This window comes from Zosterops lateralis (assembly GCF_965231275.1).
Source record: "Zosterops lateralis genome assembly, chromosome: 22".
NCBI lineage: Eukaryota > Metazoa > Chordata > Aves > Passeriformes > Zosteropidae > Zosterops > Zosterops lateralis.
The window spans coordinates 2,887,132-2,945,382 of NC_139782.1; the positions used below are offsets into that span (position 1 = coordinate 2,887,132).

Below are 58,251 nucleotides of genomic sequence, written 5' to 3' on the forward strand. Positions count from 1 at the left end.
GTGTTTGTATCTGGTTCAGGAGGGCGTGAGGGGATTCACGGAGCTGCAGTGCCAGAGCCATGGCCTCTCTGGCTTCACAGTGGGGCTCTCATGGGGTCTCAGCGAGATCTCCTCACCCAGACAGGTGCAATGCTCCATTCGGCTGTTTTTGTTTTGTTTTTTAAAATCCTGCTGTGTGATGGGGGACCCCTTTCTCAGACAGTTGGGGTCACCAGATGTTACCCCTTCACTTTGAGGGGTAACAAGTTGCGACGTGGGTGTGGACCCTCACAGAGGACAGCAGGCAGCAGCAGGGTCAAACATGGAAGGCTCTTTATTATCTGACTCCAATAACTTATATACACTTTTTACAGAGGGCCCAAATTGGCCCAAGGAAGTTACAACCTCCTGACTCCATTGGTCACTATGACCACCAGTCAAATTCTCACTCAGAGAACAACTATGTAAAACATACAGGTAAATTCTAAGAATACAATATTATTTATGTGAAGCAGCGTGAGAATCAGGCTGCAAAGGTCCAAACACTCGAAAGCAAGAAAGTCAGGGGCAACACTGCTGTGCCTGGGGTTTTGGTGGTGAGCGGGGGCAGCTCCCCAGGGTTACACCCGGCCAGGGCGGGTTTCTCCCTCAGTGCTGGCGGGTCCGGGTTCGGGTCCGGGTTTGGGTTCGGGTCCGGGTTCGAAGGGGGAAGAGGAAGATGTGTCGCCTGTCCTGAGGCACTGCCTGCAACAAGCACAGGATGAGCCCCCCTCTCCCCGGCCGGGCCCCGGCTTTAATTAGCCATGGCCCAGAGCGGCTTTCCCTGGCCATCTGTAGCCCCGGTCACCGACCTAATCGCGGGGATAAGCTGCTTATGGAGCCCCAGCTGGAGCGGGCCGAGAGTCCGGGCACTGAGGGGCCGAGAGTGGCTGGAGCTGAGGGGCTGAGGGTGGCTGGAGCTGAGAGGGACGAGGGATCGAAGGTGGTTGGCGCTGAGGGGTCGAGGGTGGCTGGCGCTGAGCGGGCTGAGGGGGCTGAGGGGCCGAGAGTGGCTGGCACTGGGGGGCTGAGAGGCCGAGGGTGGTTGGCTCTAAAGGACCGAGGGTGGTTGGCACTGAGGGGCCGAGGGTGGTGGGCACTGAGGGGGCTGAGGGGGCCGAGGGTGGCTGGAGCTGAGGGGCTGAGGGTGGCTGGCGCTGAGGGACCGAGGGTGGTTGGCACTAAGGGGCCAAGGGTGACTGACGCTGGGGGAGCCGAGGGTGACTGGCGCTGAGGGTGTCTGGCGCTGAGGGGCTGAGGGTGGCTGGTACTGAGGGGGCTGAGGATCCGAGGGTGTCTGGCGCCGAGGGACTCAGGGTGGCTGTCGCCGCGAAGGAAGTGCCGGCTCAGACTCCACGTGTGGTCGGTCCCCGGGCCCAGCAGTGCAGCCGGTGCCTCTCGGAGCGGGTAAGTGCAGCCTGGGGGTTGCTGAGCCGTGGGCGAGGAGGGTCTCACTCCCACTCCAGCCCCTGGGACACTGGGCCGTGCTGGGGTGGCGGCCCTGGGCAGGGAACAGCTCCTGTGCCAGCTGTCGGTCCACAGGCCTCATGCGATGGCAGCCGTGGTTGGTTTGGTTTGTAACGCTGAGCAGTGTTTGGGAAAAACCCGCTTTCTAAGGCAGCTGAGGTGTGATCTCAGAGCAATCACTGCCCCCTGCTTGGAATATGCGATGGATCAGCCTCGGTCTGCAGGGATGGGGAAATAAGCACTGTGTGTGCTCACAAAGGTGTTTATTATGGGTCTGGTGTTGTTACCGTATTGCTGAAATGGCATTTGCTTGAAAGAGTTTGATTTACTTTTCATGAACTGTGCTGTTTATTTCCTTTTGCTTATAACAACAGAAATAACTTGATCATCCTAATTTTTATTTGCTTAATTGAATTTGTTTCAGGTTTTAAGGCATTAGTGGGTTGCTGCAAAGTGTGTATATAGTAAGCATGCATTAAATGTTTTAGTTGGAATCATAAAAGCTAATATAAAATCCATTAGTCATGGATTTTGCAGTTCATAAAATGTGCAGTTTGCCTTGACTAAGTCTTTTGGCCTCAGAAGAAGTTCTAAAAAATATCTTCATAAAATCTTGTTGTGAGTGAGATTAACCTTACTGCTTAAAAGTTGTTATGTTAAAGTGCTAAATAGCAATTTCAGAAGGCAAACAAACATGGTTTTTGATAGGATGCTGTTTCTTCCAGATCTCAATGAGACTGAAATTAGGAATGAGTGAGGTGAAGGGCACCTTCACCACCTGAAATAACCATGGTGATGTGTTGAGAACCTGGTACCTGGCACAAAGAACTGAAATGGAGAGCTAAAAAATCACAAATTATCAAGGAAATAGATTATTACTAAGGAAATAGAATATTATAAAGAAAATAGATTATGTCCAGATTCTTGAGCATAGGGTAGTCCAGAGCCAGGTTTTGGGTGCTCACAGAGTGAAACAACACTGAAAAACATGGTGGGGTTATGTCCTTTTGTGATTTAAATCCTTTGTAACACCCTTTTGTGATAAGTTTTTTGTTGATTGGATATTTCTGGGATGCAAGGAGTGCCTCCATGGAACACCAGTCCACTGCATTCTGTGGTTATACTTCATGCAGTGATAGGCACCCTAAGGAAGGCAGCTGTGCTTTGTCTGTTCTCTCTGTAGTTGCCAACTTCAACTTGTCTGGAAAAAATAATGGGATCTTTCCGTTCGTGGCACCCTCGGTGATCTATGAAAGGCAGTAACAGCAGTTCCCAGGGATAATTGCAACATGGCCTGACTGTCTCCTGCTGCTTTAGGAACTGTGTTTGCTCCCCAGATTGTGGTGATTACTGAAGGAGTTTGCATGTGAGAGGGAAAAATGAGCTGTTACAAACAGGGACAACTGAGCCTCAAATGCTCTCTTAGAAGAGAATGGAATAAACACAGCTTGGAAACAGTGCAATTTGACAGGAGGCTTTCTGGGATTAGAGTGTGTTTGAAAAAGACAATGGGCATTGATTTCGTTGCTGTCTCTTCTCAGATTGACGAGGGGGTTTTAAGATGATAGAGATGTGTGTGTCTTTATACAATACCATTTTCATTTTTTAAAAGTGAGGTGGGAAAGAATGGTGGTTAGAATGACAGTGATTGACAACTCGCTTTTAAAATCTGGGGGAATAAAACCACAGTCCTCTCAAATTGCACTTACCTATTAGCAGCAATTTAAGAATCCATTTTCAGCATGAGTGTTACATGTTATAACCATCAGACTTAGTGGCTAGACTGCAAAGTAGGTCTCTTAGCTATGCTGTAAATCTTCCAGATTAGAGAGCAGTGTGGCTTTTATGGATATGTAAACATAGTTTCATCCTTTAGTGTGGACAAGAAGAAATAAATCTGTGTACCCTTGAACCTTTGCTGGGCTGTAGCGTGATATGTGAACAAATTTTGACTTGTAAAGCAGTTAAAGAGAACTTTAGGTCAAGGCCTTACCTTTTCTACAAGCCCTGGAGAAAATATGAGTGTGGAGGAGATCTAAGTTGGATTTCCCATCAGTGATGAGGGGTGGGCATTGTGTGCCAGCTGGAGCCATGTTGCTCTGACTTCTGTGGAAACATTTTTGTTGGGCCTGTTGTTGGTCAGTGTCATATGGATCTGGTGGATTGTAAAGCATCCAGTAAAAGCTGCTACACACTTTGTCCTGGCAGCAGGATAATTCAGCCTTGCTAGCAACAAAGTCTTTCTGAGGCTGCAGGTGTATAATGCTGGAAGTCTTTGTTTTCCAGGTTTTTTGTTGAGAACTGAATCTGTCCTTTTCAGTCATTCCTGCTCTGCCAGACATGATTGTCTGCTCAAAACCAGGAAGAGAGTAATGTCCATAACACATTCAGGGCTGAGGCTGGTGGATCAGAGACAAGAAACTCACAAGGAAAGTACCCAAAGGCTTTGTCAAACTAGGCAGGATGAGATAGGAAATACATACAGTCCTTAGCTTATATTTCTTCTTCTTTTTCTTCAGAGCAAAGAAACATTCAGAAGAACACGAATTTCAATCTGTATTTGGGCACTAGAAGTCGAGTAGACATTTCTCATCCCTGGCCTGAGGCTGCAGCATTTGGTGTAAGCCTAGAGACAGCAGCACAGGGCTAACTGTGCACACACCTCTGTCAGATGGGAAGAGATCCCAGTCTGAGACAGACTCATCTCTCCTGCCCTCCTCAGCCATTCCTGGACACTGCCAGCCAGTTCTCCGGTTCCTGCTTGCTGCAGGAATAACCTGTGCTCTGGGCTGCAGCAGCACAGCTCTAAGTGTGTGGTTCATAGAGTCCCCATCTTTCTGCATCAGTGCTCCCTGCTGTGAATCTCCCCCAGAGGCACTGGCACCTTGGGGCTTGTGTTTTGGAAGGGAGGAGTGAGAGTATTGACTTTCCTCAGTAACTCCATCAGGAAGCAAAGGCAGCTAGTAGCTGCTCCATACCCTCTGCTCACCATCACTGTTCAGAAAGAAGGAACAAGAATTAGGACTATCTGGTGGAAAACCAACAGGATCAGCCTTCTGCAGCTTCTTGTAAGGACCTTTACTGGTCAAGGCACATTTGTCATCTCATGCTGCAGATTCCCCTCTTAGGTGTGAATTAGTGGTGGGTCCTTCTTAAAGGAGCTCCAGTGAAAGTGTGAACACTTGTCACAGTTCAGCCCTGACCCTGGGATGTCTTGATCCATCTAATTTGGAGTCTTTTCAGTCTCTTCTGCAATCCTCACAGATTTTTAAGAGCTTGTACTGTTCAGTCCAGAGGGTTAAGCAAGAAAGTGCTTTGATGGGGACACGGGGTTCCCTCCCTCTGGAGCCCAAGTCTTCTCCAGTCATTGGCCATTCATGCTTTGCTCATGATGATTTAGGTCCCAGTATCCTAACCATGGGAGAACAGCTAGCTACAGTAAAAACCAGTGCTGCTCAGGCAACATTGAAATGGGCTGTCCCATTTGCTAAAGACTGGAGCCTTGGTGCAGAGACAAGACTCAGTCTTGCTGAGCCTCTCTCTGTCTCTCACAGGTATGGCTACTTTGGCTCAAACATATGGAGAACCAAAATTTCTGGTGGCATCCAGCCACAAACCCTTGCTTCTGGAGTGGGCTCTGGCAGGCCAGTGGATACAGAAGCAGATTCCTCCTTCAGTTGCTCCCCTTTCTTCAGATGCCAGTCCCTGGTAAAGCCATCTCTGGCAACTGGTAGTCTTTATGTCCACAGAAAAAGTCATTCTCCTGAAAAGGTACTTAAAGGAGAACAGACATCTAATGGGGCATCTCCATGTGTTGAGTCTTTGAAGAAAGACCTTTCAGCCAGTCTGGATGCAGAGGGTCTGCAGGTGTTACTGGAGACAGATTTGTGGGGGGCTCAGATGAATGTTGGTGTAGCCATGTGTGGGACTCCTACAGAAGTGTGTGTGAGCATTGCTTCTTATCCTGGAGGTAAAGAGTTTAGACCAGGCCAGCAGCTTAGTGTTAAATCTGTAGAAGTCAACAACTCTCATGTTAAGTGCAGCAAAGAGTCAGAAGAGGTGTGTGACTCCAGACCACGAGCAGCCAGAAGAGCAGCTGCAGTGGGCAGCAGCCAGTCCAATCCTTTGGGTACACCAGCTGAAGAAGGCTTAAATGAACATTCTGATGTAGAATCTATGAACATGAGGATAGAAGGAAGGAGAAACAAATACTCCTACCAAAGCAGCCAGAGGAATTTGGAAGCTAATGGCAATCTCCAGGAGTCTGAAGAATGTTCTGTAGAAAGGAATGCCAAAGAACAACGGTGCTGTGAAGAAGGGAGCCAGACACAGAAAACTGTGCCCAGAGAGGTGAGGGTATGCTGACTGTGAAGCATCTCTGTTCACAGGTATTACTTGTGCTTGTTTCTGCCACTTGCTAGAGGTGCAGAGTTGAGGTACAAGTGATGGGGATGCTTATCCTATAATTTTTTCTTGTCACTGAATCGCCAGAATATCATCTCTTACAGTTCTTCTTCATCTCAATGTATGCATCATTCCATCTCACATACTTCTTCCTAAAGACCAGCTTGTTGTCAACTCGGTTGTTTTGGGAATGTAAACACCTGTTTATATTCTCTGGTCTGCATGCCAAGGGAAAGCATTAAACTAGTTTTTTCTCTGCATATTGTTGCAGGGTGCTGAGATTTCAGGCTTTTTGGGCCTTTTCTTGTCTGAAGTATGTAAGAATGTTCACAGAGCAATGGTGTGGGAGCAGTGTCCCACATAATACACAACCTTGAGGCAGTCCTGCTCTGGTCTCCATCCAAAATGATGTGTGCCACAAAGACAAATTCTTCAACAGAGTGGAGCAGTGTGAATAATTGTGAGTTACTTGTGTGTCTCTTGTCTGTTTGCAGATCTCAGAGAACAGCTTCTGGTCATTGAAGGTGAATGAGCAAAGGTAAAAAGACTCTGTTTAAGTGTGAGTGTGCTGGTAGTTAACAGAGGAACACTTCTGGAAAGTGGCTAAGAAGCCAGGTCCCTAGGAACATTTGGGTTTAGGATTTAGCCTACATTAATCTACATCCACTTCTTTTCAAAGGGTTGTCATTTCGAATGGAGCATGATCTAAAAAATAATTTCTGTACTTTTCAATGCTATCTTCTAAATTCAGCCTTGGTTGTTGCTACCAATGAAGAAGTGTTGGTACCCTCAGTGATACTCCTCAGGGCAGCAAATTCAGTGTGCTCACTGCACAGTTAGAGAAGATCAAGAGCTAGATTTAGCCGTGAGGTGTAATTCAAATTTGTGGCTAAGACATGAATGAGGTTGCTACCAGTTTAGCAATAGGGATTCCTAAATTTGGTATGAGACTGCATGTTTCCATTCTTTAGAGAGAATGATTTGAAATAACCTCATTACAACTTGATGGCTGAACCCTGATTGCCACCTCCTGGCTGGTTTAACTTTCCTTTCTGTTAACAGGAACTCAGCTCTGTTTTTTGTTTTTAAGTTTCTGGCACTTGTGTGACAAACAAATCCTAGCAAGGTGTTTCCAGGCCTGGAGGAGACATACCCTTTGGAAAAGGGCAGCCAGGCAGCTTTACAGACACCAGGAGGGCTTTGGTGCTCTGCAGTGGACTGTGCACCAAAGGAGGACACAACTGGAGGTGGCCCAGCAGAGACATGCTGCAACTCTGCTAGCTGCCAGCTTTCAGAGGGTGAGCACTGGCTGGGGATAGTGGTGCTGAGCTTTCTGCTGTGCAGTCAGAGAAGGCACAAATCCTGTTTGGATAGGGAGCAGGAAGGGGTGCCCTGTGTGAAATTCAGTGATGTAGACCCTGCTACTAATACTATCAATACTCTGTCTGCAGTTTGTTCTAATCATATGTTTCTTCTTCAGTGGAAGGAGGCTGTGGCAAAACAGAGCAAGAAGGAAGCTCTGCAGCCTGAGCCTTGCTCCTATACCCAAAGTTCATCAGCGGGGATTTTTGGAGTAGGAAAATCAGCAACTATGACAACCTCAGCTCAGCATCAGCTTGCAACAGGATACTCAAAGGAGGCAGAGCAGGCTTATAGGTAAGCAGAGAGCATTCTCTTTCTGTTATCTTGGACAAAGAGAGGTTTACAAAAATGGAAATTTTTTCTCAAATGATGGAAGACTTCTTTTCATGTCCTTGCATGTATTGCTATGGATAAACATTGCAAAAATTAGTAGTCTAGTGTTAAGAACTAAACAATCCTGTTTCAGAACTTCTGTGCACCAGTGTTTGCAGTCTGATTTAAGTGTCTGACACAAATACTCCTGTACTGACTTTTGGCTTCAGCCATCACCTGCATGTGTGATACAGGTGTAAATGAAGTTGGAGTGAGGCAATACTACAGTCTCTAGCAGTAGTGTCAGAGGTGTTGAAAGAAATGCCTTTTGTTGAGGCTTCTAATTCTGAAGGCAGAAGAACAAGTTGAGACAAAAAGAGAGAGGAAAGCCCTGGATTCTGTTCTGTAAATGCCTCTTTGGTCAGCTGGATGTTAAGGGATGCTTGTGGCTCCTTCAGGATGGAGGGAGAGCTGTGGACACAGCTTCGTCACAGGCAGGGAGGACATGAGTTCTGCTGGAGAGCTGAAGCCATCAGAGACATAAGACGGCTGGCTGGTAAGCACACATTGCATAGCCCTGGAACAGCTTGGTATTCACTGTTTTACCAGTTTTTGTGGTTTGTGTCTAGTTGTTGCTTTGAGCTCTTTCAGAATGTGATCCTGCAAGTAGCTGGGCCAGTATCTGTGATGGTGGAGGATGGCCACTCACTGTGTCATACAAGTTTTTCCTCAATCCTTATATGAATTCAGGTGCAGCATGTGCTGCTCCAGCAATGTGAGCTGCCTTCCTTAAGTGTCCTTCCCCTGGCAGCTTGGAGTTAAGCCAGGGAATGTTTGCTGTGTGACACTAAGTTGTTTGAAGTTCTTCTGTTATTTCTCTTCCTGTCAATCTCTTCCTGCCCTGCGACACAGCAGCTTTCAGACTGTGGCGCCGGCAGAAGGAGCTGCTGAGCAAAGAGGAAGCCAGGCTTTTGGAAGCCCGTGCTCTGCTGGAAAAGAAGAAGCTACGAAACATTTTCTGGATGTGGCATGCTCGAAGCTTGGAAATGAGACAGATTCTAACGCTGACAACTCAAATCCAAAGAAACTTGGTCTCCTGGTGAGTTGATGAGATCTGGTTTTCGTGTGAAAAATCTGTTCACTGTGAAAATCCAAGGAATAACAGAGCCAACCCAGTTAGTTGTTGTTCCATCTTAAAGCCATCTATCCTTTTATTTTAAGAGTTAATAAAGATGAAAGTAGGGGTAGAAACATGAAAAGGAACTGCTGTGGCCAGAGATGTTACAACTTGTCTCCTGTGCACTGCCAAAACTATTTTGTCCTGACTTTTGATGTCCTGAAAGACCAAGCCTGAGAGCAGCCACTGTGCTTCTATGCTCTAAGCATGACAGTGGCTTTTTACTGAAATGAACAAATAGAAGCTCAGGGAACAGCTTCTGTGTGTCTGTCCTGAACTAAACCCAGTCTCATAAGCTTGTGTGTTTTTCAGCATTTTCCTTTGGTATTCTCAGGTGCTTCAGTACATGGAAGGAGACTGTTGCACAGAAGGCACTTGATAGATGCAACCTGGCCCGTCTCAGAGCAGTATCACTCAGGAAGCACTTCCAGCAGTGGGTTGAGATGCTGCGGGTCAGAGGAGTTGATAAGCAGGCAGTAGTGAACCTCTTCCTCCTGCGATGGAGGCGGCATTACGGTGAGCAGTTTGGGGTCTGTGCAGGATCTACGTTTTAGAGGTGCTTAGGCTCCTTCTTCCTCTTCTTGTACACCTAAAACAGCCTGAAAATGGAGGGGCTCAGGTGATACAGGGTATGAACAAACCAGAGTGTGCAGAGGGCTAGTTCTGTGTGTGTCAGTGAAGCTGTAGGGAGGTTTGTCACTCTGCTTCATAAACCAAACATAAACTCTTAAACTTTGCTGAAAAGAGGCAATTTGAGGGTTGGGCTGGGCTGAGTTGGAATGCCTTGAGACAAACAATCTGTTGTTCCTTTGTGTAACTGGTGAAGGAGCAGTTATAAATAGCTCAGTAGTTGACATGACTGTGACAAAGAGGCACGAAGATCAGGCATCATGGACTGGAGAGAGGCAGTTTCTGGAGAAAACCATCTACTCTTTTGATGACTTCTGCCAAAAACTGAAGCTGCAGAGAGTATATCTGCTGTGGAAAACAAGGCTGTGTGAGCATCACAAAGCTGAGTGAGTGCAGAAGAGCCAGACCCTGGAGCCCTGCCCCCATTAGTAGTGTCCACTTCACTTTCTGAACCTTTTGCAAGAGCCCCTTTTACCCTATCTATTGTCCTTCATGTCTGTGCTAGTCACCCCCTCTGGTGTTCTTCTGTCAGTTTACTGTCTCATATCTTCTATCTCAGTTCTTTCTCTCAGACTTTGAAGCAGTGTAAACTCAGAAAAACTCTGAAATTATGGCACCACAAGTATCTCATGCTGAAGACAATTGGACAAAGTTCTAAGCACTTGCATAGAGCTGTCTGTGAGGAGCCTCTTGCCATGCTGTTTTCTGAGGACCTCTCAGCATCATCTGGCTTTGACAGCAGTGCACCAGCTACTCTGACCTCTCAAAGCTCATTGGAAAAGGTGAGAAGGTCTTGGTACGCCCAGACTGCTCTGAGGCATTAAATTGCTTGCTTGGATTTTTCAGGGAAAATTTTTATTTCAACATGATATTGTCATCAGCAAACTGTGCTTAAAATTTAGTGCTGAATCTGTGGGGTCCTGAAGCTGAAATGAAATCTGAAAGTGTAAAGTCAATGCTCTCTGTTCCTTTTCTGGTTCATCATTTAGAGATGTGGGAAGGTGCTGAGCTTGTGAGATTCCCTCGTACACTTGCTTCTGTTTGTGGCTGCAAGGTGGAAGGGATGAGATATAAGGAGCTTCCTCACTCAGACAGTGCATATGCCTATTCCCCTTTTTCTCAGTATAGAAATAAATGTATTTCTGGATTCAGTATGGAAATTACTAATATAGAAATAACTTTCCCATCACTTACATGTTCACTCTCCAGAGGGGTGTCATGGCTAGCCTGCAGTTCCTTTGGATGCATTCTGGATTTGTCTGAATTCTGGATGAAAAAAAGGAGTAGATGGCATGATCAGAGCTGTTAGTGGAGTTCTTGCACTGTGAGGACACTCACCTCACAGCGTGTTCTCCCTTCATACCTGCAGGAATGCAGTCTCAGTGACAGCAGCCAGCACAGCTTCTCCTCCCTTCTGACTGCTGAGGATGTCACACACATGTCCTGTCACAGCTCTTTCCTGCAGCTCCACCAGTGCCCAGAGCTGCCAGCTGAGCTGGGTGGGGAGCTGTGCTTGCAGACCTCCTTCCCTGGATCTGGGTGAGTTGGAGACTGGTTTTTTGGGATGCTGGTAGGAGTGACCCCTTGTTTGGACTGGCTGAATTCCTTCCTTCTGGATAATCCCTCATGCCATGTCACACCATCCTTCCAGGAGACTTATCTTCTTCTTTCTTTCCTTCCTCACCCAACACCTTTGTAATGCAGAAGAAATTGGTTTGTGGGAAATCAGTTCCAGTCTTCGGTGCTGCAGAGTCCAGATAATAATTCACAGCCTCCTACAAGTTACTCTGCATGGGAAGAGGTGAGGCTAGAAAGTGTTGTGTAAAGTATAGATATACAGATGTTTTCTGCATATTCAAATTTAGCAAAGAGCCTTTGGGTTTCAGTATCAATATGTAAAGTCTCACTGCTATTTTGTCTTTTTTGTTCTCTCTCAAACAGAAGATTTGGGAGATTGAGGCTTTTCTCAGGGTAACTCTTCCCTACCATTTGTCAGCTGAGTGGAAGTAGGGCTGGTGTCAAGGATTTAAAAGGGATGTGTTAAACCCTCGTGTCTGGGTGTTCATGTGGGGTTAGTGGGTCAGCAACAGAGCTGGGCAATCACAGAAGTCACAGTGGCAAGGAGAGATGGCTGAGCTGTGTGGAGTAACTGCTATAACAGCAGTTCAAGGCCCTTTTTTGCCTTTCTGGATTACAGGGCTGCAGTTCTGACAAGAAGATGAGTTGCTGGCAGGAAGCAGAGAAATGCTGCCTGCAGAGGTGCTTCCTTGTCTGGTCAGCTCGAACTCGACATTGTGTAAAGGCCCAGCAGTTCTGCAGGCGCGTGCAGCTGTCTCGGTAGGGATCCTGCTTTCTAGAAGTTTCCTAAAGCTCTTTGTTTAGAAAGATTAGCACTTACTTTAATATAAAAAAGAAGGAAAATAAATCTTCCTCTAGCTATTTTTTTAAATCTTCAGTGGGAGCTTTGCAGCCCAATATTTTGGGGTTTTTCCAGGTTCAAAAATACTGTGTAGGAACACAATTTCTGGTTTGATGAGATGCCTCACAAATTAGAGCAAGCCCAGCTCTGCTGATAAGTCCTGGTAACTTCCTATCCAGGACTGAACAGGCCTTGCTCTTTACTGATTCCAAAGCTGAAGAGCACAACAGGCTTGGCACAGCCAGGACAGAACACCTTACTCCCAACAGCTTGTCCTGTCCATCATTTCCCCTGACATTAATGGGGAAAGGATGTTAACAGATCAGATGTGTTTCCAAAACTCCCTTGTGTGTATGTTTGTTACAAAGGTGTGTATCTCTGTGAGTTTTTCCTGCAGTCAGTGCAGCAACCTTTGTCCTTCTCAGAGCCTTTCTCAGCTGGCACCACTGGGTCATGGAAAATAAGGACCAAAAAGCAGCAGCAGCCCTAAAAGATAGACTTCACTGTTTCCAGATGGCTTTCAGCCTGTGGAAAAGGAGACTGGCACAGAAAGTGGAAGCTGACTGGAGGTTCAGGTGTCACATTCACCAGCTGACTGCTGATGCTCTGTGGCGTTGGCGTTCCTACTGGCAAAGTGAGTTACCCCATCCCATGCAGCACTGTGGTCATAGAAAAGGGAAGCTCTGGGAATGGTTGGGATGGAGAAAGTCACTCTTTTGGCTGTAATTCTGTGCACTGCTCCTCTGGAAAGGCACATATTACTCCAGGAGTCAGTAGGTGCCTGTGTCACTGCATTCTGCCTATCAGCAGGACATGTTTCCTACTGTTTTGCAGTGCTTTGTATTAGGGAAGATGCTCCTTTGGTACTTCTGCCTGCACTACCAAAAGAGTGTTCAAGCAGGGTTTTTTAGCAGCTGGGGGATTAAATGGAGCTCCATGCAGCATTCCAAGTTTGAGCATGTCTCCTCAGACCAAGCAGTCAGGTTTTGCTTCAGTGGGAACAGGGTGTATCTTTTGGGGTGGCTTAACAATCCTGATCCCTTAAGGAATTCCATATGCTCTAAGGATTTATGCTGTGCCAGGGAAGAAAAATTCCCAGTTTTTAATGGGAAACTGCCTTGCAGATAAGAATGGAAGTAATTTGTGATCTCCTGCAGGGAAAATTTGAAAGAAGGTCTGACTGCCTTGCAGACAAAAAACTACAAGATTAATTGAAAATTCTCTTTAGCTGCTAAAGGGAAGACAGGAAATCTTAGCAAGTTTGGTCCCGTTTGGTGTTTGCAGCAGATGTGTTCTTTGCTCTTGTCTGGACTCTGCAATGGAGAAAGTCACTGGGCTGAGCTCAAGAGGGTGTGCTCTCTCACAGGGAAACGTGCTCTGAGAGAACTACAGCAGCAATGGGCTTGGCACAGCTGCCAGGAGAAGAGGCTGGTCCTGCAGACATGGTATTACCAAATGAGGAAGCAGAAATGTGCTGTTTTATTCTGGAAAAGTTTTCTCCTGCACAGGTTTGTTTCTTGCTCTTGTATTTCCAAGGGAAGCTCTGCATGAAGAGCCTTTTATGTAGTAGTATCCACTGTATTAAGAGCAGAGTTTGGGTTTGAAAGTGTGGATAGCTCATGTATAAATGGAGCTTCTGTAGGAGCACCTCTCTGAGGATGTGTCTATATTAAGGGATCTCTTACCTAAAGCCTCACACCCCACCTCATTTTTCCCAGTACAAAATTCTTTTCCTTCCAGAACTTGTATTCAGTCTTAGTTATGCAGGGTGGTATTTGTGCACTAAGTGAGGGAGAGATGCAAGCAAATTTGTGTAGTTTAAAAGTTGAAAGCCTCATTTGCACTTCAGTATTTGCTGAAAGGAATAGTGGGCAGAGACCTTACAGAGATCTGATGTTTACAGATCTGAGTCTTTTAGGATTCTGGACATAGTGTGTTGATTTTAATTTAATGTGAAAAATTGAGTTCAATTAGTTCCTGCAGGAAAACAGTATAAAGCTTATGAAGGGAGAACCATGATATTCAACTCATCTTGGTGTTATTACAATAACAATAATATAGGTGAAGCTGTAGTCTGTCTTTAAGTCTTATGTTATATTTCAGATCCTGAAAACACAAGAATTTAATTTCTTTTCTCTCTTAATTGTGTTCAGTGGCCTTCTCATTGAAAACAGTTTTGTTTGTGGTTTATGTTTTATGAGGCCAGTGCCTGCCTGCAGTGCAGAGAAGTGTCCAGCTGTAGTGAACCAGGAGTGTTGAATTATTTCTCTGAAATAATTTAGGAGGATAAGAATGAAGAAGATTATTTATGCCAAGGGTTCATTTAAGGCATGAGAAGTGCAGGTTTGGTCCTAGCAGGTTTTCTTTTGAAAAAAATTCTTTTGAATTGCAGATTAAGGCTGAGAGGACATAAGGGTCTGCAGAGGAAAGAGCAACTATAAACCCAGTAAAACTTTGGTGGCTGTGATGTTTAGACTCTGCACTTACCCCACCCAACTGCATTTTCCTCTGCAAATCCATCTGTGTGGCTCCCTCGTGGGAATTGTATTTGGGAGAAGCCCTTAATGTTGTTCCTTCCTGTTGAGTGTGTCTCCACCATTAATCTTCCTTCTCAGTCTCCTTTGATGAGAGTCTGCTTCTGATTTCTCACCTGGATATGGTACAGGCTGAGCTCTTTCTCTTCTGAGGGGGGCATTTTTCATGCTAGGATAACCTGCAATAGCTTCTCTTGATCTTCCAAACAGCCTGCCAGGCACAGGATATTTATACCTCTGCCCTATGGTGCAGTGGGGTGATTTGCATAATGAAGGTCCAAATGGAACAAGGAACCAAAAGGATAAGGCAGGAGTTAAAAGCAGATTGGATTCTCTGGTTGCAGGAAGACTGGCCTCCTGTGCTCCAGCCTGCAAGATACAGAGGGATTATTGTGGGTGCAGATTTACTGTGCTGGTAATAGTAACTCCTGAAGTTGTTGATTTTTTGGAATAAATTTGTCTTCAGAAAGATTCTAGTTGTACATCCCACATACACAGAGCCTCAGTTTGTGACAGCCAAGAAACAAAATGTGAATCTTGACGACAAGCGGCTGTCATAAATGCTGCAAGCAGACTTCAGGAATCTGCTGGCTTCCATGCTGAAGGAAATTTTAGCAGTTTTACTCTCATCCCATAATGAAAAAGCCTTCATCAAGCACCATCTTTCTGGTCAGCACATAGCACAGTGATAGATTGAAGACTGACTAATTAATTTTTTTTTTTTTTTTTTTTTGGTGGAGGGATCCAGTATGTGTACTGGCAAGGCAGCCTAGGAAAAGCATTTCTTTTGTAGGCAAAGGAAAAGTGTAATATAAAATTGGATTCAGTTTACAGAGGCCTTTGAAGAGGAGGAAAAGCTCAAATGGCCAGAGGGAAACAGAGTCTCTTGGGCTTTGGGTAGGTGAGAGGTAACAGTGCTGGGAACCTGAAGTAAAATAAGGGCAGGTTTTCAACAGAAAGATAGTTGCAGAGTCTGAACTTGCACCTCCCAAAAATGAGGTGCTGGAAAAATACATAGCATGGAGATCAATGCATAAATTGCAGAAGGAATAATAGGAACAGACTTTTTTCTTGTTGAATGCTCTTTGGCTTGCTTTGACCATTTATGTGGGACACTGCAGGACAGATGAAAAGGTGAAATTCGGTCTGACATGGAATTGTTACTTTAGGCATCTGCTTCTTTTCTGTGCTTGTAACTGTTTTCCAGGTGCCTTGTCAGTTGGGCCCAGGTCACTGCATGTAGACTGAGGCAGCATGAAGCCATCTCTTATTTTAAAAGAGTCACAGAGCACCGTCTCCTGGTTGTGAGCTTTACTAAGTGGAGGGACAAACTCTTGAGAGCTGAACCAGTGCCAGGAGGAAGAAACCACAAGTGGCAGGAGCCCTCTCCAGGTAAAGCCTATCACCGCTGGCGAGTGGCTGCAAGAGGACAGCAAGCCCTGCACCTGGGATCTGTGGCCACTGTCAAACAAGTAAGAGAAGATAAAGGTCCCTATGAGACAGTTAATAATAACTCAGTGAGTCACGAAGCACTGAGATAGTGTGACAAGGCTTGTGTAAAAACCTGGTTTGATTTGTGGTGATTGCTTAGTCCCTGCTGTGAAATTCTTTGCAGACTGTGCACACAACTTCATCACCATAATCTGGCACTGATTGCAACAACCATATGGAGCATAGCAATATGGAAAGGGGACATTTTGACCAGGGAGATGAGAGCACTCCTTCCTCTCTGCTCAAAGATAAGATGGGATAATCACTGTCCCTGCAGAGCAGAGTGAGCTGTCACAGTTGCAGCTTTTTTCAAAAGACTCACAGCTAGCAAACTACAAAGAGGTCGATTGATTTGGAAGGGCTGAGTCAGTCCTGCTGTGATCTCATCTGTGCAGTTTCCAGCCTGGGGTCTAGCACATTAAGCTACCTGCAGAGCTGTGAGCCTGTCTCTCTACAACTAGTTTGTGTGAGTGCTGTGAGTGCATTGTGTTTACTCTTGGATGCAGCTGTGTTATTTCTGTTTGTAGGCCTGCAACTATTGGACCAGAGCAGCTGCCTTTTCCCACTGCTTACGGCTGCGCAGTACCCTCATAGGTGTGAGGAAAAGCAGGAAGATGTCTCTGTCTTGGTCCATGAGTAAGAAGATTCTCCCTCCTCTCTTCCTTTAAGAAACCCATTCGGGAGTGTGAGTGATGAGGGAAGGGGATTAGTTAGGATTAGAATCCCAGCTTAATTACTGGGATTTCTCTGTGGAGTAGGAGCTCATGGCAGTCAAACTCAGTGGATTTCTTCTGTGTTTAGGAGTTGAAGGACTAAGGGCTCATGGCAGCTCTGATGTCTCCCTCTCTAGCTCCAAGGTTAGCTCCTGTGTGATTCCTCTTTCGTTTCTTAGAAAGCAGAAGAGGCAGAGAAGAAGATTCAGCACCAACTGGACTTTTTCCCAGTGCCATTCAGCGCTGGCTGGTGATCTACAGGAGCCAAAGCAGGGCTGAAAGGCTGCTGGAGAAACCCAATGTGGTTGGAGCCTCTTGTGCACATGGAAGGATCCAGGAGAACACAGCAGAGGTGGACTTGGAGGAGTGGGATAAGAAGTGGCTTGGGTAAGTGAAGTGGAGGGCTTTGGGCTTCCTCTTGCTGATACCATCAGGGAAGGACTCCCTTGTATGGCTGGTAAAGCTTACTTGCTTCTTTTGCCTGCAGGAGGAAATACCTGAGGTGGTGGCATGACACAGTGGTGCTGCGCCGGCGCCAGCATGACAGGAAACTGCTCTGCCTGGCAAGGGCATGGCATCAGTGGAAGGAAGCCAGCAGGGTGGTGATGCTGGCTCAGGTGTTGGTGAGTGTCTGGTGCCACTGGGCTGGCAGTGATGAGTGTTATTGGGCAAGCCTGCTCTGACTGTAGCCTCACATACATCCTGAGAGATGACACCTGGGGGTTTAACAAGTACCAGTATGCACCAGAAATCCTGGTCTACTGCTGTGGCTAGTTTTTCCATTGTTCTTTTTGAAATGTTGGCTTGACAGACTGGCATATCCACAGATTTAGTTCTGCTTTGCCCTTGCAGATAGGAAGCTGAAACAGGATTTGCCTAGCTTGTAAAAGTTCACAGCAATTATTACAGTCTTTGTCCTCATCTGTGTTCCTGATACATCCCACTGGTGTCCACAGCTTACCAAGAGCTGTCATTTGGCTTCCCCTTCTGCTCATACCCATGTTCTGCCTGGTTCCTGGGCATTAGCTGTGTGAGATGTGCTCTGGCCTGCCCAGGTAACAAGGTGATGCCTGTATGATGTGAGCATATCCATAGTCACTGAGGAGCTGTGCTGTACCACAGTGGGCATTGTCCTCTCCCCAGGGTACTGGGCCTTAGCCACACTATGCTGGACAGAGTAGTTCAGCAAGAGCTCTGTTATTAGTCTGCTCTATTTGTTACCAAAGCAAAGTCTTTTAAGAGGGACTCAGGAAAGCAACTGGAACAAGGTGGGACTGGAGGGAAGTGAGGTAATTTGCCTTCCAGAGCCCAATTAATCTGAGCACTGCCTCTTTTCCTGGCAGGACCAGCAGCGGCTGATAGAAAAGGCCTGGAGGCTGTGGAGACAAAGATATTTGCAAAGCTGTGTGGTGCAGAATCTTTTGGAGGAGGAAGCCAGGAGCCTCCTGTCTCAGGTAAGCATTATGACTGTTTCAATTCAGTGGTACAAAAAAGCACCCCAAAGGGACAACTGGTGTTCCCTGTATCTCTCTCCCTGCACAATGCACTTGCTTAGGGGGAGGTTGGATACATCAAGGAGTGAGACTTGCCAGTAAAAAAGGAAAAAAGCTTCGAGTGTTACATGGGTTCATCTATGGGTGTTTTTCAAAGCTTTGTGTCAGGAGTCAATTTCCCTGACATGTGCCCCCTTCCCTGCTGTTATTAGTGATGTTAATCCTTTAATCCCTTGCCTCTTGAGACCCCACTCAGGGAAGAAACAGGCTCCACATTAGTGCAGGAGGACTGTGCTGACTTGCACCCAGGGGCAAGCAAATCACTATGAATTTGAGCAAGCAGGCAAAGCCTTAGAACTCATACCCAGTTTGCCCCTCTGCCTGCCTCCCAAAGATTCATGTAAGATTAGGTCCTCCTTTAAGGAGACAGGAGCAGGTACTGAAATTAGAGGGCAGGGGGAGCATTGCCTTTCTTCTCTTACATTGATTTGTACTCTGCATGCCCCATAGTGGCTCTAGGAGAGACAGGGAAGGGCTTTGAGTGAAGGGTGAGGCAGCTGGCAGAGCCATTGCTACAAGGAAAACTATGTTTATGACTTCTGTGAGAATGGCTGCAGCCTCTCAAGGATAACCCGAGTGTTTGATTTGTCCACTTTCCTCTTTCAGGCCTTTGGAAGGTGGCAGCAGCTCACAGCATTCCAGCGCAAGGACAAAGGATCCTGCTGAATGGAGGGGCCTGCCTGCAGCTGCTGCTCATTTCAGGACACGTGGAGGATATAGCTCCTGTCACAACAAAGAGCTGGCCCTGTGCCGTCAAGAAAGAGAACACTGTGCCCTTACAATAAAAGCAGTGCTGCCGGCCAGAAGGATGACAGCCAAAGAACAACCAGGAAGAGGTGGTACCTAGTGAAACGTCCTCTTTAAAGGACTTGTATCCTGGAGAAGTTACTCACAGTTGTGAGATTGCATTCTCTTCTTCTCTGAACCCTGCTTTTGCTAGAGTTACGATTAAAGGTCAAAAAACACCCACCTTACAAGCTTTCCTTTTCCTCAGTGTTTTTCCCTGGACACGAGTTTGGTGTCAAGGGGGGGAGTATGCAAATACAGTCTTAGAAATGAACAGGAGTTCGTAGGTGCTGGATCCTGTTGATTCCAAAGTCCGCACCTGGGTAGGTGCAAACACAGGTCTTTATTTTTAGATTTGGCTTTTACCCCCCGGGGGGTGGGTGGGAGGGCAGATTGCCACATGGCTCTCACCTCCTCCCCCTGTCTAGATCCATCAGCTCTTCATTAAGCCTTCCAGTGGGTGGCCAACCCCCTGACTGCTTCCTGCTGGTTCATTTCTGTGCTGAATGGGCAAGGTATGAAGAAACCTGCTGGGAACAGCTGAGCACCAAAAGCTTTGCTGAGGCGAGACAGGCGTGTCTGATCCCCAGCCTTCCCATTACTTGCCTCTATGATTGATGCCTTGTAATTACCCTGGATATATGAGCCCGGTCTCAGACAGCTGTAACAAGAGGGTCTGAAGAATCTGGAAAAGGCTTTTCTTCCTTGCTTGTTTGAAAGAGATGCTCACAGCATGGGGGGGATCTTGAAATCCCACTGGGAACTGCTCCGAGGTCGTTTTCCTAGCCTATGGCAGCTTTGCAGAATTGTTAAATACACAAAGCAGCCGCAGTAGCTTCCCCAACCCCTTATTCCAAGGCCATGGAGCCTAAGGCTGTTTAGAGTCATTAGGTCAGGAAAGATAGGTTATCTTTCCTGATCTAAGCTTATCTTTCCCTACAGGCACTGAAAAAGAATACCTGCAAGTGATCTTGCAGAATGGAGCTAAATAGTGCAGCTGATTACTTTTGGTAAATTCTAGGAGCTTTCTCTGCTCTGCCTTGGAGCTTGGGCCTTATGCAAGACATGCATTGAAAGTGAAGGCAGAACTGCCCCAGAAACAATTGATTTTCTTAAAGTTTTCCCTTGTGCCAGGTGGTTAATTAGCAAACAACAGGAGTCTCTGCTAGAGCATGGCCTAGTACAAGAGACATTTATATTTTATTGTATATAATCTAGGAAATAGTGTGATTCCTACTTAGTCTTATCCAGAACGGAAATTCCCATAGTCTTATTAAAAAGAAAACAGAAAATACAATACAAAGAGAAAAGGAAAATACAGGAAAAAAAAATTGAACCTTCTTCTGGAGTGAGTGCAAAAGTGCCTGATGACCAACTGTGAAGAAATATTTTAGGAGTGCAATATAAAAGCAGTTTGACCTTCATTTCCAGGTTGGTAAATACTGATATAATCCCTTTGCATAGGTACAGCTGACAGGAGTGTTTCTGGCCCCTTGCCAGCATTTCTGGCATGAGAAAGTTACCAGAATCTCTTGTTCTCCTCTTACTGTAATTAGCATAACCGTGATTAGCAGCTCTTCATCCTGCAGACCCTGGCCTTTGGGCTTAGTCTGGAGGCTCAGCTCTCTGAGGTTCAGGTAGCTCTGGCTATTGTGCCGTGAGGATGGCTCAGGGAGCCTTTGTGTTATGGACAGAAGAACACTGTGGGTAGATCAGAGCACAACCCTGATCGTGGTTTAGGAGTGTGTCCATTGTCAGCACAGCAGCTGCTTCTTTTCCCGGAGTCAGTGGACGGTAGGAGGAAGTAAGAAATTAGAAGAATTTTCACTGCTGAGTTGCAGAGTTCAACAGCTCAAAAGTATCCTCCACAACCTGCCAGAGGCAGTTTTCTAGTGGGAAGTCGTTGTCTACCAGGTTGACCAAGTAATAGTTGTCATGAATGTACTGGATGATCATGCGAGAGGGTGACTCCTCTTCATAGAGCTTGGCCCATTGCTCAATCCACAGTGCAAAGGCCTCGTCCTGCCATGGGAACAAGAAAAAAAAAAAATTGGCAACATCTTTATGTTACTTAATTTAGGATAGCCAGTGTCACACATGACTGGCCAAACCGGGGCTTGTTTCTTCTCAGTAAAAATGGCAAGAGTTGAGCAAGAAGCCTTGTGTTTTCCAGTCAGTGGGAAGTGCCCAGAGCTCAGAGGAGACACATTTGCAGTACAATGGATGGCTCAATGCTGCCCCTGTGTGTGTAAGACGAGAGGAGGAGCCACTGTCCAGCACTCTAAGGCCTGGTACAGTGACAGAAGTGACTCTCAACCCCCATTACTGGGTGCTTTGTGTGTGGGAACAGCTCTTGCTGGAGCTGAGAGAGCAGGAAGAGCAAGACCTGTACCTCTGCAAGCTAATATAGCAACAGCCCTCAACTGTGAGGAGTGTCAGAGACTAAACAAGACATTCTGAACTTCCAGGGCATCACAGCACTGTATCCAACAGAAGGGAGGACTCACCTTCCAGGAGAGGAAGCTTACAGGATCCACTACAGTGGGCTGGATGATCTCCCTTCCAGGGAAGATACCCCAGGTGACAGCATTGGGTTGCAGATCTGGAGCATTGGTGATATTCTGGCCCTGCCAAAGGAAGTAAAACCTTTCTGAAGAAACTGCTGGAGGAGGGACTGAGTGAGTTGGAAAAAGTGTATTTACCCTCCCTTGTTAAGGAACCAGACAGCTGCTGCACACCACAGCTAACTTGCTTTACTTTCCCATCCCTTCATCAGCCCTCATGATATACCCTGAATATTTGGTATTTGTCTCTCTCCCAAGGTGGTGAAAGGAAAATATCCTGAGAATGATGGCCTTACCTTGACATTGACAATGTGGTAGTTCACTCGCTGCTCGTACTTCTTCAGCACTTTGAGCAGCGCCGTGACAATTTCACTGGAGGTGAAGAACTCCAGGTATGCCTGTAGGGAGGGGTGGGGAAGGGGGGGAAGAGAATCAGAGCCTTAAATCACAGCAGAACTGGACAAAATACAGGTAAACAATGACATTTGTAGAGTCTGGGCTGCCTTGTGTGTTCATCCCCAGAAATACGTACTACAGAGGCTTGAGCAAAAGGGCAGAGCAAATTAGTAAGTGAGCCAGGGAAAAAAATAACTGGGGAGAGCAGAGGGAACAGCCCAGGAACAGGGCACTCAAGAAAGTCACATGCTTCCTGTTTTGCATCCACCCTAGTAGACAAGAAGGAATGAATTCCAGTGTTACCACAACTGCTGCACAAGGAAGCAGTCTGCCAGAATACTTGGTAGCCTGAGCTTAATCTTTATTTTACAGCAGTGTCTTGCCAAGGCAGCCCAGCCTGGTAGGAGCAGAACTCAGGGGTCTCAGCTGGGCTCTCCCAAGCACCACTCCCTGTCCTCATCTTTTGTTCACAATTCTCCCTGTGTGCTCATACAACCAAATTCTGTGCTTGGCTGCTCCCAACAACTGCTTCCCCTCCCCCCACTTCCTGGCTATTGCATGAGATGATGGATTTCCCTCACCTCAGGGGAATTTTTTCCTTTGAAAACATAACTGCATTTGCCATCTGCTAGTCTCTGGCTTGACCATTTGGATCCCTTTTGAACAAGGATGCTTTGTTTTCCAGTATGAGCTACTTGCCTGGCATGTACCTTGATGGGCTATTCCTATCACAGCCATTAGACAAGGCTCTAGGTCCTGAAATGCCTGACAGGGGGAGACAGGCATGGCAGGCATGACTGTTGGCAGGCCAAGGAAGGAACCTGACAGTTGTCTGAACAGCACACCACAGTGCATGGGCTAGGGGCAACTGTGGAGAACTCTGCCATACAGAAGGAAATTTTTTAATACCCCTTTACCACCACAAGATGCTGGGTAGTAGAGATACTACCTCATTGATTCCCATTTTGTGAAAAATCTGGGTGCTTTGTGCATCACTGAATCAGATGCAGGGGGAAGGGACACGTGTATATATAAAGTGTCACAGCCCTGCTCTAGAAGTAAGTTAACAATAATTACTTGCTGAGAATAAAACCATGAAACTCTACAGATGTTCAATAGATGTTTTGAGGTGGGTGAAAACAGCTGTGAAGTCAGTCATAGAGATGGCATTATGGCTCTTAAGACACCAAAGGAGCTTTGCCTTATCTCAAAAAGAATGCATTAAGATAAGGCATGAGCAGAAGGATTATGTGGATGTAAGCCTGGGACCTCCCAGCCTAACAGAGACCAAACTAGGTCAAACTCTTTGCTGTTTAGCCCAGAATAGTACAGTACCTTTTGGAAAACATAACCTCCACTGGGCCCCCAGCCCACAATAGGGTCTGTGGATGGTTTGCCATTGATGTTTGGCTGGGAGTTGATGGTCAGGATTCCTCGTCTGTTGACCCTCTCCAGCTCATCCTTCAGAAGGTTGGTCTCAGTAGCAAGAGGGTCATCATTCCAAGGCATACATGTAACCTACCACAATGAGAAACCATGGATGTAACAACCCTTGGATTACCATCTAGGTGTTGAAGGAACTCAGTCGTGCCTTCATAGTCTCAAACACACTTGCTTCAGGAGAGAATTCCCAGGTTTGGTTCAAGGGTTAGGATATGTTCAACTCAAGTAAGGATATGCTCAAGTAAGAATGACTGCTGAAGCCAATCAATACTGGTCTTGTCAATCAATACTGTAGCACCTTTCCTTTTATGCTGAGCCTCAGCTCAGGCTGCTGGACCCCCTTCAACCAGTGTGCCAGCAAACACTTTTAGATAGAGAAGTGCCAATCCTTCTTTAGAAAAACAATGTGGAGCAAGAGAAAATGTGCATTATTGTTTGGGCCACACTGACCATCTTTCCTGGGCTCTCACTCACCTTGTACCCATTCCTGTTGGGTTCTCCAGTGATGTAACATGTGAACACCTCAAAGACACTTTCCTCACTTGTCAGTTCTTCTCCCCACATCTTCAGAAGCTCTTCCCGGGGAGACTTGCTCTTCAGATAGAAGAGGTAATAGTCCTTCAGTTCCCCAAAAGCTGGAGAGGAGGAGTTACCCCTGTAAGGGGAGAAGACACAGACATGAAGTCACCAAGGAAGATGTGCTGATTTGGTGATGCAGGAAGAGACAGCCAACCAGCAAGAGAAGTACACAACAAAACCCACCCAGACACCAAAAGTCTCAACATCTTGGTGCCATCCACCTCACCTCACTCAAATCCAAGCAACAGGGAACCACTTTGTTCCAAAGCTACCTCAAGTGTGCCCAGGACATGAGGCTCTCCTACCACAGCTGAGCCTTCCTGCAGGTGACAGCTTACCATCGGCCATTGGGGAAGTCATCCCACTCCTGAGTTCGGTAGATGTAACTCTTGGGCCTGGAGGCCCAGAAGATCGGCCGGACATCCTCCACTCTTCTCTTGGGGTGGGCACTGACTGCCCAGGGCAGAGGCCGCCTGCATGGGAGGAGCAGATGTTAACACAGTTCCTCTGCTGACTTTCAACTAAAGGCTGGAAGCCTTTCCCATGGTGAAATTTGCCTCTGGAGAGAAATAACAGTGGCTAAGAAGAGTTCTGTTTGTCAAGAAGTAGGACAGGAAACTCTTCTTCCTTTATGAAAGATATTTCCTACTCAATTTCCTCACAGGAAGTTCAGTAGGGTATATTTATTTTTAAGGTACAGGACTGACACTTGAAATTGGAAAAAGTAAGAGCAAAGCACTATGGGAACCTACTTCAAGGAAAAATAAAAAACAGCTTTGTCAATTTTCCTTTGCTTCCTCTTGTCTGTGCTGAAGCCTGTGAACTCCACATTCCCTTTCTCAGCTGCAGAGAACCCTAGAAATCCACAGTGGGAGCATACCCCCAGCCTGTAAGGAGTTGTGATGAGGATCAAAAACATGCTTCTTCCAAGTGGCAGCTCTAAGCTCTGGGTTTTTAAAGTCCCAGAATGGCTACTTTAAAGCTACTTGACTAAAACTCCTCTTCTGGCTGTCCCCTCTATTCCTCACATCTTCTGTTGTAGATCTGTGGGAAGGGTGAACTACTAAATGCAAAAGGTGATAAGAGAAAAATACAAAGGAAAAAGGAGACTAGAGGTATTGACTCATACATTATTTGTACCTTCAGTAGGTGGGATGGATGGATGGATGTGGAAGCCAGCACATTCTGCTCACCTTGGGTCTTCTCTCCATAAGCCCAGCCGCTTCAGGACTTCAGTGGTGGCCACCTCCCGGTTGAGGGTGTAGAAGTGGAGCCCGTGCACCATTCCACTGTCCAGCAGCTCCCGGCACATGGACACTGCCAGCTCCACCCCGTAGTTCCGGATAGCTGCGTCATTGTCCTTGATGGGTTCAATCACATCTTTGATTTCCTGAGGCACTTCCAGCTTAGAGAGCTTCACCAGCTGGCGCAGGGAGTGGTAACCCTGAAGGAGGATGCAGATTGTCATTTTTCCAAGACCCTTTTTGGCCATTGCAGTAACATGGGTACTTGATCTTGATTTTGTGGCGGGAGATTTAGAACTGGGGCTCCTGGAACCTACTCCCAGGCCCCATCTCCAGGATGGTAACACAGTTCAGGTCATGTCATTTTAGGTGATTTCTCCCCGTGTCCTTGCCTGAGCCCAGCATGCTGACAGTGACCTCAGGACATGCAGGCCATTGTCCTTTATATCCCTTTTTGCCATATGGGCACCAGAAACCGTTTCAGCTTGTTATTAGCTGCCTAAGAGTTTAATTTGGCAAACCACCTACAGATTTATTACATTCAGTAGTCTCTCTTTCCTGAAATTTTGTGGAGGATATTTACAGACCTGTCTCAGGCCCTGACCCACAAACACCTAACATCCTAGATCCTTATTCCCTCCCCAAATTCCAAATTACTGAATTTCACCTGTATAGGGAAGATGCCAGGAATAATGGGGCAGGTAATGCCAATGGCTTGACAATCCTTCATGAACTTGAAAAAGGTTTCTGGTCGGAAGAAAAGCTGTGTAATGATGAAGTCTGCTCCAGCAAAGACTTTCTCCTTCAGGTGCCTCAGGTCTGCTTCATAGCTCTCTGCTTCAGGATGACCCTTGGGGTAGCCTTTGAGAAGGGGAGAAAAATGAAAAATGTGGTCAGCACATGCAGAAACATTCAGAAATTAGGAAGTATCCAATCTGATTATACTGTCACAGCCCAGGTCCAGGGAGGGACTGCTGAGCTGATTTCCCTGTCTCAGACCCAACTGCAATAGAAGGCATTTACCTGCCACACAGATGTCGAAGTAATCATCAAATTCGTTGCGAATATGCTTAACCAGATCAACAGCATGATTGAAACCATCTACTTCTTCCTCCCATTCCTCACCAGAAGGATCTAAAAAGAGAACAAATCCACAGTACTCTTCAACTGTTTGCTGAACTCAGATCTGCTGGTTCTGTAAAAACCTCCTGGTATCAAAAGGAAGACAGAGATAAACTCCCAAATCTGCAGTTTTACCTATGGACTGGTTTTATCTGCCCTTGGGCTGGAGGGACTGCTAGCTAAGGGCTCAGGTGAAACACTGTCTCAGCATTTAATTCCTGCAGAAGGACCCCCTAAATCTCTGTTTTTACTCTGGAATTGAACACAACAGCAGCACAGCCTCTGCACAACACATCACAGGACAGAAGGATTCACCTCCACGCAGTGCCATGATGTTCTTCAGCCCAAGCCTCTTGGCCTTCTGCAGGTGCCCTGTGATGTCATCCTTGGTCTGGTTGCAGCATGTCATGTGCAGAATGGTCTCCAGGCCACAGTAGTTCACTGCAGTGTTGGCAATAATCATGGAAGAGGTTTCCTTGTCAGATCCTGGGTCCCCTGCAGGGTGCCACGTCACATCAATGAAGAGGGGACCACCTGCTCCCATGCGGTCAAACCTGTGAGGTTTAGAGCTGTGTTAGCCTACACCAGGTGGCCAAATCTCCTCCCTGTGCCTCAAATATCTTGCTCACTGCTAGAATGCCAGCAGCAGACAGACAGGGCTTGAATGACAGCAATAGGATAGACCACAAAAGCATTGCACTAAGAGTTTAGCAAGTGGCCAGTGTAAATAAGGAAAGGCATCCTTGAAGGCTCTATGGGAAAGAGCTTACAATTTCTTAGAAGATGAGGCAACTGAGATGTTCTCTGTGCAACACACTTTCTCCCTGCATGCTCTGATGGACTGATAAAGCTTCTGACATACAGCAGTGCAAGTCCCATTCCTTTTGAGATGGGAGACTATCCTGCAGAAGCCACACACACAAAAAGATGGACCAGAACTCTGCTGTGTTCCTAAGTGTGCCTAAAAGACGAGACAATTCCCTAACATGTCTCTCTCCTGCTCCAAGGTGTAACAGGCCCTTCTGTTTAACACATGGCATTGGCATATAGCAATTACAAAAAGAATTCTGAAATACCCTCTTCTCCTCCGGGTAAGTCCATGGTGGCTCATGGGGCTCCAGAATAACTCCTAGCTCTGCTGAGACCTATCAGCTTTCATTTAGCATGTAGATGTGGACACCTACATCAGAGGCTAAAACTGTAATACTGAGGCACAAACCATAGTGGCTGGATTAATATTGAAAGGAAATGGGAATCTGGCACACTGTTCATCAAAGAATATTTTCTGCTTTTACTAGGTACTTTTCTGTCCCAGTATTGTGCTTCAGACCCAGAATAAGACATTGGGGTTACTCCATCTTCCCAGGGCATGGTAGAGAGGAAACAACCTGGCCCCTCAGCAATCCCACCATGACACTTAACTCTTCAGGGCCTCCAAGGAAGACAATTTACCTGGTGTCCATTACCCTCCTCAGCAGGAAAGCACAGCCCCATTACCTGCTTCATCACCTGGAAGGGGAGACAGAGCATGGAGCAGAGCCTGCCTCGTTAGCTATTTCCCTGCCCTCCACCACAGACACTTCCCCCTCTGCCCCCTCCCACCCTGCAGGGCTCACCTGGAGATGAGGTTGACAGCAGCATTGGCTGTGCGTGGAGGGAAGAACTCCAGGGAGAACCACCTGTCTCCAGCCTCCTGCCGGCGGCGCATCTTCTCCCGCAGGCGCTCGTGGCGGTCGGCGTCGAGCACGGGTGTGGAGCAGCGCGAGTTGTCCTTGGAGCTCTCGCTGCCGCTGCTGCTGCCGCCATCTGACCTGGAGCTGGAGCTGGCACTGCTCGTCTGCTGGGTCTCGTTAACCATGGTGAGCGCTCTGGAGAGGGCAGCAGGAGGAGTACAGTCAGCACACGGGTCTCTGCACAGAGCAGGTACTGCTGGGGTGGGCAGCTGATGATTAAATGTCGCTGTCAGGGACACAAAAGAGCCACACACTCACTGGTCAGGTTGAAGTGAGGAAAAGAAGGGCAGTTTATTATGATTTAGGGTGTAAATAGGATTTGGAATTTGGTCAAGGATTGGTAGATGAGAGGAACACCTCTCTGACCCCAATGGTCAATTCAGAAGTCCATCACCAAGAAATATGAAAACAATCTACTTTGTTTTGAGAGACTCCAGAAGAAATACGTAATCAATCATCAGAAGGCTAAAGAATCAGGGCGACAATTAAAGAAGCCTATGCCAAGACCCAACATTCATCACCATCAAGGAGTCCCTTTTGCCAGCTTTCACTGTAAGCTGTAGTGGGGTACCTGGTGAAAACACAATAAAAAGCATCTGTTTAGATAGTGCTGAGACAAATAATACAGCACTTGGCTTCATGCCACTTTGATGCAGCTCTTCTTTGCCTGCTGAGTCAAATTTGGCTCTCAGAAGAGTCAGGTCAATGTCACTTTTGCCCTGACTATAACTCAGCAAGCCAGGATGCCCATGTGAATTAGGTGATGGCCTGTCATCTTCTGGCCTTGGGCTGGGCATGCTAGCAGATACTTTTTTTTGTCTACTGCAGCTGCCTCTTTGACTGTATCCATCTTCAGAGTTTCCATCCTGTTTGTTCCCAAAAAGCAGCACTGCTTTACAGTGTAGGTAGGAAAGTCAGTGCTAATGGGACAGGTACTCAGGAATACACAAGCTATTGCTGTATCAGAAACAAAGGACAGAATCCCCTCTGGCCAGGCCATCCCCACAAACTATGCTTTGTTTGCTTTGCTGGCATCACACCTGCATTTCCAACCATTAGCCTTCTCCACAAGACACACCATCTCCACAGACAACTTTCCCCTGTGCCAGTCCCATTGCACACACTCAATTAACTCTTTACCAGATACACTGTTCCCTTTGTAAACAATTGTGGCTGCTTGGAAACAAGGCCAGCAGAGACCATCCTCATCTCATTGCCTTGCAACAAGATCAGCTGTGCTTGCTTGGCGTTACAGAAAGCAAAACAGCACTGCAAGTCAGTGGTACAAGTAGGCTTAGGATACCCAACTCCATTTAGCTCTGCAAAATGTCCCATCCTGTGCCTTTAAAATGAGGTAGGGATTGCAGACAGTTATGGAAGAGCTACCACAAAATTTGGATCTGTGTTATTTGCTTTAGTACTACCAAAACTTAAAATTGTCACTGGGAAGCAGCATGTTGTCCAAGCATTACATAACTTTGGAGCCTGTTTTGGAGGAAGCAGTTGTGTGAGCCAGCACACTCTCAGTCCTTATCGTAAGCTCTGTGGGTTTAGTTCAGCCAAGAAGACTTTGAACTCGTCTTCTACTGTTTACATTCGAGTTGCCAATCAAGCAAAACCCTTTGGGAGAAAGTCTACTTTTACCACCTGGGGAACCTCTCCAGCTGGCAGAAGATGTGAGACAGGAGTGCAGGCCTTCTGTTCCAAGAGGAACCGGCAGCCTCAGATCTCTTGTTTACCAACACAGCAGCTGTGGTAAAGAGCAGCAGCACAGACCTACTGACAAGCAGACCCAACTGGGTGCAGAGTCACAACCCTGACCAAGCTCAGAGGACTTTGCCTGACATTCACATGCATTAATCTGGAGAATTTCCCCCAAGCATGCCTTGGTGATCAAGCTAAGGGCTCACAACCACGTGCTGTTAACTCCCAATATCTCATTCCTAGCAAGCATGGCACAGCACTGCAGGCAAATCAAAGGAGCTTTGTTTTCTGATTTGAGATTTAACACCCATCACATGGAAAAAGGGTTCATGTCTTTATGTCTCTATAAAAAGAGACTTGCTGTTGAGGAAAGGTCCTTATCTTACTAGCAATATCAAATCATGAAGACATGAGAAAGGCTCACTTAGATTTTTGTCTACAGGCAGCACTTGGAACAATTTCCTTACCATGATACGCATCACAGATTTGCTGGCAGACACTCCTAGTTATTGCAAAGAGAAAAAAGATAAGCCTAAACAACAAGAACAGCAGCAAAGTAAGACAATTGTTAACACCTGTCAACACTCTTGCTCCTGTCTGTCACACTGCCGAGCCCAAAGATCCATGGCTCAGCATATTGCTGATACTTAGCATAGATGTACCTGCTGCTTTTATAATGCTGGTGGTATTTAAACTCCTTCCAGCCGCGAGCTGACACCAACACACAGAGCGTGGAGCCTGCATCCCCCTAAGGTCAGTTTTACCCTCCAGACCAAACTGGGCTGCAGCAGATGCGCGTTTCCCATAGGGTGCACGGGCTGCTCCAGGCCCAGGGCACGGGCTGATAGCGGGGCGGGCAGCCCAGGAGCCCGCGGCTGCACCCGCCGCCCGAACAGCTCACGGGGCAGCGGCTCGGCCGCGGGACAGCTCCGGGGAAAGGAGCGGAGGGAGGCTGGCAGCGCCGCGGGCCGCCGGGGGAGAAGGGGAGCAGCAGCACCTGCGGTCCTGAGTGCCGGGGAGGGGTCGGGGCCAGGCAGGTCACTGCAGCTCCATCACCCCTTCGCCTCCGCTGACCCGGCCGGGAGCAGCGGGTAGACTGACCCGCGGCGGGGCTGCCCCGGCGCTGGGACCCTCACGGATGGGACCCTCACGGATGGGACCCTCGTTCCCGGGCCCCGCTCACCTGCGGCCAGTGCCGGGCACTGCGCGGGCCGCGCGCCCGCCGCGCTTTAAGGGCGGCCCGCGGGTCACGTGGGGCCCCGCGCCTGCCCTCACCCGACATGGCGCCGAGGGGCGGGGCCGGGAGAGGCCTCGGGGGCGCGGCCAGAGCGGGCGGGACCGGCGGGGCGGCGGGAACGCCGGCGGCAGGGGCCGGGGGCGCGGCCAGGTGGGGTGGTGCGGGCTGGGACGCGGTTGGGCCGGTTATGGGAGCGCGGCCATGTGCGGGTGAGCCCGATGGGGCCGCGGCCATGCTGCGGGGGCGTGGCCATGCTGCGGGGGCGGGGCCGGCGCGCGGAGTGACGTGCGTGGGGCGGGGCGGGGCGGGGCCGGCGGCGGAAGATGGCGCGGTGCGGGGCCGGGCTGTGCTGCTGCTGCTGCTGCGGCGAGCGGGAGAGCCGCACCCCCGAGGAGCTGGTACGGCCGCCGCCCCGCGCTCCCCCAGCCGCCCCCTGATCCCCCCGGGACTCCTGTGTGCTGCCGGAGACCCTCCACCCCGGGTCTCGGCCCGGCCCCACCCGGCTGTGGGCAGCGCTGAGGGCGGGCGGTGAGCAGTGCTGTGTGATGGGCCCGGCGCCTCAGGGCCCGTGTGGGCACCTCAGGTGCTGCTCCTAGCCCAGTCTCTCATGCGATGCCTGTCCCGGCCCCACGGCCCGTTCCCGCCCGGGCCTGGTGCTTCCCCGCCCGTCGGGAGCCCCGCCTGTCCCTACCCCGCGTTCTTTGTCTGGGCTTCGTTTCCCAGCCCGTGAAGCCATTGCCCCTGCAGCTGTAAGGGAGAGCGGTGCTGGCAGGGGCTCTCTCTGACTACAGCACTGCAGAGTGCACTCCTCAAAATCGTTGTCCTGTAACCTGTTGCTGTGAAGGAAATGGGATGTGGGTTAGGACTTTACTGTGGGAAGCTCCTGTATAGAAGTGATGTGTGTTCTGGCTGAGGGACAAGCTGTAAGGTAAGACCCTTTACCGTTATCACAAAGTGATGGTCTGGCAATCCACACTCTCAGTTTATAAGCAACAATGGTATAGGACTCATGTAATTTTGGCTTTGCTACCAGTGTTCATGAACAGCTGTAGATGCATTCGTTCCCTTCACGATTTTCCTTTCCTGCGTTTGTTTTGCAGACAATCCTAGGAGAAACTCATGAAGAGGAGGATGAGATCCTTCCACGCAAAGACTATGAGGTGGGGAATTAACTAATAGCAACCTGATACTAATGTGATGAGAACTGTAGACAGGTTTTGATCTGTTTGAGTTTGTAATGGGGCAGATACTCAGTGTTAGGTTGTGTTGGCATCAGCAGAAATTCCAAGAGCTGCTGTTCTTGCAAAGAACTGTTCCTCATCTTTGTGTGTGTCTGGGATAAGGCTCTGTGAGTAGGTTGAGTGTCTGCTCTCAAGTCAGACTCTTGTTGAGGAAGTTCATTTTCAGAGTCTGGTGCGTTTTCCCACTTCTTCAATGTGAGATTGACAGGCTCTGGTGGCCTTGTTTTCTGGTGACTGCAGAAAGCATCTGTAGCTACTTGGTCACAGTTGCCTTTCTGTTATCTGTGTTCTCCTGCTGGCTCACAGCAGATGTTCCCATGTGTCAGATTCTGCTGCTTACAGGAGTTTTTTGCTTTTTGCATCATTATATGGTGGCCCTGAAGTATTTAGAGTAGTTTCTGTCAGTGTGGGTGTCACCAGCCCAGCCTGTTACTGCTTGGCTTGAATAGGTGGAGATGTGGATAGAACTAGTGGAGTTTTGTGAGTGTGACTGGGAATCTATTGCTGTTAACTCCCTGCTGTGATAAACTGAAGGATTGATACTGTTCATGTGGAGAGGAGTTCCTAGCTAGTGTTCCTGTTGCAGTGAGAGGGTGAACATAAAGATCCAGTGTTATCCCCTGCACTGTCAAAGTGGAGACACTTAAAGAAGTCTAAAACTCTTTGTGACTAAAACTCAGTGTGACTTCTCTGACATAAAGATGTATAAATCAGTTGTGCTTCTGTTTGTTTCACTGTCTCTTTCAGTATGAGCAGTGAAGTTGTGTTCTGTTCTTTCACTTTGTGATTTTCAGGGTCTGAATGCTCTAAATACTTAAATTGTTTCCAGGAGTATTTTCTCCTACTATTGTTTGCAAAATCTATTGAGGGGGGATAGTAATGACTTCTGAAGTAGTCTGAGACAAGGTCTCCTAAACATAATTTTTTTCACAGCCTGTTGCAGCTGATTCTCCTAAATTGAGCTTTTGCCATTTCAGAGCTTGGATTATGATCGCTGTATCAATGACCCATACTTGGAAATCTTGGAGAGTATGGACAACAAGGTAGGACCTTGTTCTTTTGTAAGCTAAAATTGTGAAAATTGCCCAGAGGAATTGTGGATTGGGAGTGTTCTAAACCTTTTTGGATGTGGTCTCGACTATCCTGGAAAGTGAAGGTGTTCTGTCCATGGCGGGGGGGCGTGGAATGAAATGAGCTTTATGGTCCCTTCCAAGCCAGATCATTCTGTGATTCTAAATATGCTCCACTGCAGGAAGTGGAGCATATTTATGGTTTTTTTCTTCTTTATGACAGAAATTCTATCTGTTCTCCTGGTTTCTTTATTACACACACACACACACACAAAAAAAACCAAAACAAAAACCAAAACCAAAACAACAACAACAACAACAACAACAACAACAAAACAAAAAAAAAAAAAAAAAAAAAAAAAAAAAAAAAAAAAAAAAAAAAAAAAACACCTCCCCCTGGAGATTATAGCTCCCAGCATCTCTTGTGATCCTCAGGTTTAAAGTGAACAAGATGTTGAGTCTTTCAGTTTCCTATTTTCAATTTGCTGTTGTCAGAATCTTCTGTTGATTTATCCCTCTGGCTGTTGAGCTGTGGAGCCTAAACCCACAGTCCTAGGGTAACTAAACCAGAAAATCCCTGTTTCTCTGTTGCTCTTATTTTACTTATTTTTTTTTTTTAAATCCTCTTTCCAAACAGAAAGCCCAGAGATATGAAGCAGTGAAGTGGGTGCTGGTTTTTGCTATTGGAGTCTGTACAGGACTGGTAAGGATCATGCTGTTTGTGGAATGAAGAAAATTCAGGACACTAAGCAGGAATAATTTAGAAGTCAGTGGCTAAGGAGTAAAGAAGATTCTCTTTCATGGTGATGAGAGCTTAGTAGCTAGAGTTGTCTTTTGGGAATTAGAGTATGTTATAGACTATGTTTTAGGAAGCTTTTTTTTTTTTTTTCAGAACTTAGTGGGTTTTCTTTGTAAAGTAGTCTGGCAAATCCTTTAATTTTGCATACAGGAAAACTTGTGCAAAGCAAACAACTTAATAAAAAAGGATGACAGTTTACGGCTGAACTGTGAAAATTAGCCCAGCTGACTTTATGCCTCCATTAAATACCAGTTTTCTTCTGTAACCTTAAGCATGTTGAGGATGTTAAAAATGCTGCCAGATTAATACTTTAATGGGTAGTAATCAGATGCAGAAGTGCATCTCGTCAGGAATAATTCTAGGATGGATCTGTCCCAGTGAGAGAGAGGGAAGAAATCTGAGTTTCCAAAGCTGCTTTACTCTGAATGATGCTTCTTTTGTCTTCATCTTCTGTTCTCCCCTGTGTACATATTTCTGGTAGAACTAACTAGAGAGTGGTCTTCATTATTTGTATGTAGAAATTCCTGATGGCAGTTCTGTTTTCTTTTTCCCAGGTGGGTCTCTTTGTGGATTTCTTCGTGCGACTCTTTACCCAGCTCAAGTTTCAGGTGGTACAAAGCTGTATCTTTTACCTTGGGCCTTGCTGGACTCAAGTGACCTTTTCTTTTCTGTTCCTATGTTTTTCTCAAAACAGCTGACTCTCACAATTCTGCCACTGGGCATTTTGTTCATGATTAAGCAAGTTTTCAACTTGCTTATGTAATTCAGCCCTTGAAACCAAGAAGTGTGTCCAGTATCGGATAAATCAGCAGAGACTGAAGGAATGAGTTGTTTCCCTTCCTCATAATTCAGTGCTGAGTTCTGAAAAGGAAGCCTGGCTTCCTGACATGTTGTGTTAGTTGCTCTGGCTGGATTAGGAAGGCTCTTGATGCCAGTGGGATGCCCAGATATTACCAAGCGATTGTGTGTTGGTGTGGAGAATGCTATTTTCCTTGACCATCCCTGCAGCGGTGGAGGAATGCACCGAGAAAGGCTGCCTTGCACTGTCCTTATTGGAGCTGCTGGGGTTCAACCTGACCTTTGTTTTTCTTGCCAGTCTTATGGTCCTGATCCAAGTAAGACTCCAGTCTATTGCTGCTCCTTACACAACCTTCCTTCTCTCTGACACGGGTCCTTGATATGAAATACCCTTGCTAGAAGCACTGTCTGCCCCAAAACATCAAACTAGCTTCACAGTGCTATTTGATTTAGCTAAGCAGCATCTCTTGTTCCCATGCTCTCTGATAAGATGTTGTTGATCAGGTATGAAATCAGTGCACCATAGTGTCAGTGTTTCTTTCCCACAGCCTGTAGCAGCTGGGTCAGGAATTCCTGAAATTAAGTGCTACCTCAATGGAGTGAAGGTTCCCGGGGTTGTGCGTCTGAGGACAGTGGTGTGCAAAGCTACAGGAGTGCTCTTCAGTGTGGCAGGAGGTAAGGAGGGCTCTGTGTGTTGATCTTGTTGAGGGAAGGAGTCACTGAAGGGGGAAAAAATGCTTTCTCTGCTTACATAGGGCACAGAAGGCCCTGCCTTTCCAGTGAAATAATTTTGGTGATTTGGAGCAGAGTCGTGAGCCCTGAGTGCATTTATAGAGTAGACAATAAACAGAAGGATCAGGACTATCAGGGAAACAGGTGATTTTCTGAGTGGGCTAGTCAGATGTGACTCTTTGGGGCAGAATCCAAGAGAGAGACCTGAGAATGTTCCAGGACACATTGTCAGGAGCAACCTGAAGGCAGCAGGGCAGAATAACCTGGAGAGTTCAGAGTCCTTGTAACAGTTGTTTTTCAATGATTCCACCCACTTGGTGTGCAGAATGTGCAAGTCTTCACAGATTTGGGGTTGTCGAGGGAGCAGGAGGTCAGCACCTCCCTGTGAGGAGCTGCAGGCTCAGCATAGAGAGCTGTGCCATGGTGTGGGAATGGTGACCTGATCTCTTTTGGCTTTGTCAGTGAGGAAGAGTGGCAGTGGGGAAAGTGTGTTCCCTCATGGGCCCTGTTTTTGCAGGTCTTTTTGTCGGGAAGGAGGGTCCAATGATTCACAGTGGTGCTGTCGTGGGTGCAGGCTTGCCACAGGTTAGTGCTGGTCACACCACTCCTTTGTAAGGGCAAGTTTCCATCTACTGTGTTTCTAAATCTTTACTTTGTTTGTAGTTCCAGAGCATCTCTTTGAGGAAGATCCAATTTAATTTTCCTCATTTCCGCAGTGACAGGTACTGTACTCAGGATGTGGAGGAGGGGAGAGGAGGATGAATGAGCAGACTTCCTTGGGAGAAGGATGGTGGGCTGGGGTGAACCACTCAGCTGTTTTTATTAGTTTCATTCTAGAGTCCTGCAGTTCAATTCTGCAGCAAGACGACACTACAATGTCACTTTTCCAAGCTGCTCTGGTCTTCATGTTCATAGATGTTCTCTTGTGCTGCTCAGTAGATCTCTACCCATTTCAAACCTTTAACGTGGATGGTTGAAAGCTCATTTACTCACCCCTTATGATTAGGATATACTACAGAGAAGGCTAGTTCTCCTGAATGTGAGCAAATTCTTGCCCTGTCATCTCTATAATTCTTTCAAGTGAGGCTTTCAGGAATCCATGGTTTGGGATGGTTCTTCACAGGTGGTTGTGTAGTTGCCAGAATTCTGGTCTGTGTTTGTGCTCTACAGAAAGAGCACAATGCTGCAGCTTAATAAATAAATGGTGGTGTCTGCCATGGCCAGCTTTGCTCCCAACTCCTGAATCCCTGGGGTATATCCATAAATGGGGACAATCTCTTACTTTGCAGAACCTAAGCATCTCCAGAGCTCTAATTTGCTAAACTGAGGTTGTTTTTCTCTTCATTCAGGGATAAAAGGGATTTTGTATCTGCTGGAGCAGCTGCAGGGGTTGCAGCTGCCTTTGGAGCCCCAATTGGAGGCACTCTTTTTAGTTTGGAAGAAGGTTCCTCCTTCTGGAATCAGGGACTTACATGGAAAGTGGTGAGTGATGATTCTGACTCTTTGTGTGTATCTCTTCCTTGAGAAGAGGGCTCCCCTTGGTAGGACTTGTCCATGAGAGTGTTCAGATTATCCTCTTGCTTCCTGAGCTCCTTTGGCAGGAGAGAGGTTGTCTGCTCTATCAGTATTCCAGAACTACTACAGATCAAGGGCAGAGATGAGCCTTATATTATCTGGAACTGTGGGCAGCTCTAGGCAGCAGATTTAGTGTACCTGGGAGGGAGGGCTTTTGTGCCTGGGCTCTCTGCAGTTCGATCCCTTCCACAGTCAGTTCCTTTCCCCAGGCACAAGTCTCAAGGAAGGAAGAACTGACTGTGCCAATCTTAACTTTGGGAACCTTTGCTTTCCCTTTTTTTTTTTTTTTTTTTTTTTTTTTTGTCCTACTTCCGCAGCTTTTCTGTTCCATGGCTGCCACATTCACCCTAAATTTCTTCCGCTCTGGGATTCAGTTTGGAAGCTGGGGGTCTTTCCAGCTGCCTGGGCTGCTGAACTTCGGGGAGTTTAAGGTAAGATTTATTGTTATTTCCCCACTTTCCATTCTCTTCTTAGTCCCTGCTTCTGTCTTTTAGTTTGGAGTTTTCTTTTGACTTAATGGTTGTGTTTCAGTGGAAGGCACTTGATAGTTAGCTGCAATACATTGATACCCTCAGACAGAATTGTTCCCCTTTGGTCTTAGGTACTCAAAATCTCTGGCTGTGGAGACAAAAGTTTTGGTAGGAAATTACAGAAATTACTGTAATGCTCTTTTTTTTTTTTTTTTTGACACTTCTTCTGCACAGTGCTCTGAGTCTGATAAGAAATGCCACCTCTGGACAGCTGTGGACTTGGGCTTCTTCATTCTGATGGGGATTGTAGGAGGCCTCCTTGGAGCCACCTTTAACTGCCTCAACAAGAGACTTGCCAAGTACCGCATGCGCAATGTGCACCCCAAGCCAAAGCTGGTCAGGTATGTGTGCTCTATCGAGTCTGTACAGGGATCTCACTCCCAAAGCAAAAGCATCAATCTAGAAGACCTTGTGAGTAGGATTGGAGGAAATCTCAGACTGGTTATTTTAAAAATCACAAAATGAAGCCTCCATAGAACTTAAAAGTGACCACCAGAAACCAAATGTTACAGTTTCTGTAATTTTTTGATGACTTTGGTGGTACAAAGAGAATTGCATTCTCTCTTATAAGGGCAGTGGAGGGAGCTCTTTATTATAAAGGCTGCACAAACCTCCATGCAGGATTTTTTTGTGTTCTTATCCAAACTGATGTGGAAGGAATAGCTGATCTCACCTTTTAAAATCATGTTGGTTAATTAAATCCACAATATCTGTGCTATTTAGGGGGGGAACTTCTGTGTTATTCTGAAAGTGGCTGTTTGTTTGCTCTAGCTCCTAAACACAAACCCAAGTTTAAAAAGAAAAAGAATTTCAGCAGTTAGAAAAGAGATTGAGAGACTGTGCATCACCCTGCCCAGTCCTATCTACCCTTTTACCCTGTGAAGATGTACAGAACATTGTTTCCATGTGAACAGCCTCATTACTGGACCCTGGGGCTTTTCATATGTGCCTGCTGTGTGTTCTCTGGGCAGAAATAGCTTCTTTTTGGGGCAAGCAGTTAAAAAGGGGAGCTAAGGCAATCCCTGGGAACCAAGTCATAATTCAACTTGATTTGCAGTGTCCCTTGTTCTGATGCTAAGCTATGGTGACTGCTGCTTCTTGCAGAGCTGGAACTAGGTTACAGTGCTGAGCGTGGCTTCAGTGTGGGGTTTATGTTGTGTCTTTCAGAGTCTTGGAGAGCTTGCTTGTGTCACTGACCACCACTGTCATGGTCTTCGTGGCCTCCATGGTCCTGGGGGAATGCCGGCAGATGTCTCCCAGCAGGCACGGTGGCAATGACACCCTGAGCCTGCAGGTGAGGGATTCTTATGTGAAGATTATATTCCCTGTCATATTGTTCACCCTGCAGAGAAGCACAGGCATGTAATGAGCTTTTGACAACATGCAGTGTATAACAGAACTGCAGTGAGAGCATGTGGAGGATTGCAGGAGCTTTGGGTAATAATGAAATAATACATTGTGCTTTTGTATAAAGAAACTCAGGCTCAGCGTTAAGGAGCCCATTGATGTTGTAGGTCCCATCTCTGCTATTGATGTTTGGTCTGAACTTCCCAAAGCATAGCTAACAGAAGTATTATTCCCATTCTGCCTAAAAGCTAATATAGGAGACAGTGAATTTTAACCCTTTGTGTCTTTTGTGTCCTGCATTAGGATGTATCAGAGGATGTAAATGCAAGCATCAAAACTTTTTTTTGCCCAAATGAAACGTACAATGACATGGCCACACTCTTCTTCAACCCTCAGGAGTCAGCTATCCTGCAGCTCTTCCACCAGGACGGTGAGTAGTTAGGAGATTGTCTCATCCCATGCTTAAACTTCAGAGCTTCATCTTAGCTGGAGCAGCACCACAAGGCTAGGAGCATCTTCAGGCCTTCATGGCTCTGGAGGACTGCTAGTACAATTAGTAGGAGTCTCCTTGGTGGGAAGAAAGGCCTGCTTTTCCTCTCTTTTCACTTACTCATTGTCTGCATGTGTGTTTGGACTGGGAGACTCAGTAGCTGTTGTGAGATGAGCCTGCTGTGAGCTCAGGGGTAGAATGTGCAAGACTCTGTCTTGGACAGACCTGTGCCCCTTTAGTCATGATTCTTCTTGTGTTGCAGGTACTTTCAGCCCAGTCACCCTATCCCTGTTCTTCCTTCTCTATTTCTTACTCTCCTGCTGGACATATGGGATCTCTGTGCCCAGTGGTCTGTTTGTACCATCACTGCTTTGTGGGGCTGCCTTCGGACGCCTGGTCGCCAACCTCCTCAAAAGGTGCATCAAGTGTGCGTGTGAGGGATGTGCTGCAGGAGCTCTCAGGCAGGTTTTTCTAATCTGAGGTATCTGTGCTTTGCTCTAGTTACATTGGCCTGGATCACATCTACTCAGGAACCTTTGCACTGATTGGGGCAGCAGCATTCCTGGGAGGAGTGGTGCGCATGACGATCAGCCTGACTGTCATCCTCATCGAGTCCACCAACGAGATCTCCTATGGGCTCCCCATAATGATCACCCTCATGGTGAGTGCAGGGCCCCAGCTCTGGCTTTCTGCAGACTGCCTGAACATGGGCTGGCCCTCAATCTTTGTTACTTCCAGGCTGTCATAAGCCAAGAAGTCTTGCACTTGGAACAACAACTCAGTAGACTTTGTGTTTGCTATGCAGGTAGCCAAGTGGACAGGAGACTTTTTCAACAAAGGCATCTATGACATCCATGTGAACTTGCGAGGAGTGCCTCTTCTGGAGTGGGAAACCGAAGTGGAAATGGATAAGTAAGGCTGCTCCTCTTGGCCAGGCTGTGGGTTAGAGTTTGTGGTGGGGATTCTTGCTCAGAAATGCTTTAATGCAAGGAGATGATGCTTCATCTCCAACAAACCTGGTCGCTCTAAGGAGCAGCTGTGAAAGGAGTTGTGCACCAGGCCTGCTGCAGGAAAGAGATGCTGAAGCCCTTTCTGAGGGGGTGGATGGATAAAAATCTACAGGGTGGATTAGGGAGGTTCAGCAAGAACTTTGTGAAAATGTTCCATTAGACTTTGCTTCTTGTGGAATGTAATCTTTTTCCCACATGTGTCTTCCCAGTAGTGTTTAGAAACTTTATAATAAATCAGAATGTTCCACCTTTCCTCTAGTGCATCACTGATACAATGTTTTGTTATAAAAAAAATTAAAAATCAGGTGTGCCATCACTGCTGATACCACAGTGAAGGTGAGCACACAGCTAAAAGGACCTAGCAGAACGTAACTGCAGCAGACTCCTTCAGGACCTCGTTTAGGGACTGCTTTATTTTCGTGCTTGTTCACCACCAGCCTTCTGTCACTGACGTGATGCATGCAGCAATCTTGGATTTCTGTTCCTTCAGGCTACGAGCCAGTGACATCATGGAGCCCAACCTGACGTACGTGTACCCGCACACGCGGATCCAGTCCCTGGTGAGCATCCTGCGCACCACGGTCCATCACGCCTTCCCCGTGGTCACCGAGAACCGCGGTAACGAGAGGGAGTTCATGAAGGGAAATCAGCTCATCAGTAACAACATCAAATTCAAGGTAAAGAGTTGTTTGTTTGATAGGTTGAAGAGTGGAGAGCTTTGTTTTGAATACAGAATGGCCTTGCTTTAGTTGTTTAGGCTTTTGGGTAGAGTTCAGTTCAGAGAGAAGCACCTATTGCAATACAGAATTTTTAAGAACTCCCATTTCATTCCATTCTCTGGGAATGAAATGGTAGTGGCAAAGTTGAGAGGACAGAGTAATCTGTTCAACACAGACATGGAAACGTTTGGATTTGTTACTGAATTGCACAGTCCTATCGGCTATTTCAAGTCCTACAGCAGCAGTGGCTGATGAACACATTACATGGTGGCACAAAGCTATGATCTAGTAGCACATAGTCACTGTTGAATAACTGTTGACTTGCTTAGTGAGGATCTGAAAGTTGTTTGTTGTGTCCAGAAATCCAGCATCCTCACCCGAGCTGGAGAGCAGCGCAAGCGTAGCCAGTCCATGAAATCCTACCCATCGAGTGAGCTGCGTAACATGTGTGACGAGCACATAGCAACAGAGGAGCCTCCTGAGAAGGAGGATATGCTGCAGCAGATGCTAGAGAGAAGGTGAGGCCCTGGTAGGCACAAATGTATGGAAACAGGGTTTTTCCATATGTTGAGGTGTGTTGTAAAGAATGTTTTGTACAGTCTCTGTCATTCCATATGTCAGTGGGACAGTGCTGGTATCCGTGTTAAAGAAGTGGTTTGTCAGGGCTGAGGAACCAGTACTGTGGCTCACACTGTGACCAAGTCCCAGGCAAGTGGGTTGATTATGACCAACTTCTTACATTTCCTTCAAACACCTATACAGACATATTTCCTGGAGAGGGTAGAGTACCTGGGAAGATCTCTGTAGGAATTAATGTCCTCTTGTCTGCAAAAATGTGAGAGCTCTGGAGGGCTCACTTATCCCAGCTCATGACCTGGTGCCATGATACTGATCCCACCTTTCTGATAACTGGGCTGAGTCACCAGGCTTGCATTGCTGTTACTTCCAAGCAGAAGTCCAGCCTAGTAAATAATTTTCTAAGTCAGTGATTGCAGCTTTCATGAATGGCATCCTGACCCTGACATTGTGCCAGATGCTTCAGCTTTTATTAGAATCTGAGTAATTTGGCACTGAAAATTGCTTTAATATCAGGTGATTTAAAATTGAGTTAGGACACTGTCCTGTTCTCTTGCTTTGACCACTTAATGGCTTTTGACCCCTCTCTCCTTTTCTTTTTTTTTTTTTTTTTTTTTTTTTTTTTTTGAAGACTTGCTTGTCCTTAGCAAGAATCCCTGAAATGTTCAGGAGAAGGTTTCAAAGAGCTGAAACAGCTGCTCTTTTTTGAGTCGAGGTATATGAAGCTTGTAACACATGGTGTTAAATCCATCACAGGTACACTCCTTACCCCAGCCTGTACCCTGACCAGTCTCCCAGTGAGGAGTGGACCATGGAGGAACGTTTCAGACCCTTGACCTTCCATGGCTTGATCCTGCGCTCACAGCTGGTCACCCTCCTTGACCGGGGGGTTTGCTACTCCGAGAGCCAGTCGGTGAGTTTTCTTTTCAGGAACTGCAGCAGAGACATCCCTGCCCTCTCAGCTGAACAGGCTGGGAGCAGTATTTGTGGGCTGCCAAAAAGAATATATCTATTTTTACACTTGAAGGAATGCATGTGTATGCTTTAAAAGTTGCAGACAGGTAATGTGAATTCTCCCTTGCAGCTCTTAGAATAAAGGAAGTTGAAAATATCCCCAGGAAAAGGACAGGCATGGTTTAAAAGGTTTCAGAAGTAATCCAACACACCTGTTTGTTGCATAAAGATACAAATATATGATATGAATATATGACATAAAGATATGCAGAACTGGAGAACAGAGGGCAGATATTAAATGCAAATAGAGCACCTAGCAGTATATACTGTGTGTTTTACTGCTGTGTATTGAGATCTTAGCAGAGCAATGTCAGCTGTGTCACTGAGATCAGTGAGAGTATCTGAGGCCCAGCTCCCACAAGGCTGGTTTGCTGCTGCCCTCCAGTGTCGAGTGTAGATTTGTCAGAGGTTTGAGAGCAGGTCCATTCTCTGTCAGCTAAAGGCCTGCATAGGTTTGGTTAACAACACCTCTGCTGAAGGTGAATGTGTGGGTGTAGGAGGAGATTTGGGGAGCAATGAGGAGGCATGGTTTGCTGTGCTGCTTGCAGCCTCTGTGTTGTCTGGAATGGTGACACAGGGGTTCAGTGGGGTTTGTTTTAATTGCAGAGTGCAAGTCAGCCCCGTCTGTCCCACGCAGAGATGTCCGAGGATTATCCTCGCTATCCAGACATCCATGATCTGGACCTCACGTTGCTGAACCCTCGGATGATAGTGGTAAGACATGCACTGCAGTGTGACAGTGTCTCCTGATACATATTTACAACTGTTCAAAGCCTTTGAAAAACATTGAGAGCATGTTTAATACACTCTTTGGTGCAGTGACCAATATCCTGTGCTCCTCAAGCACTCACCTTCTCTGAATGTGGAAATCCCCTGATGAGGTAACTGTCCATTGGTTCTTTACCTCTAGAATAGGGCGTTGCCTGTCCAGTTTAACTTCTCAACAAACCAAACCAAAATAATGTCATATTTGTGCAGAAATAGAAGATAACCACAGTCAAACACTCCGTCCAGGCACCAGTGCATGGAGGACTTGTAGGAGTTGCTTGTTAGTGACTTCCAGAGACAGTGAAAATGCCTCTTGTAAATAACATGATTGTTTTTCTTTCTTAGGATGTCACCCCATACATGAACCCATCACCCTTTACTGTCTCTCCAAATACTCATGTGTCACAAGTCTTCAACCTGTTCAGGACAATGGGACTCAGGCATTTACCAGTTGTGAATGCAGTTGGAGAGGTGAGTCCTTGTCTTGTCTTAGCTGAGCAAGGAAGCCACAGTGTTTGTGCAACATTTTTCATCTTTGAGACAATTAAGGTCTCTTTTAACATCAAACGGAATTGCTTTAAAGAGATCAGAATGTGATTTTTTTTTTTAGGGCCCTGAAGGCTTGATTAGTGTGACTTTGTTGCCATGTTTTGTCTCCTAGCCTGCTTCCCCTTTACCTGCAAAGAGCAGGACGTGCATCTCTCCTGTCTCAGGTGTGCAGCCTGTAGAAGCTGCCCCATTTTTCTGTTGAGAGGCCTTGAGCTCATCAGAGGCCACTGATTTGCCTTTCCTTTCACAGCTTTATTCAAGGCCAAGAGCAAATTTCCTATATGTTGGGGCAAGAAGTTTTTTCTGTAGGAAGGGAGTTGTATTCTGTTCCTACTCACAGGAGCAGCAAATCAAAGGAGTGTTAAAATGGTTTGTGCTTGACTCACTGTCCTTGTCTCTTTGCTGTCTACAATGCTCAGGAACAGTCAGTAGATGTCAGCAACCTCCTATAACCACAATGAGAAACTGTGTCCCTTAAGCCTGACCTGGTCTGTGTGAGGCAGCACTGCTTTTTGTGCCTTGGAGTTCCCCACAGTTACTCTGCAGGGCCTGTGACTTGCAAACAAGATATGTATGGCTTGTTCCATTTTAGTACAAGATGCTCTTGCAATATAGAGAACAGCCTAGTTGTGAACTCTTTCTATGTGTAAAATCAGTGAGGTGTTTCATCAGCTGAAATGTGTTTGACTGCTTCCACAGTAGGCTGGGAGAGGGTCCCTTTTGTCACCTGCCAGTGTGCAGTCACCTCTTAGCTAGTCTTGACCATTTCTCTGGTTTGGCCTTTAGAGCTTCCTAGAATGTATCTGATAGGAGCTATCTGAAGTCATGCCATGTGGAATACCAGAATTGTCTTGAATGAAGCCCTAAAAGACATCTTTATTATTTCTAGCTGCAGTTTTTACTTTCCAAAGGATTTTACATCCTTAGCCATCTGACATGGAAAGGATTTCCCTTCCTAGGCAGGGGGTCCTGCTGGTGGCAGACACCACAGCAATGGTTACAGTGTTTGTTTGGGTGTAGTTAAATCAGCATTCCTGCCTGGAGAGTAAGTGTTGGGAGAGAGAGGGACTGTGTTTCTGTGAATTTCAACTTGAACCCACTCTAAGTCAACATTGGTTAAGAACTGCTTTCAGGTTTCCTCTTTTTTGGGGTGTTGAAAAGAACAACCACTTTATTATAGATGTCTCTTAGTGACACATCTCTGATACTGACTTGTCTGTTTTCTTCCTCTTTCCTTCCTGGTTAAGGTTGTTGGGATAATCACTCGGCACAACCTGACCCATGAATTCCTGCAGGCAAGACTGAGACAACACTATCAGACCATTTGATGCCCTGGCCCTCTGTCAGTGTGGCTTCCTCCCTCCTCCAAGCCTGCACACATGCTTGCGTTCTGCTTGGACACCACAAGGCCCAAGACCTGCCTTTAGGCTTCTCACGTGCATATCAAGCCTGGAGAACTGGAAAACATCTTGCAAGCCAGAGGAGCTGCCTGAGCCCAGAGCTGTTGATTGGCCTTAGGCACTTGGTTTGACAACTCTTGATCCAGGTGTTTCCTTCCCCTGTCCCCCAGTTATCTCCTTCCATCCGATGTTGTCCTGACCCTGCGTGTTCTGCCATTTTGTTTTGGGATTTTCTGAAGAGTTGGAAAAAAGAACCATTTCCCTCCACTGTGTCCTGGGCAAAGAACTGCAGCATCTTTCTTTTCCTCCTGTATGACTCCCTTTTCCTCTTCCTCCCTTGTTCCTGCAACTGTTGCCTTATTTGTGTGAGAAGGGGCTTGGTGTCACCACTGAGAGGAGATACTGAAGTTTGCAGATATTAGATAGCTGCTCTGGAGGATGGTTTCTTGCAAAAGCAGTATTTAAAAATGCAGCATTTTGGAAATACACCTGTCTTTGCAAGTGTTCCCCTTTGCCCATGTCTTTTCACTCTGGCTTCATTTGTTCTTAATTTCTCTCCTTCTTTCACGAGGAAATGTTTCTGCTGTGATGTTTTTGACAGCAGATGACTTTTGAGAGCAACTCAGATTGGGAGTTCAAAATGGTTACATTTTAGTTACTGTTCGGGTTTATAAATATTTAATAGTTTGCAAAGCATCTCAGAGAAGGAAGATCTCTTTCCTATTAGCTGTTACTATTATCTCCCTGTAAGAGACTTTTCTAAGATGCTTGGTGGCACTCCACTTTGACATTCCTGCATTTCTTGGCATTTGTAGGCACTTTGTCCTTGCACTGCTCAAACAGTGAGAGCCTGGGGCACCTTTCCAGCTGGAGACCAGGGAGCTCCACATCCTGAGAGCATGGAGAGGTTTTGCTTTCTGGAGACAAATAGAACTGATGGTCTCTGGGCTTGAATTATCTCTGTGTCATGAGAGGAGCTGCTGTACTTCAGGCTGCCATAAGGAGGGATACTTGGTGCTGGTGACTAAGGCAGGATCTCCTGCAGGTGATAAGTGGGGCTGTCTGTGCTCTAAAAATGCTTGGGATAATGTTTGCAACTGCAACAATCTTGTAAGGGTAAAATCAGCACTTGGGAACCAGTTGCAGCCAGTTCAGGGCTTTAGCAGGTACCATCCTGGCCAGCACCTGTATTGTTCAGCAGGCACCTGCCCTCCTGAGTTCTGTGTGCAGATAACCCTCAGTGGGAAGCCAGTGCTGTGCCTCAGGGACTGCAGAGCTGATTGGCTTGATAAAGCACAGGGCATTCTCTCAGCCAAGATACTGGGACAAGTTACATGGGGAATGTATTCCAGAAAAGCTTCTACACAGCCTCTGAGCCCTCCAGTTAACCTGTTGTCTGCCATAAGGACCTGGCTAGGTGGGAACTGGGACTGAAGAAAGGCAGACTTTGTTGATTTTCTGTATTTCCTTAGAGCATAGGAATTGGCATCACCTACTACTCTTGATTTGTGAGTTCTTTCCCTTTAGGTAGAGTAAGGCTGTTCTGTCTGGACAGTCTCTGCAGGTGTTGTCTAAAATGCCTGTGTTCCCTGAGCTCTGGTCTTACACGGAGCTATCCCAGGAAACTTCCAGCACCCATTTGCACTCCCTGAAGCTGGACTCTAGGTTTGGAATATGCTTATGTTAGGCTACTTTTCATTCAAAGGATTTGTGCTCCTGGGTAGTTAGGAATCACAGAAATCCTGTTTTTTGGGATTTCAAATCACTCATGTGGAATTGGGAATCCTGTACTGTTAGAGCACCTGTGCAGAATGTCTTGTGTCCCCATGACAAGGGCACCAGATGGTTCCCCATCTGAAGGCACCTTGCCTTCAGCCTGCTGGCAGCACTGTCTGCTCTGCCTGGGCGTCTTATTCAAATGTTTCAGCTGGAAAACACACCCTTTCATTCTTTCAGTAAAGAAGTTTTCAATGAGGATGGTGGGTGACCCTGTCAGCTGCTTTAAAGGGAAATCTCAGCATAGAGTTACTGTTCTGTAGCCTGCAGAAAAGGAATTTCAAGTTCAGCTGACATTTGGAGATGTAGCATTTCCCTTCTGATGAGGACTGCTGCCAAGGGGCGTGTGTTGAATCAGTCTTGTTCTCACACTTCAGTTACTTAATTCCTTTCTTACAACACACTTACTGCTTCTACCCTGGCTGTATTTGCTTAGTGATTTACCAAGAAACTTACTCTAACATAGGTGCCTGTAACAATTTAACAGAGCAACACTAAAGGAAAAATAACCCAGAACTTGGGTTAGTTCTGATGGCAAGGTTAGGGGCTTAGTCTGGGGCCTTCTCCCTTGCCTTGTGGTTTCCTGTGCAGCATTAATTATAAAGTTCTGAATTATTAATTACTGTGAACCATTCCAATGGTAGCAACTTACCTTTCCATTTGTTTGTTTTGTTGGGTTTTTTTGCACTGTTTTTTTGTTATGAAATGATGTAAGCTAATTCCATGGTGTGTGTATATAAATTGTATTTTTTTTTATATTTGTATGAATATATTTTTATTTGAACTATAGCACTTGGGAGGTATTCATGTAGTTGTAACATGTCTGAGAGTAAAATGTTTGTGTCTCCTTCAGCACTTTCAAGGCCTTTTGATGTTTCTAGTATTGTTTTATTTTTGCCCTTTATGATAATAAAACAAGTAGAACATGGTGACATCCAAGAGCATGATTTGAGGTAGCTGAGTAGTTGCTATTTGTGGGCTGTCTGGATCTAACATTTTGTACAGAAGGTGCTCTTAGGCCAGGCAGAGAGGAGTGGCTGTGATCCTTTAGGCTGTGACCACTGTAGCTCCACATTTTCACAACAGCTGTTTCAAAGGAGGGAATTGCCATGTTTGATAAGGAGCTAAATTGTGCACATTGTGCTGCTTTTCTTACCCGAAAACTCACCTGCCTGCCAGTAAGTTCATGAAAGAGGTTTAGACTACAGTGTGGCACCTCTTGTTTTACAGTTGTCTTCTCCAGGGTGTGAAAGATCTTAATTTCATCTTTAATGTTTATTTCGTTTGTGGCTATCTTTCCTGCTTTATCCTGCTGTCTGCCTTACAGAAAAGAATTTGTGACAATTTTTGAGCTTTCATCACATGCTTACTGGCTAAAAATATAAGTACAATCTCTGAGCATTGCAGAAATATCTGACCCACAAATCTCACTGCCTTTCCATGTTTCTGTACATCAGGGGACTGTGTTGTGAGCTCTCTAACACAGAGTTAGCCAGCAGCTTGTGTGGCTCCTGCCCTCTGCCTCTCCCTTGGTGGGTTTGTAATGCCAGGGAAAGCCTGAGACAGGTACAACCATCTCTTAGGGAGAATGGCAGAAAATCTGGTTTGAGGAGCTAAAGAAGGGCCACAGCAGTCTTAACTAAGCAAGGAATAGGGAGAATACCCCAGCAGGGGTAGGAAGGAGTCATCAGGAGAAAGGACTGGGGGAGCTTTTCTTCAGCTCTGTGCTGCCTTTGGTCATAAATGTGTCATAAATTCCCGTAGGAGAGAATGGGAGAGGTTTATAGACTTGTTGAATCCAACCATGTGTCACTGTCCCTGTAACAGCACACTGGGGCTCTGGCAGAAAAAAATTACTGTTCAGTGAGATTATTATTATTATTTTAATTTTTGCTTTGCCAGCAGGATACAAGCTGCCTCTTCAGTGTGTGTGCATTCCCATACAGACATGTGTATCCCCAGCATGCACTGGAAGGAACAGGGCATGCCTGCCCAGAGCTTTGGCTTTTGCAGGGGTGTAAGGACAGAGTGGAGCTGCTCTTCTTGTCCAGGGTGCTGAAGGGCTTTTCAGCAGGGTGGGATACACTCAGTCTCCTCTGCATCCACTGTTCAAATGCAGTGTCTGAAAAGGCTTCCTGGGAGCTGGGATGAGATGTCAGTGACATCCCTGCTGTCTAGGAAGGGAGAGGAGACAGTCAGTGAGGTTTAGATGTTGAGATCACAGTTTAAAAGTGAGTAGCATGTCCCTTTTTCAAAGCTGTTTCAACTGCTGTATGGGCTATGTATGGTTTAGCACACATCTTACCGATCCTTTAAGCATTTTGGAGCAGAGACTGGTATATATGGAACCCATATATACCAGTTTCAGTAGAAAACAATGTTGTGCTGAAAACTCATGGCTAACAGATAAGACATGACAACCTTGAGAGCTTTGTTGACTCCCCTAGCAACTCTTTGATGCCCATACTAGAGAACATCTCTCTGGGATGGCCAAATTAACACACCAGTTTTATCTTTCTTTTCTATCCTCCCAATTCCCAGCATACCAGGCCTGACTCCAGCTGCCTTCCCACCATCTGTTTTCATAAACTTCTCCCCACTCTGCTCTTTATGTACAGGATTGTGCTGGTTTTCTGAAGAGAGCAGTCAGGAGATGGTAATAGATGGGGAAAATCTTACAAATCTTCCTTCCTTCCCACATAAAAGTGTGGGACACACTTATCAAGCTGATGTCAATCAGCAAAGGCCTTTGGGGGCCAAGATTCAGGGGAAGTAAATCAAGCAAGCTGGCTGCAGCCAGACTGGGATGTGAACTGGCACAGCTCCACGTCCCCCTGCAGCAGTGGAGGGTGTGTGCCCTGTACTTCACACATCATTTCTTAGAGAAACCAAGCAGTGCTGACAGCTCCTCTTGGCATTCTTTCCTGCCAGCTTGGATTTCAGTGGAAGCATTTTGTTTAGTGGGAAGCTGGATAAGGATAATGCAGTGTCTGAGGAGCAAAGAAATCATCAAATATAATTTGCAAATATACCCCATGTCAAGCAGAGCCCTATTCCAAACAAGGCTCATGCCTTACAGAGTGGATGGAGCACGCTGGTGGAGTTACTGTGTTTCAGAGTCTAAAGGAAAGCAAGCTGCTGAATTATGACTGCCAATCATGGGTACTGCCAAACACTGTTAGGAAGTTAGAATGAAGCCTGGCAGGGCAGGAGGTGGCAAATGTCATTATAGCTGTGTGGAGAGTGTTAGCCTGGTCCTTCCCTGGTCCCACTGGGATATTTCTTCATTTACATGATGGCTGTTCCCAGGATTGTTCCCTGCTCTCTCTGATCCAGCTCTCACAGCAACAGTGGCAGCTTTTTTTCATCCTTGGGGGTGATGTTCTTTGCCTGTAGAGCTGGTCAGTGTTGAGTTTCTCCCATTCAGCTTTTCCCAGTGCTTACTGCTGAGTGCAGCACTATTCTGACCTGGCTGTGAGATTTCCCTGAGGGTGCTTTACAGCTCAGTCTATCTATGGGAGTAGCAGTAAAAATCCAGTCAGAGGTGCTTTTTTCCTCGATTGCTTACCTTCAGTTAGGTTCTCCCAGACCTCAGGGTCTATTAATATACTGTCTGCAAGCCACTACAGACTTGTTCCACCAGGAACTGGCTTGCTGCTAATACTGGACCCACCTGGCTTTAGGTCAGGCAGCATTGCCTCTTCTTGCCATTTTTAGCACATTCCACTGAACTAATCAGTGTTTTGTGCCTTGAGGGGCTGACAGGGAGGGACAATTTACAGTGTCTGTGGAAGTTGTGCTTGACTGGGTAAAATTCAGCTCTAGCAAGGGCTATTGTTAGAGTGCATAAATTGTTTTTACTTTCAGCAGCACAGGAGAAGTCAGGCTGTTGCCCATAGCTGGTGTAGAGGGATCCACCTGCATGTTCCCAATGGGTGTATTTGGAAAGCCTTTTTAGAAGACAAAGCCCTATTGTCCCCACAAGGGCTCCCCAAAGGGTGACTTCACACTCCCTTGATCTATGAAATTGAATAAATGCAAAGCTACTGTAGCTTTCACTACAGAGGTGTCCCATGGATGCTGCTGGAAATTTATTCTTCTTGTCAGGGAAACCTGTGTGGACACCATTCCACAAAGTATTTTATCTGTAACTGGTGCTGCTGGAAGGAGTGGATTTGTCTGTGGCTTCCTGTTGGAGTGTACAAAATCATTCCCTCAGATTGGACTTCTGCCCTTCTTCCCTAGGAGAGAATCACAAGGCCCAGTGTGGAGAGGAGCACACAGACCTTCTTGGAGGTCGTGTCAGCAGTGCAGGGAGTGACTGTGAGGGTGGCTTGTCAGAAATGTGATGTGTGACATGAGCCCTATTCGAGTGTTGCAGCAGCCATTGCTGTGACTGGCCCTGTGCAGGAGGAGTGTGCACTTGAATTTACCCTTTCCCTGGAGCTGTGGTCCCTGAGAGCTGTTGTCAGCAGTTCTGGAACACCTGCCTTCCATACCTTATCCTCACCTGCTAGAATTTCTGTCCTCATATGCATTTGCACAAGCAAAGTCAGAATTGGATTGTCCCAGCTGAGTCTATCCTGGTGCTGCCTTCTTAAGCCCTGAACAAGCTTCTCAGGGCACTCAGGTACATGGGAATGAGACTGGGAATTCACTGAGATTCTGGGAATGAGACTCATGAGGTGCTCAAAATAACACAGTTCCTAGCAGTACGTGCAGTCAATCACAGGACAGTTGTGTTGAGCTGGGCTTGATGCCATTGCCAGGGCTCACATGGGGATCTGTCTTGGTTTGAAAAGAAAGGTTCCTGCTAAGGAAGGCAAGAGCCTCCCCTGAAATGGAAAATGTAAACCCCCTCCCTCTGAATTATAAATTTTAAATTAAGCAGGAGTCTCCCTTGAAATGGAAAATGTAAACCCCCCTCCCACTGTATTATTACATTTTTTAAATTAAGGAACTCTCAGGCGAAGATAGGGAATAGGAATAATAGTTCTTTACTAGGAAAATTAAAATAAAAACACAGTAGTACAAAAGAAACCACTGACAGAGTCAGAATGCAACCTGACACCCTTTTGGTCAGTGTGTTGGTAGTAGTCCACTTTTGTTCATCTTAAAATGTGAATCTCACAGAGGTGTATTCAGCTCTTTAATTGGTTTAACCAGGTGTCAATATTCAAACTAGCCATTGATTGGTTTGTCAGGCATGGAGGAAACTGCTAGCAGCTTCTCCTAGAAAAATAATTTTCGTGGTGGCTTCTTCCCTCCTCACCTAATGTCAATTAATGCAACTAGCACAGGTCCTGTGGTGGTGTAGATGGGTCTGGTCTTCCTCTGGAAATCCAGGGAAAAGGCTGCTTTGGTGTTCCAAATATCAGATTTTTGTCTAGGTAGGGATGCTTGGCTGCCCCCCCTGGGTGGAGCATCTCCCAGTGGGATGATATAATTTTATCACTCATGCAGTGAGACTCAGTGACCCATTAACAGAAGATTTCCCCCTGGACGGAGGATGGGTTGTGGAAGATATAAAGAAAACTGCCCCACCTGGTTTTAACAGCTGACCCAATAACAGAGGAAAATGCCCTCCCACCCCAGAATTATGAGGGATGAGTCATGGAAGAGATAAAGAACACTGCTCCACCTGGTTTCAGCAGATGGTGATAGAATACATAGTTCTGGTTCCATCTTGCATCGCAACCTAAGACAGGATCCAAGCTCTTTGTTCCTTAGGAGGCTGACTGAATGTGGTTTTGGCAATATTACCTTCTTTGGTGGGGTGCTAGAATATGTTTTGGGTCAAATTCAGCTCCTAGGAGTGAAATCTAGCAACTAAGTTTAAATGAACTTTAATCAGACTTCCAGTGTTCCCATTAGCCTTGTTAGAACATCTTTGCAAGGCGCCATTCCCAGAAAGTGATAAATGTTTTGTACAAGCTGCTGGGTAGTTGAGTGATCCCACCTGTCCTCTCATGAGGAATATCATGATAATATTCAAATCCTTTGAGGATTCTTCAATAAATTCTGGGAATCAGCATCTCAGCCACGTGCAGAGTGAGACAAGACACAGTTAAGGATGTATCTTTCTGTTGATGCTCGTAACCTTTATTTGGCCACTGCTAGAAAGCATATACAATGAATTCCCTTGCCTCCCTCTGGTTATCGTGAAACTTGTGGAGTGTTATGATTTTATTTCTTTCTTTTCATGTAACTTTTGCTTACATGAGGCATTTATGGTAGTTCCCATGACTGAATAATCTAAACTAGCAAAACGACTCTCTTATTACTGGAACCCTGTCTATAGAAGGACTTATGGTCTTTCAATGTTAATCAAGTTGGTTTTTTTTTTTCCTGCTAACCTGTTAGTATTTCTTACTGCAAAGGAAAAGCTCTAGCCAAAAACTCATTTTCATTTTTACCAAGTTCATGCTTTCTCTGTCTCATGTAAGTCAGATCCAGGCTTGTGGGTACCAGAATATCAAGAAAACTTAAGATTTTTGACTTTAGGCAAATACAAGAAAATACAATGCAACAGACAGGAGAGAGATCCAGCACAGATGTCTAATGTGTTAGTTTTATTTAAAGATGGTCTGTCAGTGCTAGCGTAAGAAATGTTCTTTTAAAAAAACATCAAATAAATAAATAAATAAATAAATAAAAATAGGAATAACTTTCTGTTGAGGAGCTTTAGAAAACATCTGGCTTTCATCTTGGGAGGAAGGGGTACTGTAAAGCATTCTTCAGAGCAGGGGATAGGGAGGTTGATCCTAATTTCTCCGGGAACCTGCAAACCAAACATGAAATAAATGTTACTAGAATCTGTTTTGGTCTTGGTACCTGTCACTATTTTCAGCAGTGCTTTTGAAAAATCAATGCTAGCTTAAATACTAGGCTCAAATTAATTCCATTCTCAAAATGTGTCCTCTTGAAGACTTAAATAAGAAGCTGCTCTTTCCCTGTCCCATAGACATGGTTTGTGCTATTCAGTGGAATGGCTCAGGACTCACCATTGCAGCCCATCCCGCTCAGGGAGCCGATCCGATCAATCCTCCTCCCAAAACAGCCAGAATCTCTCATCATCCTGGGCATCTGCAGCCCCCTCAGTCTCTTGAGGAAGGGGTCCCTGTAGGACAGAGGGGTGTTGGGTGCAAGCCTGGGTTCAGCCTTCTGGTTGTCACTGTCATCGACGAGCTCTGACAGGATCTCCTCCTGGGTTTTGGGTTCTTGCAGGTCAGGATTGGTCTCCAGGGCTTCCATCATTGCAATCTTATCCTCCAGTCTCTCCAGCAGAGCCTATAAGAGAAGGATAAAATTAATGAAACTCCTTGTTTTGTGGTCATTAGCTAACTCTTGCAGTAATTCTGTTCTGCATTCATTGATGGTCCCATAGCCCAGCCTAGGGAGACTGACAGGTTGGATCCCAGCCTTACTGGTGGTTGTTGGGTTCTGTCCTCTGCATTATATCCTTGTTCACAGTAATCCCATCTATGGGAAGATACAGCTTCACCTTGTGAATGGAATGAAGCTGCTTGCCCCCATGTCTATCTTACTGGCAAGGTTAGAAGACATCTTAGCAAAGAAGAAAATGCAAGATGTGGGTTGCACAGGGAGATACCACTCAGCCCACTGGTGGTACACAGTCTGAGAGAACCTCCAGCCACACAGCCCCCTCCATGTTCTCAGAAGGTGCTTTGTCACCCTTGACTATTTCAATGGACATCACTTGGAGAAGCTCTTGGTGTTTTCACTCATCTCTGCCCCAGGAATTACAGGATTGCTACTCCTTAAAGTAACTGAAAATACCTGTATGGTAAATTCATGCCTGTTTTGTGATTGCTTCCTGGGTACCCTCTTTGTCATTGGTAAAGCTTTGTGTAACTGGGGTCAGATAACCTCCTCAAGGGCAGCCTAACCAATTTGAGGAATGTAATTGCCCATCTCTAGAATATGAATAGAGCGGGATGAGCCTTATGGCTTGCCTGACAGTGAGTGCATTTGGAAGCCACTCTTCCTGGCTACAGGAAACAGTCCAGATTCAACTTATCTTCAATTGTCCATATCAGCTCAGGGAGTTTGTTCTTAGGGCCTGAGAACAGCTTTGAGAAGCTGGTCACTGGTGCCAGCCCAAGGAAAGGTTTGAGCTTTCAGGTCCCATCAGTCTCAAGCTTGTACTGTGCTGTACCAATGGATTTTCTCTATTATTTGTTAATATTCTTAGCTGGTAATTTTATAGCTCTGGAAGCTTTTCTGGATGAACCACACTAAATGATTTTGTTATTCCTCTAGTAATATTTCTAAAAGTTTGTCTTTGAGTGCTCCACTTTGCCTCCTCATCTCTCATCCATACACAACTTCAAATTCACAAAGGTAGAGCCATATGGCTGTCCTGCAGAGCAGGGATAGACATGCAGACAGCAGGATAGACAAGACCCTACCTCAAAGGTTTCTATTTGTTCTTATGGTACTAGTATGATGATTTTTTCCTTCCCTGGAACTTTGTTCTCAGGAGGATTTAGAAAAAGAACTGAAACACCAAAGCAGACATCCTACAACATCACAGTTTTGGTTCCCACTACTGCCCAGGAGCTGGGGTGAACCCAACATAGAAGAATATTACCCTACAGAGCTTCTCTGAACCCCTTTGAAGAGCTGAGGCTTTGTCCCCTGGCATGTGATGGCTGATGTGGTTATTGTGGTCCAGTCATGCAAAAGGAAGGCAAAGAACCACCTTACACTCTGCTAAGCACCCCAAAAACCTTGCAAAATGAGAGTCCTTACCTCCATGCTGGCTAGTTCTTTGGCAGGGCTGAGGCTGTAGATGGGGTTGGCTCTGCTGGACTGGAGCTGGATGAGCAGCAGCAAGAGGAAGCCATAGAAAAATGAGCCTTTAGTGTCCATGGCGCTGACTTCGTTGGGAGTAGGGAAGTTCAAGCTGTTCTTTCTGAGATGTCCCTTCAAGTCTCTCTCTTCCTCGTCCTGTTGTCTCTCTTCTGAAGCTTGTCTTTTATACTCTTTGGATGATCCCTGCTTCCTAGGTTATCAGTAGGTTTATCTTGGGCACATTCCAGTCCCACTGTAGGCATGCAGCTCTGTCAAGGGAAGATTCCCTTTATTAGCTGTCATTAGGCAGCAGCTGCTGTTGCTGAGGAATGTATGTCACAAGTCAGTGATTTCATGTCACTCTCCCTCCTCTTGATACCAGGCGCTGTGATTACATAGTCCAGTTGGAAATTCTTAGCAATTCTCTTTCAAGAGACCCCTATGGTCAGATTTACAGAGATGGGAAACAATCACCAAACTGCTCTAAATTTTGCTCAGTCAGAAGATTTCCATGAGGAAATTGCCTTTTACAGAAGATACAACAGGCTTTCAGATGAGTATTTGGTGAAGAGTCAAGAATGAAGATAAATCGACTTTCAGGACACCTAAAGCATTGTGCATGTTTTCCTTCTATATATGGAATATGTGCGGCCACCGCATACCACAGAGCATGCTGAAAATCCCAGATTTGGGCCACTTCTCTTTTCCCATTGCTGCTGAGGTGATATCAGACTGAGACTTTGCATTTGTGTGTTCCCAACAACAGCAGCACCTCGATCTGCCCCTCGATGCAGACTGACTGTGGGGAGAGGGAAAACCTCCAGCCCTCTGCGACAACCGGCTTCGGCACCGCTGGAAAATGTTAATGTTTATTAACAGCCAAACGTTTAAATAATGGGATTTCACTGATGGTAAGGCTTGACCCTGCATCAATAAAGTTTAAAGAACAGGCAGCCAGATTCAGCAATAATCTGCTTTCGGTTGTACAAGAAAGAATCTTTTTCGATGAGAACTTAAATAGAGATGGCTCTTGGTTTATTCAGAAAGGAATCAGAGTCTGTCCCAAAGAAAGAATTTGTGTGTATGTGTGTTTTGAGAGGAGTTAAAACACAATCTTTAATTTAATATATTAAAAACAAAAAGTGTTTATTTCTTTAAGTTCTGAATGTCTTAAAATTAGCTAGAAATTGCCTATTCTTAAATAAGAAATTACAAAAGTACAGAAATGCTTCAAATTGCTCTTCAATTGGTGTCTTTGTGAATATAGTATAATTAAAAATGAATCTTTTTACAAAAATACAAGAAACTTCTAAATCATGAAGCAATGGCCCTTTTTTTTGCATTTTTCTGGTATTTCTTGTTATTTTAAATTGAAAAAACAAATGTATGAGTAAGTTGCATGCCAGTCTAGTAATAATTTGTTGACTCTTCATATGAACATAGATCTTGAAATAATCTCCTGAGTACACTTTCAAAGTAATAATAGAATTATAAAGTATTTCCCTTGTCTTAAATGTCTTAACATGGTGTTTATGTACAAACATGTGCACGTACAGTTCACATGATCAGCTACCAAAATTACACCAGAAAGGACATTCTCAAGGTTGTGAAGTCACACTCCAATGCTACTTTTTCCTAATATAGCCCCAAGTCAGCCCAACTCTGTGTATGTTCTGATGAAGCCCTTTGTTATAAGAGCTTTCTATTTTTCCTCAATGCTTTTATTTTTTCAAACATGGAGGCAATACTAGTTATTATTATTATTATTATTATTATTATTATTATTATTACTATTATTACTGTGTGTGCTCCAACACTTATTTTGTGCTTTTAAAAAACAACTAAGATCCTGATAGCTTTTTTTTTTTTTTAATTAACACTCTATACTGCAGTGTCTGTCTAATTCATTAATTAGTTACAAACATTCTGTTCCTGCTGCTCTTGGTGTGTGTGTTTGTTTGTTTGTTTGTTTGTTTGTGCCAAGGTGTTATTTTGTTTTGTAAACTGCAAAAGTGGGAGAAGATAAACCAGAATTATTCATTAATTTTGAGTGTCCAATTTAGGATAATTAGAATCTGTTATTGTTGTATTTCTTGTTTCTTTCCTTTCACACCTCCTGACACAATAAATATTCTCTATTTTCTGTGTTCTC

At 46.0% G+C, this 58,251-nt stretch overlaps 4 protein-coding genes and 1 long non-coding RNA gene across 8 annotated transcripts; 3 read left to right on the forward strand and 2 right to left on the reverse strand.

The window, feature by feature from the left end:
• The first annotated feature begins 6,751 nt into the window (after positions 1-6,751).
• On the forward strand, positions 6,752-19,014 carry LOC310918182 (uncharacterized protein C1orf167). The gene is made up of 18 exons (XM_083876979.1): positions 6,752-7,187; positions 7,370-7,545; positions 8,022-8,119; positions 8,476-8,662; positions 9,075-9,256; positions 9,567-9,756; positions 9,930-10,152; positions 10,740-10,909; positions 11,075-11,171; positions 11,568-11,707; positions 12,215-12,423; positions 13,156-13,297; positions 15,531-15,795; positions 16,342-16,450; positions 16,707-16,914; positions 17,015-17,150; positions 17,871-17,981; positions 18,687-19,014. Exons 2-18 carry the CDS (start codon positions 7,481-7,483, stop codon positions 18,744-18,746), a joined length of 2,592 nt encoding a protein of 863 aa, XP_083733105.1. The 5' UTR covers positions 6,752-7,187; positions 7,370-7,480; the 3' UTR covers positions 18,747-19,014.
• Positions 19,015-20,047: 1,033 nt separating this feature from the next.
• On the reverse strand, positions 20,048-30,894 carry MTHFR (methylenetetrahydrofolate reductase). 4 transcript variants are annotated; one of them, XM_083877094.1, is made up of 13 exons: positions 30,835-30,894; positions 30,119-30,153; positions 27,831-28,082; positions 26,530-26,768; positions 26,116-26,226; positions 25,760-25,953; positions 25,042-25,292; positions 24,187-24,321; positions 23,744-23,924; positions 23,162-23,344; positions 21,727-21,828; positions 21,374-21,493; positions 20,048-20,888 (listed from the first exon to the last, which is right to left on the reverse strand). In XM_083877094.1, exons 3-13 carry the CDS (start codon positions 28,070-28,072, stop codon positions 20,691-20,693), a joined length of 1,956 nt encoding a protein of 651 aa, XP_083733220.1. In that variant the 5' UTR covers positions 28,073-28,082; positions 30,119-30,153; positions 30,835-30,894; the 3' UTR covers positions 20,048-20,690. The 4 variants fall into 4 exon arrangements, with proteins under 4 accessions (XP_083733220.1, XP_083733219.1, XP_083733222.1 ...); XM_083877093.1 differs by having other exon boundaries at positions 27,831-28,173; positions 30,835-30,850; XM_083877096.1 differs by lacking the exons at positions 30,119-30,153; positions 30,835-30,894 and adding an exon at positions 27,667-27,723 and having other exon boundaries at positions 27,831-27,905.
• Positions 21,464-21,835, forward strand: LOC310918244. Its single transcript, XR_014591615.1, has 2 exons — positions 21,464-21,544; positions 21,689-21,835. It is a non-coding gene; the product is annotated as an uncharacterized lncRNA (long non-coding RNA).
• A 310-nt stretch (positions 30,895-31,204) lies between the features above and the next one.
• Positions 31,205-48,299, forward strand: CLCN6 (chloride voltage-gated channel 6). Its single transcript, XM_083876682.1, has 23 exons — positions 31,205-31,286; positions 31,989-32,048; positions 33,107-33,172; positions 33,837-33,902; positions 34,553-34,619; positions 35,007-35,113; positions 35,345-35,471; positions 36,046-36,113; positions 36,192-36,250; positions 36,878-37,010; positions 37,421-37,534; positions 37,808-37,974; positions 38,801-38,927; positions 39,284-39,410; positions 39,733-39,886; positions 39,972-40,131; positions 40,276-40,382; positions 40,971-41,157; positions 41,560-41,717; positions 42,532-42,688; positions 43,396-43,503; positions 43,903-44,028; positions 45,354-48,299. Exons 1-23 carry the CDS (start codon positions 31,212-31,214, stop codon positions 45,432-45,434), a joined length of 2,601 nt encoding a protein of 866 aa, XP_083732808.1. The 5' UTR covers positions 31,205-31,211; the 3' UTR covers positions 45,435-48,299.
• Positions 48,300-53,336: 5,037 nt separating this feature from the next.
• NPPA (natriuretic peptide A) lies at positions 53,337-57,741 on the reverse strand. Its single transcript, XM_083877032.1, has 2 exons — positions 56,058-57,741; positions 53,337-54,572 (listed from the first exon to the last, which is right to left on the reverse strand). Exons 1-2 carry the CDS (start codon positions 56,175-56,177, stop codon positions 54,276-54,278), a joined length of 417 nt encoding a protein of 138 aa, XP_083733158.1. The 5' UTR covers positions 56,178-57,741; the 3' UTR covers positions 53,337-54,275.
• Between the last annotated feature and the right edge of the window lie 510 nt (positions 57,742-58,251).

Coding starts and splice junctions, on each gene's coding strand:
- LOC310918182 (XM_083876979.1), top strand. CDS start 7,481: ATGACAACCTCAGCTCAGCATCAGCTTGCAACAGGATACTCAAAGGAG. Junction 10,153..10,739: donor CTCAAAGCTCATTGGAAAAG/GTGAGAAGGTCT, acceptor TCATACCTGCAG/GAATGCAGTCTCAGTGACAG. Junction 17,982..18,686: donor CCAGGAGCCTCCTGTCTCAG/GTAAGCATTATG, acceptor TTCCTCTTTCAG/GCCTTTGGAAGGTGGCAGCA.
- MTHFR (XM_083877094.1), bottom strand. CDS start 28,072: ATGGTTAACGAGACCCAGCAGACGAGCAGTGCCAGCTCCAGCTCCAGG. Junction 21,829..23,161: donor GAGGTTATGTTTTCCAAAAG/GTACTGTACTAT, acceptor CCCTCCCTACAG/GCATACCTGGAGTTCTTCAC. Junction 21,494..21,726: donor ACCACATTGTCAATGTCAAG/GTAAGGCCATCA, acceptor TTCCTTTGGCAG/GGCCAGAATATCACCAATGC.
- CLCN6 (XM_083876682.1), top strand. CDS start 31,212: ATGGCGCGGTGCGGGGCCGGGCTGTGCTGCTGCTGCTGCTGCGGCGAG. Junction 35,472..36,045: donor GCTCTTCAGTGTGGCAGGAG/GTAAGGAGGGCT, acceptor CTGTTTTTGCAG/GTCTTTTTGTCGGGAAGGAG. Junction 44,029..45,353: donor TTGTGAATGCAGTTGGAGAG/GTGAGTCCTTGT, acceptor TTCCTGGTTAAG/GTTGTTGGGATAATCACTCG.
- NPPA (XM_083877032.1), bottom strand. CDS start 56,177: ATGGACACTAAAGGCTCATTTTTCTATGGCTTCCTCTTGCTGCTGCTC. Junction 54,573..56,057: donor AAGAACTAGCCAGCATGGAG/GTAAGGACTCTC, acceptor CTTCTCTTATAG/GCTCTGCTGGAGAGACTGGA.